Source organism: Mixophyes fleayi, chromosome 4, assembly GCF_038048845.1.
Source record: "Mixophyes fleayi isolate aMixFle1 chromosome 4, aMixFle1.hap1, whole genome shotgun sequence".
NCBI classification, from domain to species: Eukaryota; Metazoa; Chordata; class Amphibia; order Anura; family Limnodynastidae; genus Mixophyes; species Mixophyes fleayi.
Genome location: NC_134405.1, coordinates 35,937,483 through 35,998,430, shown reverse-complemented (window position 1 = coordinate 35,998,430; position 60,948 = coordinate 35,937,483). Strand labels below are relative to the sequence as shown.

Below are 60,948 nucleotides of genomic sequence, written 5' to 3'. Positions count from 1 at the left end.
GACCCCCCTCGGAAAGGCTGCATCTCCCCCATGACCATCGGCAGGCATGTTTATCTGTTTTTTGGGGCCCATTTGGACTCGTTATGTAATTGTTTTTTGTTTAATTGTTGAAATTCTCTATACGCTCACAGTGGTTCAAATTGGCATTTGTAAGCATTCGTTTGTTATCTCTGTACCCTCTGGTTCGACAATGTTACATAGTTAATCCATATGTTTATATGTTTACATGATGTGGCCCCACCTTACTGATACAGCCCTCTCTGTCATCCCCTCCTCCCCCACACCCACACACATGGGCCCACTGGGTAGCAGATACCCACCTCCCGCCCCCCCCACCCCTGTCAGCCATCTACCTTTCGCCCTCCCGATTGGTAAGCCCTAGCCACCTCCCCCATAGAGCTTGGCTGCTCTCAGCTGGTCCCCGGGTACCTAGAGTACCGTTCCTTCTGCCCCACCAGCATCCTGGACGGGTTCCCTGCACCACTCCCGTCCTCCTTTCCCCACTCTCCCACCACACCTACAATGTCTCCCCAACCATGGTCGTCTCTGGCATCTATCCCTTCAGCAAGTCAAAACTACAATTCACTACATATATTTTCACCTCCTGACTCTCCCACTTTGACTTTCTCATGACACTCCGTCTGATTTCTTTCAATGTTAACTCTCCCCAAAAAAGAGGCAAACTCTACGCTTCTTTACAGGCCCTTAAGGGCGACCTAGTATTCCTACAGGAGACCCATTTTATCAAACACTTGCACCCGGAACTTAAATCCAAGAGATTCCCCCTTTCTTATCATGCTTGTGACTCTGCCAAGAAGAGATGCGGGGTGGCAATCCTCTTCTCACGTAATCTTGTCTTTGATCTCGCAGACTCACACAGAGATAAAGAAGGTAGATACATTATCCTAGTAGGTAAATTGAACAACCTCCCGTGCACACTAGTGAATATCTATGCCCCAAACCAAGACCAGCACAAATTCTTTAGGCGCCTGGGAGCTACACTCTCTCAGGTTCGCAAGGGAGAATTGATAGTGGGAGGAGACTTTAACGCGGTCCTCACCCCCCATTTGGATAGGTCTGCCCCTTCAACTGCTCCTTCCGACGGGAGGGACAGGAGGAACTCTAGGGCCTTGCAAGATTTCATGAAACTGCACAATCTGTACGATACTTGGAGAATCTCTGACCCCTTGGCCCGGGATTATTCTTTCTACTCCTCAGTACATAACACCTATTCCCGAATCGATATGATCCTGCTCAGCCACGACCTGACCCTCAAACTCACTAATTCCACTATCCATTCAATTACATGGTCTGACCATGCCCCAATTTCGGCGGACCTCTCCTCCCTAGTATCTCGCTCCTCCACTTTCCCCTGGAGACTCAACGAGTCCCTTCTCCACGACAAAAATACAGTAGCTCATATTAAATCCCTAATATCCGAATATTTTGAAACAAATGAATCTCCTGATATCTCCCCCTCTACTCTCTGGAATGCTCATAAGGCGGTCATTAGAGGCCATCTAATGGCTTTGGCAGCAAATGCTAAGAGGGCTAGGGTGGCCGAGACCATGCGTCTCTCCACGACCCTCCACCAGTTGGAGGAACAACATAAATCTAACCCTGACTCTGCTTTATTTGAACAAATGGCCTCTGTGAGGGGTGAACTTAACCTACTTCTCTCCCACCGAGTGGCCAACAAGCTGAAATGGCTGAACCAGCGCTTTTACGAAAAAGGTGATAAGGCGGACAAGCTCTTGGCCACTCGGCTGCGGACCAAAGTCTCGGCCCGTAATCTAATGGCTATTAGGGATCCCTCCGGAACTCTGGTCTATGACCCAAAATTAATCCGCTCAGAATTCCAGAATTACTATTTAAAATTGTACAACCTCCCTCAACCCCCCAACACTTCGGCCCACCGGGAACAGTCAGAGCGTATAGATAAGTTCCTGGAGGACGCTCGCCTTCCGAAGCTTACTCCCCAGGCTGCAGACCGCCTTAGTGAACCCATCTCCTTGGAGGAGGTAGTGCAGGTTATTAAGGCTCAGAAAACAGGAAAGGCACCTGGTCCTGATGGGTTTTCAGCAGCCTACTATAAGAAATTCGCTGCTCTTCTGGCCCCTCAACTCTCCACTCTTTTTAACTCTATCCTAAAGGGCAAACCCTGGCCTAAAGAATCTCTGGAGGCTCGGATAACCCTGATCCACAAGGAAGGCAAAGAAGTCCATAATTGTGCTAGTTATCGCCCAATATCCCTCCTTAATAATGACTTGAAACTTTACGCTAAGATCCTGGCCAATCGCCTAAACACTGTACTCCCCGGGCTAGTTCACTATGATCAGGTGGGGTTTGTCCCTGGTAGGCAGGCCAGGGATAACACAAGGAGAACTATCGACCTCATTCATATAATTAACACTAGGAAAACTCCCTCCATCATTTTATCCTTGGATGCCGAAAAGGCCTTCGACAGGATCTCCTGGCAGTTCATGACTCATAACCTCAAGCATTTCGGTCTGTCTGGGGATTTCTTGTCAGGGGTCCAGGCCTTGTATTCTCACCCCTCTGCTAAGGTTATGGTCAATGGTTCTCCTTCTGATCCTGTCCCAATAAGTAATGGCACCCGCCAAGGATGCCCACTCTCCCCTTTAATTTTTGCCCTGGTCATTGAGCCTCTGGCAGCCACTATCCGAGCCTCCCCAGATATCAGAGGAGTGGAGACAGGGTCCCTGGAGAGTAAGCTCTCACTATTTGCTGACGATATACTCCTCACGCTCCAGCAACCAAGAATATCTCTGCCCAACCTGCTCTGCCTCCTCTCGAGATATGGCGACCTGTCCGGGTATAAAATCAACATAACAAAATCCGAAGCCCTATTTCTTAATGTGCCCTCACAGGACTGCTAGGATCTCACCTCCCATTTTCACTTTAGATGGCAGAAGAAAAAATTAAAATACCTGGGAGTATATATAACCACCTCATATGAATTCCTGTATCAGGAGAACTATCCAGCCCTCTTCCACAAACTCAAATCAGACATTTTCTCCTGGCGAACCCTAATCATCTCGTGGCTGGGCAGTATCATTGCGGTTAAAATGACTGTTCTCCCTCAACTTCTTTACCTTTTCCAGACACTGCCTGTGAGAATACCCTTAACTGAAATTTACTCTATGCAACAACACCTTTCTAAATTTGTTTGGCGAGGCAGGTCTCCCAGGCTCCGATTGGCACTACTTAAAAAACCTAAGGGCTGTGGAGGCAGGGGCTTCCCCGACCTCAAGGCCTACTACTGGGCAGCTCAGCTTAGTTCAATAGCTTCCTCATTTGCTCCACCGGCATCTCATGCATGGGCAGACCTGGAGGCTGCCTACCTTTCCATACCCGACTTGTCAGGCCTTTGGGGAGTCCCTTCTGATATTCGGAAGGTCCTAACCAAACGTTTTCCAACTCTGGAATTTGCAGCTCGGATCTGGGAGACCTGCAAGGGTCATCTCGCTATCTTTCCTAACCCTCTGCACATTATACCCCTGTGGCATAACCCCACCTTCCCTCCGGGAAAGTCCCGATCTTTCTCTCGGCTATGGACTAGGGCAGGTTTCCGTTTTGCCGGGAGCCTTCTTGAGCGAGGAAGGCCCATATCCTATGACGCCCTCTGCTCCAGAGTCCCTAACTTTCACCCGCCGTTCTACCAATACCTGCAGGTTCGGCACTTCCTCCTGTCACTCCTGTCGGACAATTCACCTCACTCCCCCTCCCAATTTGAATCTCTCTGCCTCTCTTCCCCTCTGTGAAGGGGTATGATCTCGTCCTTGTATAGTCTACTACTAGGAAAACTGATTCCCTCCGGGAACGCACATGAGAGGGAGTGGGAGAGGGATCTGGACTGCTGGGAGACCATCAGGCTGAATGTGGCTTCTAGTTCCATCTCCACATTAATTAAGGAAAATGCGTACAAAGTCTACTACATTTGGTATCTCACACCTGACAGGCTCGCAAAAATGTACCAGTCAGCCTCTCCCGATTGCTGGAGAAATTGTGGCCATCGAGGCACCTTCGTGCATATTTGGTGGTCATGCCCGGTTATCTCCTCCTTCTGGGACAGGGTATCGAGACTTCTTTCCTCCCTCCTCCAATGCCCTATCAGAAAGGATCCATGGTCCTTCCTCCTCTGTTATCCTATACAAGACCTAGACACCCACTCCGCAAAACTTGCCTCGCATGTTCTGGCAGCCGCCAGATGTCTGATTGCTAAGTTCTGGAAGCAGGCGAACCCCCCCCCGCATCTCTTCTCTTAAATCTTATATATGGTTTATTGCCAACATGGAAAAAATCACGTCGCTGCTGTGAGACAAAGAAGACAAATTTCATCAAATCTGGGCCCCCTGGCTTTATGCCTAAGATCCCCGTAGCTTTCTCTTCCTCCAAATAGTTTCTCCCTTCACAACTCCAGATAACATTGACCCCTTTACTCCTTTAAAACACTCCCATGCAGATATGACAGCACCCCCTTCTGAAGGTGAACATGCTCTTCTCAAGTATATCCTATGATTCGACCATCCCCCCCCCCTTACCTACCCTACACCTCCTCCTCCTCCTCCAATGCCCATTCCCTCTCCCTCCCGCCCCTCACCCATTACCATTCTGTTATATTGCAATATACTTTACTGTTTTATGAGTGACATTGCTGGATATCTACTATGCTTTATGATTATTCCAATCAATATGCTTGTTGTCTAAAGTCTATGTCATTCATACTTTATTATACAATAAAAATTTTGAGTTAAAAAAAATAGGTTATAACAATTTGAATGATTTAGAAACATGTGAATATTGAAGAAGAGGTTCAGGAATTGATTATATGATATAGGGAAATAGTCCTAATTATTATATCTTCAATAGACACAAAAATATTAAATCAGATCAAATCAATTCTTCCTTTTGCCATTTTTATATATGGCACAATTCTTCTTTATAATATACCTTCTTGACTATCAATTGTAAAATATGTTGCAGTTTTTAGACTAATTAATGTTCAGTGCGGGGATTGAACATCTTAACACTACCAATAAACTTATATACATTTTATATTTTTATATTTCCCAGTATATGAGTGGACCTCTACATATAATAAACACCACTTTCCACTGCTTTGTATACATTAGTATGAAGATAAAAAAAAGTAGCAGGGTAAGATCGTACTGGAGGATACACTGAGGTTGGTTGGGTCCTGGACTTATAAGGAAGTTGTAACAATCCTGACCAGGTTTTGTTACTTTCCCTGTCTGCTCTGTTTTTCTGTGCATTACATGACACACCCTCAGGGCGTGGTCACTTTACCTGCTCTATTTAAACTCAGCACTGACATCTGCTCACTGTCAGTGCAACTTGTTGCTAGCCTGATTCGTTGGACTCCTGTGTATCCTGTGCCTTCCTGTGTATGAGTTTCAGTTCTCTACCTAGTGCTGGAGCACTTCTACTGGGATTTCCCTGCTGCAAGTATCATCTTGTGCATATTACCAAGACTTTGTTTTCTCTCTATTGTGCCTCTACTGATTCACAGCCTGCTGCAAGTCTGTTCATGTGCATATAACAAGACTGTTATTGTGTTTATCCTCAGTCTAATGGCCTGACCGAACGGACTAACCAAGAGCTCGAAAAATTCCTACGAATGTATGTGTCTGCTCACCAAGCGGATTGGCTGGAACTCCTCCCATGGGCTGAATTACAATCATTTCCATGAAGCTGTTGGTAATTCAGCCTTTTTTGTCATGTATGGATGTCATCCCAGACCACCTACCTTTTCTCAAACTCCTATCTCCTTAGTTCCTGCAGTAAATTCCCTGCTACGCAAGTTTTCTCTCATTTGGACTCAAACCAAAAGTAATCTGGAGAATTCTGCTGCACGGGCCAAAAAAATTTTCAATAGAAAAAGGTGTCCTGCACCTCCACTTCTACCAGGGGATAAAGTCTGGTTATCCACAAAAAATATCTGTTTAAAAGTTCCTAGTATGAAACTAGCACCCAAGTTTATCGGTCCCTACCGAATCTCTGAGATAATTAATCCAGCAGCTTTCAGATTGGAACTTCCATCCTCACTACGGATTCCCAATGTGTTTCATGTCTCTCTGTTAAAACCTGTGGTACAAAATCAATTTTCAAGAGTCACAGCTTCTCCGCCTCCGGCTACTTCTCAAGATCAAACTGAATATGATATTAAACAACTATTGGACTCTCGTAGATCCAGAGGATCACTGCAATTCCTGGTCGATTGGAAAGGCTATGGACCTGAGGAACGTTCTTGGGTTAAAGCTTCAGACATTCATGCTCCTCGTTTACTCAAACAGTTTCGGAAAAGATTCCCTAAAAAATATCGTAGGTGTCCGGAGTCCACCCCTAGGGAGGGGGGTACTGTAACAATCCTGACCAAGTTTTGTTACTTTCCCTGTCTGCTCTGTTTTTCTGTGCATCACATGACTCACCCTCAGGGCGTGGTCACTTTACCTGCTCTATTTAAACTCAGCACTGACATCTGCTCACTGTCAGTGCAACTTGTTGCTAGCCTGATTCCTTGGACTCCTGTGTATCCTGTGCCTTCCTGTGTATGAGTTTCAGTTATCTACCTAGTGCTGGAGCACTTCTACTGGGATTTCCCTGCTGCAAGTATCATCTTGTGCTTATTACCAAGACTTTGTTTTCTCTCTATTGTGCCTCTATTGATTCACAGCCTGCTGCAAGTCTGTTCATGTGCATATAACAAGACTGTTATTGTGTTTATCCTTGTCACGCTCCGCCGTGGCTATTGGACATCTGCATATTATCATCTGTGCTGTGAATAGACTGCTATTGTGTTTACCACCTTGTCACGCTCCGCCGTGGCTAATTGACATCTGCATATCATCATCTGCATATTTATATATTTATATATGTTTTTCATTGAAGTTTTGAAGAACTACATCGTGTCTTGCCTCCTTATTCTGAACCTAGTAGACTCAGCATCTGGTCGTGTACAGGCCTGCTCTGACTTTCAGACCTTGTAACTACCAGCACCGTAACAGTTTGCACTGACCCAAAAAAGGAAATGAACACCATGGACGATCCCACTACCAAGGACCTATTTCAACACCTAATAGGGAGAGTAGAAAAACAAGAGACCAATCAAGATCGTCTCATGCAGTTCTTACAGGATGTATCCTCTCGTCTTGATTCTTTTCAGGACACTCTGGCATCCTCCCATAAATCTAAGACATCTGCTGAGTCTTCTGCTAACACAACCACCATGTACCCACAAATTCCTAATCCTCCTATGTACGATGGGAACCCCAAGTCATGTAGAGGATTCCTGAATCAGTGCGCAATTCACTTCGATTTATTGCCCAGAAACTTTCCTACGGATAGGGCAAAAATTGTCTACATTTTGTCCCTTCTTTCTGGTCAAGCCCTGGCCTGGGAGAAGAATGACCCCTTGCTGCAAAATTATACAGAATTTCGGACAACCTTCAAAAACATTTTTGATGAACCTGGTCGGCTTTCCAGTGCAGCTACAGGAATTCTTTGTTTACGACAAGGCTCTCATTCTGTGGGACAATATGCTATCTTATTTAGGACAATGGCCTCCGAGCTGCGCTGTAATGACGAAGCGCTGGTGACCACGTTCTGGCAAGGCCTATCTGATCAAATAAAAGACGTGTTGGCTTCCCAAGACCTCCCATCTTCCTTGGATGATCTGATCTCATTGTGTGTCAAAATAGATCTTCGATTCAAGGAGAGGGTTCAAGAAAAGGAACAGATTCGGTGTCCTAATCATCGCCCTGTTTCCCATAACTTAGGGACCGCTAAGCCCCCAAAAGAACCCATGCAAGTGGGTAGGTCCCGCCTCTCTCCAAGTGAGAGAGAGAGAAGATTTAAAAATAATCTGTGCCTCTATTGTGGAGGGAAGTCCCATCACATCAGTAGTTGTCCTACGCATCCAGGAAAACGCTCAGACCAAACAGAACAAGTGGGAACCTCGTTAGGTCTGTTTGATTTTTCCCTCAACAGTTCTCATCACAAAGAGAACCTCTTGTTGTCTGTTATTCTGTTTTTTGGGGATCTCTCTATTCCGCTGGATGCTTTTCTGGATTCTGGTGCAGCCGGTAATTTTATTGCCGCCACTGTGGTTGAAAAATATCATATTCTTACTACACCACTAGAACGTCCTGTACGCCTCATAGCCATCAATGGCAGTAATATTCCAGGAGGCTTCATTCAGTTCCGGACGGTTCCCCTCACCCTTCAAATTTGAATCCTGCACCAGGAAAAAATATCCTTCCTAGTTCTTCCAAAGACCATCAATTCCCTTGTGTTAGGTCTGCCATGGTTACGTCTCCACTCCCCAACCCTGGACTGGCATACTGCTCAAATTTTGTCCTGGTGATCATGGTGTCAGTCTCACTGTCTGAAGAAAGTAGTACCTCTTCATCTAACCAATGCATTGTCGTTACCATCTTTACCTCATCAATACCAACAGTATGCAGACGTTTTCTGTGAAAAGGATGCAACCAAGCTTCCCCCTCATCGCATTTGGGATTGTGGAATCGAGCTTCTTCCTGACAAACCTATTCCTCGTGATCGTGTATATCCCCTTTCTCTTCCTGAGACCCAGGCAATGACACATATATTCAAGAAAACCTGCAAAAAGGTTTTATCCGGAAGTCCAGCTGGCGCTGGATTCTTTTTCGTTAAAAAGAAGGATGGCGGCCTCCGGCCATGCATTGATTTTCGAGGACTTAATGCTATTACCGTTAAGAATAGGTATCCGTTACCCCTCATCTCCGAGCTGTTCAACCGCATTAAAGGCGCTACTGTGTTCACCAAATTAGATTTACGAGGGGCCTACAATCTCGTTCGTATTAAAGCAGGTGACGAATGGAAAACAGCATTTAACACACATGATGGGCACTTTGAATATCTTGTAATGCCCTTTGGGCTTTGTAATGCTCCAGCTGTATTCCAAACCCTCATGAATGATATTTTCCAAGACCTTCTCTATCAATTCGTCATCATCTACCTGGACGATATTCTCATATTTTCTCGAGACCTCCCTTCACATAGGGAGCATGTAGGTCAAGTTCTGACTCGTCTGAGAGAACACAACCTCTTCTGTAAACTTGAAAAGTGCCTTTTCGAGCAACCTCAGATTCCTTTCTTAGGCTACATCCTCTCGGGCACAGCCCTTCAAATGGACCCCGCTAAACTAAGAGCAATTGTGGATTGGCCCTTGCCCACCGGGTTGAAAGCTATCCAATGCTTCCTTGGTTTCGCCAATTATTACAGACAATTCATCAAGGGGTATTCTACCATCATTGCCCCCATTACTGCTCTTACCAAGAAATCAGCCAATCCCAAGCTTTGGTCCCTTGAGGCCATCTCTGCCTTTGAGCATCTAAAGTCAGCCTTCTCTTCTGCTCCTATTCTTCAGCAACCTGATTGCCAACGTTCCTCCTTCTTGGAGTAAGATGCATCTTCTGTGGGGACTGGTGCAGTTTTGTCTCAACGTGACGCTTCTAGGAAACTACATCCATGTGGGTTTTTCTCTTGCAAATTCCTCCCAGCAGAAAAGAAATATGGTATAGGAGATCAAGAATTATTGGTTATTAAATTAGCCCTGTCTGAATGGCGACATCTGTTGGAAGGGACCTTGTTTCCTATTACAATATATACAGACCATAAGAACCTAATTTATCTCCGTTCGGCTCGATGTCTGAATCCGCGTCAAGCCAGATGGTCCTTGTTCTTTTCAAGATTTGATATTAGACTTACCTTCCGTCCGGGATCAAAAAATAAAAAAGCAGACGCACTTTCTAGGTCCTTTCATTCCGAAGACCAGGATTCTCCTGAGGACATTCATCCCATCTTTGACCCTAGTTGTGTTGTGCTCTTACTCCTGTGAATAAATCTACTTGCCCTTCAGGCCGGACCTTCATATTACCACATCTACATCTCAAGTTGTTACGCTGGGCCCATTTATCTCGCTTCTCGGGTCATGCTGGAGCCAAAAAGACTGGAGAACTCCTGACCCGGTACTATTGGTGGCTATCCCTTCTGAAAGATGTAAAATCATTTGTTTCTGCCTGCTCTAAATGTGCACAACATAAGATTCCTCGGCATAGACCCTTCGGTCCTCTTATTCCTCTACCTGTTCCTGAAGTACCCTGGTCTCAAGTATCTATGGACTTTATTACTGATCTGCCTCCTTCCAAAGCTCATACAGTTATCTGGGTGGTGGCAGACCGTTTTTCGAGAGCAGCTCATTTCATTCCTTTCAAAGGACTCCCTTCTTCCGCATTGTTGGCAGAACTTTTTATCAAAGAAATATTTCGCCTCCACGGCTGTCCACTCCATATCGTATCAGACCGTGGTTCACAGTTTGTTTCAAGGTTCTGGAGATCCTTTTTTTCACAGTTAGGCATTAAATTGGACTTTTCATTGGCATACCATCCTCAGTCTAATGGCCTGACCGAACAGACTAACCAAGAGCTCGAAAAATTCCTACGAATGTATGTGTCTGCTCACCAAGCGGATTGGCTGGAACTCCTCCCATGGGCTGAATTACAATCATTTCCATGAAGCTGTTGGTAATTCACCCTTTTTTGTCATGTATGGATGTCATCCCAGACCACCTACCTTTTCTCAAACTCCTATCTCCTCAGTTCCTGCAGTAAATTCCCTGCTACGCAAGTTTTCTCTCATTTGGACTCAAACCAAAAGTAATCTGGAGAATTCTGCTGCACGGGCCAAAAAATTTTTCAATAGAAAAAGGTGTCCTGCACCTCCACTTCTACCAGGGGATAAAGTCTGGTTATCCACAAAAAATATCTGTTTAAAAGTTCTTAGTATGAAACTAGCACCCAAGTTTATCGGTCCCTACCGAATCTCCGAGATAATTAATCCAGCAGCTTTCAGATTGGAACTTCCATCCTCACTACGGATTTCCAATGTGTTTCATGTCTCTCTGTTAAAACCTGTGGTACAAAATCAATTTTCAAGAGTCACAGCTTCTCCGCCTCCGGCTACTTCTCAAGATCAAACTGAATATGATATTAAACAACTATTGGACTCTCGTAGATCCAGAGGATCACTGCAATTCCTGGTCGATTGGAAAGGCTATGGACCTGAGGAACGTTCTTGGGTTAAAGCTTCAGACATTCATGCTCCTCGTTTACTCAAACAGTTTCGGAAAAGATTCCCTAAAAAAATATCGTAGGTGTCCGGAGTCCACCCCTAGGGAGGGGGGTACTGTAACAATCCTGACCAAGTTTTGTTACTTTCCCTGTCTGCTCTGTTTTTCTGTGCATCACATGACTCACCCTCAGGGCGTGGTCACTTTACCTGCTCTATTTAAACTCAGCACTGACATCTGCTCACTGTCAGTGCAACTTGTTGCTAGCCTGATTCCTTGGACTCCTGTGTATCCTGTGCCTTCCTGTGTATGAGTTTCAGTTATCTACCTAGTGCTGGAGCACTTCTACTGGGATTTCCCTGCTGCAAGTATCATCTTGTGCTTATTACCAAGACTTTGTTTTCTCTCTATTGTGCCTCTACTGATTCACAGCCTGCTGCAAGTCTGTTCATGTGCATATAACAAGACTGTTATTGTGTTTATCCTTGTCACGCTCCGCCGTAGCTATTGGACAGCTGCATATTATCATCTGTGCTGTGAATAGACTGCTATTGTGTTTACCACCTTGTTACGCTCCGCCGTGGCTATTGGACACCTGCATATTATCATCTGTGCTGTGAATAGACTGCTATTGTGTTTACCACCTTGTCACGCTCCGCCGTGGCTAATTGACATCTGCATATCATCATCTGCTGTTGAAGAACTACTTCGTGTCTTGCCTCCTTATTCTGAACCTAGTAGACTCAGCATCTGGTCGTGTACAGGCCTGCTCTGACTATCAGACCTTGTAACTACCAGCACCGTAACAGAAGTGGAGGGTTTTAGAGATTCAAAGTAAGTTTTTTTAAGGTGAATGAGAAAGGGGGTAAGTAATTAAATTAGAGGTTCCCAAGGAGAAGGAACTGAGCACAAGTGGGCAAAATAGTTGATGCTGGGAGGAAGAGAGACAGATGAACTAATTACCAGAGAAGCTGAATGCTTGCAGATCCACGGCCAAGGGGTAAATGTATCAATCTGTGCATTCTGCAAATCAGCGATATCCAGCAACTTTTCAGTGGAATGTAAAATGACAATGTCTTTAAAGGCAAGTTTTGCCTGTAATGACATTGCCATTTTAATTCAGCCCTGCAAAATCGCCAAATATTGGTGATTTACAGAATGCGCATAATATTGATACATTTACCCCCAGGATAGTTACAGCTTTGCTCAGCGAATTTTGACGGAACCTGTGCAAGTGTTCGATCTGCTCAGTAATATCACCTCACTGCTTACAGAGAACTATAAATACAGCTGCATTAGTGTGAGAAGCAGCGGTACGTTTTATGTGCTTCCGAAAGTACATAAAAATGAGAGAAGACCACCCGGCAGACCAATAGTTTCAGGTCTAGACAACCTAACGAAGAAAGCTGGTATATATGTTGACACTTATTTGAGAGAATTTATATTCTACTTGCCTTCATATGTATGAGACACCTTAGATATCCTTGGTAAAATACAACATATCACGGTAAATGAGAACACTTGGTTATGTACATGTGATGTGGAGGCTCTATACACTAGTATTGACCATCAAAAAGATTTAGAATCTGCCAGACAATTTTTGGAGACCAAAGTGAGAAATGAACATAATAGCTTTGTTCTAAAACTATTAGAATTTGTGCGGACAAAGAACTTTTTTACATTTGATGACAAGTTCTTCTTACAGGTGAGGGGCACGGCGATGGGTACAACTTGTGCCCCAAGCGATGCCAATCTCTTCATTGTGTGGTGGGAAAAAGAGATATTGTTCACCACCAAAAATGAGATGTACACACGGCATGTTGTTTTATTTTTAAGATTCATAAAAAGGAGATGAGGAGATTCTCATAAAATTTATTAACCATCTGAATGTCAATCAAATTAATCTTAAACTCACTTTTGATATCAATTCTGACAAGATAACCTTTTTAGACCTTACAATTTTTGTTACAGGTCAGAAAGAACTTTCTAGTGACATTTTTAGTAAGAAAAGAGCAACAGTATTCTCCACGCATCTAGCTCTGATCTCCCTTCTACAATTCGTAGTATCCCTAAAGGAGAATCTCTCTGTATGAGAAGAAACTGTGGTGATTTAGCTACTATTGATAAAAGAGCTAAGGAGTTACGTGAAAGACTCCTGAAAAGAGGGTATAGCTATAATTCAATCAAAAAAGCATATAGAGAAACTAGAACTATTAAAAGAGATTCTTTAATCTTTCCACAAAAACAACATAAATCAGAAAATACAATCATTAGATTTGTTAGTACCTTCAACAATCAGTGGCAGCAAATTCAATCTATCCTACAAAAACATAGTCACATCTTGAAATTAGATCCAGATCTGCAAGAGATAATGGGAAACAGAATACTTACCAGCTGGAGGAGATCGAAGAATCTACTTGACTTATTTGTACATAGTTATTTTCATCACAATTCAAAACAGATGACAATTAGAAAAACAATAACTGGATTTTACCCTTGTGGGAAATGTAAAGCCTGCAAGTATACGAAGAAGACCCACCAATTTGTGGACAAATTTACTAATCGCCACACCATTAAAAGCTTTATTAATTGTGACACAAAAGGTGTCATATAATGTTTTACCTGTCCTTGTGAGTTAAGCTATATCGGGATGACTAGCAGACCATTTAAACATCGACTGCTAGAACATGAAGGCAACATTTGTAATGACGAACAAGATGCCAAGAGAATGAAAACTTGAACTTCTGTAGCCAGACATTTTTTAAAGGCACATAACAACAACCCAAAATACTTAGTAGCTTATGGAATGGAAAAATTAAATCTTGGAACTAGAGGTGGCGATATTAAACAGACGTTGTTGAAGCATGAAGCGAAAATGATCTTCTTAATGGGGACAATTTATCCTAAGGGATTAAATGACAACAATAATTTTACAGCTTTACTCTGATTGATGGAGTGATATAATAAGATCTAATGGGATTATCATACTGACCCTCATTGTATTTCATTTGTTAATACTGATACATTTGGGTGGAACCACAGCCATAATAAATTATGCAAGGGATTATTATACAGGATTTTTATTTGACTTTAACTGCCAATATTAATATATTGGGGTGGAACTATAGTTACATAATGAGTTATATATATTAAGATACAATAAACTCTTACTGATTTAGTTACAATTATATATAATCTACACTTTTTAGTGTCTTATAGGGAGACATATATAAGAGTATACTTAATTTAGATTAATGTAATTGTTAAAATAAGAAAAATGTCATTATTATTATTATAATATAGTTTTTGTCACTTAATATCACAAAAAACTAATATAAAGAACAAAAAAATGAAAAGTAATAAATTAAATAATATAAATAAAAACTAAAAATGTAAAAAATGTAAAAAAAATAAAATAATAACATATATAATAAAAAATTTAATTAATAATAAATAAAAATGAATAATTAAAAATTTAAAAAAATTAAATATAAAAAATATTCAAAAATATTAACAATTATTGCACAAATTAATGAATATGTTATAACAAAATAACACACTATTAATATTAGTCACATCATCACTTACCTCACTTTGGATATAACAATCCCTTATTATAGTTTAATTTAGATACTTTAATCCCTAATCTTGAACACGTTTTGGCATCATAGCACTTTATTTTCTTTTTTATTTTAATTTGATTCATAAATTCATTATGGTACATATCTGAATTCTATATCACCAAAAACAATATATAGATCTAACTCACCGATCTTTAGTGATCGTGATTAATTATGGCTTACTTGATTATGTATGATTAAGATCTGCTAGACCTGGTAGCAACTATAGTAAATCCCGTATTATTAAGCCATATTATTAAGTTTATTTATTATTCCCTTCCTTATTATCGGCAATGTAATGCATTTGGACCAATAGAAATCCGAATGGGAGGAGTTCGGATTATAACCATCAGAGATTGGCTGTATATTATGCCAATCACTTTGATAACACTCTTTCTGATAGGTGGAGACACCCTCACGTCATGAGGTTAGCTCCACACTGACAGTATTTATTAACTGTCAGAACAGTCTCTCGGCTTGCCTTGAATAAGCACACAGCGAAACGCGCGTCGTTGTATCGCTGGGTGCACTAGATTATACTTGACCTTAGGGGAAAGAAGAAACGAGGAATTGCTCCAGCAAAACCAGAGATATTCTGGAGCTTTTTGTAGGCAGATAGTTAGCCGCCGCTGTATAATTGAAAGCTGTTTGAGAGTATAATTTATAATACTGGTGTCACTACCACTACATAACTGGAAGCTGATTGAGAGTATAACAAACAATACTGGCACTACCACTACATATCTAACAAATGAGACTATCTTTTACCTGATGTGGTATATGGATCTAAGGTGAATGGGAGCTAATTGAGAGACTAGCGAGTAATATTAATGTTACTGCTATATATAATCACGAGACCATCCACATCAGATGTGTAATATAGAAACTATGACTCGCTCCAACAAATCCTAGTTCGTGTAGAGCCTCTCTAGGTAGATAGCAAATCATCTCCGTGTATTACTAGAGCTGTTCAAGAGAATAGTGAGTACAACTGGTGTCATTATCATATATGCATTCAATGAGATTATTCACAGCCAATGTATTTGGAGATATGAAATGTGGGTATTACTCTAACTCTATTATATATTATACTCCCCATTAAATTAAGGCAAGATACCTGGTGCACCCAGTCACTTTTAATTACACACAGTGATTTTATTGAAGATATACTTTTATATATCGCTGATTTAATCTAAACAATAAAAGTTACGTTTTAAAAGTTAATATCCTTTAATATTGAGACCCAATGTGCACCTATTTATTTCCTTTCAACTTTGTTGAAGATTGTACATGGCAAGGAGAGGACCTGGGAGGAGTGAGGGTGTTCCGCACACAGTACAGAGTAAGCATACAGTGCACATTGTTTTGCAGAGACGATATTTCATTTTGCGGTTCAAGATGGCTATCGGCACACCCTCGCTGTTGTTTGCTGTGTGGAAGGTGCACGATCATTTCCAGTCTCCATAAGGACCTGAGTTTTGCACCAGCTCAGAGCTGGAAGAGATTACGTCTCATCCTATACATTAAATTGGATACATTTAAAACCTCCATATTGAACTCCAAACAATGTAATAAAAAGGTTGACAGACAAATAATCGTCACATGGAATTTTCAAAAAATCCTTTATTTCTAAGGCACCAGAACAAGTTTGACAACCAGCAAAATAAAATAATATGTATGTGAGCAATTAAATTGTATACGTACAGGCAGCAAACTTACACAATTATACCCTGTAAAATAACATAAAGAAAACACTTGAAAAGAGAGCCTTTTGTGGGTGTCAGCAGCATAGAGATGGTAATGGAGGCCAAAGGTGCTGATACCATCACAGAGGGAAATAGTATAGAGGGAGAAGAGCAGGGGGGCAAGAACAGATCCATGGGGGATTCTGATAGGTAGTGGATGAGGTGGGAAAATAGAGACAGAAATAGAGACCCAAAATTATTGGTTGGTGAAATAGAAGTTGAACCATATAAGGGCAGTTTCACGGAAGCTGATGAAGAGAAGAGTTTGCTGGAGGAGAGGGTGGTCAATGGTGTCTAGTTGTGCAGAGGTCTAGAAAGATAAGCAGGATGAAAAAACACTTAGATGTGACATTAGTGAAGGTGGCTTCATTGGAGTGGAGGGGATAAAAACCATATTGAAGAGGATCAAAAAAGGGATTGGGAGCAAATGAAGATAGAGATATGGTTGTAGCCCCTATTACCAGTCCCTCTCATGATTATTTAATCGGTTTGCAGAGTGAATCGAATGCACTTTGTAAATTACCTCCACTGTATGTAAGTGACATGGACACTTTAAATGTGCTAATGTTTAAAATAAGAACATAATAAAAAACATTCAACTTCATTAGTATCTTAATAAACCACATGACACCTTGGGACTTCTTTGTCATTGTTGGTTGGTATACAGTTGCTCTCAATTACAGGGAGACCATCCCAGGGAAAAAATTCCTCTCTCATTGTTAGACGTTCCAGTCCAAAAAATATTTAATTTTACATACAACATTTGCCACATCCAGTAAATGAAAATTGATTCTCTCCTTTGTGAATATTATAATGATTAAACAAGTTAACTTGTCTATGAAATACATGCTCTATTCGGAAACAAGTAACTTCCTTGTGTGACTTCTCTGGTGCGTAAGAAGTGTTATCTTTTGTTTAAAACATTTGTTACATTCAGAGCACATAAATGGTTTCTCTCCTGTGTGGCTTCTCTGATGACTAACAAGGTGTGAATCAGTGTTAAAACACTTGCTACATTTAGAACATGAATAGGGCTTCTCTCCGGTGTGAATCATGTGGTGTCTAACAAGGTTTGATTTCTGGTTAAAACATTTGTTACATTCAGAGCATGAAAATGGTTTTTCTCCTGTGTGAATCCTCTGGTGCATGATTAAATGTGAATTAGTACGAAAATGTTTGTTACATTCAGAGCATAAATATGGTTTTTCTCCTGTGTGAAACCTCTGATGTAGGATTAAGTTTGAATTGGACCCAAAACATTTACTACATTCGGAGCATGAAAATGACTTCTCTCCAGTGTGAAGCCTCTGGTGACTAATAAGTTGTGATTTCTCTTTAAAACATTTGTTACACTCAGAGCATGAATATGGTTTTTCTCCAGTGTGAGTCCTCTGGTGTCTAATAAGGTGTGACTTCCGTTTAAAACATTTACTACATTCAGAACATGAAAATGGGGTTTCTCCTGTGTGGATCCTCTGATGTTCAACAAGAAGTGACTTGGAAGTAAAACACTTGTTACATTCAGAACAACTAAACATTTTTTCTCCTGTGTGATTTCTCTGGTGTATGATTAATTTTAAATTGGTACTAAAACATTTACTACATTCAGAACATGAAAATGGCATCTCGCCTGTGTGACTTCTTTGGTGTATGATTAATTTTAAATTGGTACTAAAACATTTACTACATTCAGAACATGAAAATGGCATCTCGCCTGTGTGACTTCTTTGGTGTATGATTAATTTTAAATTGGTACTAAAACATTTACTACATTCAGAACATGAAAATGGCATCTCGCCTGTGTGAATCCGCAGGTGTATAATCAGCTGTGACTTCCATCTAAACATTTTATCACACTCAGAGCATTGATATGGTCTCTCTCCTGTGAGACTCATTGTGTGTTTAATGAGTAACAAGCTATAGAAGGCTGATTCTATTCAGAAAATTAAAATAGCTTGTGTGAATCCTCAAGTTTTATAAGAGTTGACTCCTGTAGTCGATCTGACTTGTGGGTGACTCAGATATTCAGTATAGAATGTTGATCTATGGGTGTCCTGTTCTGTTGCTAGAGGGAATCCTGCTCATCAATCCACCTGTTAAAAAAAATATATATATTTTATACCAAAATCATACGAATGTAATATTTTCCCCTTGTTTGTAAGCTGTTGAGAATGGATTGTACATAATTAAGAAATTTTGATTTTTTTTATCTTGGAGTACATTCTGATTTAAGACATATATATAGTAAAAAGGAAAGATCAAAACAAAAAGGCACCTAGTAGTGCAGTAATTTCCAAATCAAAACTGACAACATCCCAAAGTATGCTAAAAACACAATGTGAATCAGCCTCACACCAATGTGCACAACATGAATCAGGTTTATCTGATTATCTCTGGAGAGATTCTAAAGCTCCTTCCTGGTATGGACTCCAGATCAAATATTATACATTCAAATAGAAAAGGAATACAAATAGTGTAATATGTTCTGGATAACTGTAATCATGAGATAGAAGTGATACACACACAATGGAAAAAACAAATCCTGTGTATCAGATTTATAAAAGATTAAATGGGGAATCACTCAATGAATCATTGTTTCCCTCTTTGATATTTAAATGAACATGAAAGTTTTAGTGCTGAATTAGTTTACCAAAGTGCTCGTGAAAATATCCTCTATAATCCCATAGTACTAATAGTGAATATATCAATATATATTATACATTTGATACCACAGCACTAATAGCGATATCTTGTGTATGGATCAGTACATTCTAATGCATAATATAGTTACCTTATTCTATAGATTTCTCCTTCAGTCTCTTTTCCTCATGCTCATTCTTACTGTTCCATCCTTCCAGCTCTCCAGTCACCAACTAACTAACACCAGCCTGATACAGCCTATTTATAGTCATTCCTCCCCATCTCTCTTCAATAGTTCCCGGGATGACCAAAGCTTATTCTCACACTAATTGTCTTCAGTTGACATTTAAATTAGTCTCTCATAAATTAAATTATTTCACCAGAGCAGCTTCAGTTTCTCATGTAAACCTCCTTGACATGTAAATGAGGTATAAACATTCTTAAGGTCACTTACAACAAAAGAGAATTGTAATTAGATCTTGGCTGGTGGTAACATCTTCCTTTCTAATTAGATCACAGCAGTCTCTGACATCCTGTTATGTCAACAAATGAACCTTTTATTTAAGATTCTCCTATTTTCTAGGCAGAGAGAGCCATAATCTTCTCTTTTGTTCAGATATAGCTATTTTGAGGTGATTACTGACTCCACACAAAATGAGAAACACATCTCGTGGAGTCAATAATGTTTTAGAAACATAAGAAGTAATATTATTGCAAAGTATATTAATATATAAGAATACTGGGGAATAAGGATATAGGACAGAAATTTACTAAAAAGTCACTCAGGTGTTTACCTCCCTGAAATACTTGTGACAGCAGCCAATTTATTGGTTAGAGGGAGACCAGTGTCAGTATCTAATCTCTGAACATTTGCAACGAGTGCTGCCAAGATTGGAAGAAGTATCAATCATGTTCTATATATTTTATACATTAATCCTGTACTGGCTGAACTGAATAAACAAAGAATCATACATGCATTTATGTATTTGACAATGACGGAATACGTTAAAATATATATGGCCATATTTTGGTTGAACGAATAACCTATAACAATAGGTTATAATAGGTTATAATCTGAATGATTTAGAAACATGTGAATATTGTAGAAGAGTTTCAGGAATTGATTATATGATATAGGGAAATAGTCCTAATTATTATATCTTCAATAGACACAAAAAATAATAAATCATATCAAATCAATTCTTCCCTTCGGCATTTTTATATGATTCACTATTCTTCTTTATGATACACCTTCTTGACTATCAATTGTAAAATATTTTGCAGTTTTAATTAATATTCAGTTGGGGGATTGAACATTTTAACATTACCAAAAAAGTTATATAAGTTTATATTTTTATATTTGCCTGTATAAGAGTGGGCCCCTACATATAATAAACAGCACTTTCCTCTGCTTTGTATACATTAGTATGAAGATCAAGAAAGTAGCAGGGTGAGATCGTACTGGAGGATACACTGAGGTTGGTTGGGTCCTGGACCTATAAGGAAGTGGAGGGTTTTAGAGATTCAAAGTAAGTTTTTTAAGGTGGATGACAAAGGGGGTAAGTAATAAAATTAGAGGTTCCCAAAGAGAAGGAGCTGAGCACAAGAGGGCAAAATAGTTGATGCTGGGGGGGTGGCAGACAGATGAACTAATCACCAGAGAAGTTGAATGCTTGCAGATCCACGACAAGGAGTAAATGTATCAATCTGCGGATTATTTAGGTCGACGATATTCGGCGACATGCGGCAGGATTTAAAATGGCAATGTCTTCATAGGCAACTTTTGCAGCTTTACTCCGAGACTTTTAAAGGAACCTGTGCAGGTGTTCGATCGGCTCAGTAATATCACCGCACTGCTTCCAGTGCGATGACATCTTTGTAACATTACTGTATGTTATTTACACACATCTATACATGAACAATACAAAAACATTTTACATGAACAATTCTTTCAGTAAAATCAAAGCCTTTTTAAATAATTCTAATCCCAATATATACATATATATATATATATAACTAGGATCCTGCTTTCTTTATAAAGCAGTTAGGTATCACATGAAAAGGAAAAAAACTGCACATGTATAGAATGTATCCATGTGTATTAGCACCATCATTAAATGAACAAGGAGGGGTGTCAGTAACTAGTAGCAAAACCTCAACTGTGCAGCACAAAAGCAGCTTTAAGTTCAGCGACTGCCTTAATTTGCACAAGTGCACCTAGTTTCCACCAAGTGGCATGGGTCTACGCAGTAATAAGGAGCGTCTGCAGAAGACTGTACATGGCAAGGAGAGCACCTGGGAGGAGTGAGGGTGTTCTGTACACAGTACAGTGTAAGCAGTAAGCATACCGTGCACATTGTTTTGCAGACGAAATTTCATTTTGCGGTTCAAGATTGACATGCGACACACTCTCGCTGTTGTTTCCTGTGTGGAAGGTGCACAACCATTTCCAGTCTGCATATGGACTTGAGTTTTGCACCAGTTCAGAGCTGGAAGAGATTACGTCTCATCCTATACTTTAAATTGGATATATTTTAAACCTCCATATTACATAGTAACATAGTTGATGAGGTTGAAAAAAGACACCAGTCCATCAAGTTCAAGCTATTTTGGATCTCCTGCGATCCCTCACTTATATTTGAAATTGATCCAGAGTAAGCAACCGCCAATCTGTTTCAATTGTGAAAATCCCCCCAGACTCAATATTGCAGTCCTATTTTTACCCTATATCCATTACTATCCTTTATTTTTATTAACGGTTGTATCCCTGGATACACATTTCCGCTAAATATTTGTCTAAACTTTTCTTAAACATATCTATTGAATCTGCCAAACCTTCCCTGGCAATGAATTCCATATCTTGACTGCTCTTACTGTAAGGAACCCCTTCCTTTGCTGGTTGTGAAATTTCCTCTCCTCTAACCTTAGGGGGTGACCGCGTGTCCTGTGTATAGTCCTTGGGGTAAAAAGTTCCCATGAAAGTTCTCTGTATTGACCCTTAATGTATTTGTACATAGTAATCATATCTCCCCTTAGACGCCTCTTTTCTAAAGTAAACATTCTAAACTGGCTAACCTTTCCTCATAACTTAATGACACCATACCCTTTATCAATTTTGTCACCCTTCTTTGAACCCTTTCTAGTTCCAAATTATCTTTTTAATATAGTGGTGCCTAGAACTGTACTGCAAATTCAAGATGAGGTCTTACCAACGATTTATACAGTGGCAAAATTACACTGTCTTCCCTTGCATCTATGCCCCTTTTTATGCATGTCAATACTTTGTTTGCCCTTGCAGCTGCTGCTTGACATTGAGCAGTATTGCTAAGTCTACTGTCTACGAGCACTCCCAAATCCTTTTCCATTATAGATTCTCCCAAATTAATTCCATTTAATTTATAGATTGCGTTCTTGTTTTTGATCCCTAAATGCATAAACTTACATTTATCTAAGTTAAACCTCATGTTCCATTTGGCCGCCTAATCCTCCAGTTTATTTAAGTCCCTCTGTAGAGCTACATCTTACTCTGATTTTATTACCTTACAGAATTTAGTGTCATCTGCAAAAATAGAAACTTTACTCTCCTAACCATCACCAAGGTCATTAATAAATATATTAAAAAGGAGTGGCCCCAGCACAGAACCTGGAGGTACTCCACTTAAGACATTTGACCAATTAGAAAATGTTCAATTTATCACAACTCTCTGTTCCCTATTCTCTAACCAGTTTTCGATCCAAGTACAAATGTTGATTTTTAGACCCAGTTCCCTTATTTTGTAAACCAACCTCTTGTGTGGCACTGTATCAAAGGCCTTTGCAAAATCTAAGTAGACCACATCTACTGTGCTGCCCTGGTCTAAGTTCCCAACAATCTGTCCACCTGATCCACAATATGCCGAGCCCGAGCACCCGGGAGATAACACACTGTTTGGCATGCACGGTCCTGGTAACAGATTACCCTATCTACCCTCCTAATAATTGAATCCCCTACCACCACAATCTGCCTGGTCCCCTCTATGCTGGAGAGACCATTCCCCTGGTTGCTAGAGGAAGTCTCATCCAAATCTACCAATTCTGAACTGCCTTCCACAGCATCTTCATCCAATCTGGCAAATATGCTGGGATTGGTTAGCTCAGAACTGGCCTGGCTCTTCCTCCCTCTGCTACTCCTAGTAACTGTTACCCAGCTGTCTACCTGTGCATCCTCCTCTGTCTCTGCTCCACCCTGCTCAGCTAAAGCATCAACGGTGAGCTGTAAACTCTGCTCCAGGTTGGCAATCTCTCTCAATGTTGCAATGGTCTGCTTTAGATCAGTTACCTGGGCTTCCAAAGAGACCAATTGCTCACATTTCTCACAGAGGTATAAACCTTGAAACACTTGCTCGAAGTCTGCATACATATGAAAAGATATGCATTGAGTGAGATGAACTCCAAGCAATAAAATAAAAAGTTTGACAGACAAAAAATCACCACATGAAATATTCACAAAATCCTTTATTTCTAAGGCACCAGAACGAGTTTGACAACCAGCAAAATAAAATAATATCTACATGAGCAATAAAATTGTATACATACAGGCAGCAAGCTTACACAATTATACCCTGTAAAATAACATAAAGAATACACTTGGAAAGAGGGCCTTGTGTCAGTGTCAGCAGCATAGAGATGGTAATGGAGGCCAAAGGAGCTGATACCATCACAGAGGGAAGAAGTGTAGAGGGAGAGGAGCAGGGGGACGAGAACAGATCCTTGGGAGATGCTGACAGGTAGTGGCAGAGGAGGGAAAATAGAGAAAGAAATAGAGACCCATAAGGATTGGATGGTGAAGTAGCAGTTGAAATATATAAGGGCAGTTTCACAGAAGCTGATGAAGAGGAGAGTTTGCTGGAGGAGAGGGTGGTCAATGGTGTCTAGTTGTGCAGAGGTCTAGAAAGCAGGATGAAAAACACTTAGATGTAACCTTAGTGAGAGCGGTTTCATTGCAGTGGAGGGGATAAAAACCAGATTAAAGAGGATCAAGAAAGGGAGTGGGAGGAAAGGAAGATAGTGATATGGTTGTAGCCCCTATTACCAGTCCCTCTCATGATTATTTAATACGTTTGCAGAGCGAAACGAATGTACTTTGTAAATTAACCTGCCACATCCAGTAAATGAAAATTGATTCTCCCCTGTGTGAATATTATAATCATTAAACAAGTTAACTTGTCTATGCTCTATTCAGTGCCAAGTGACTTCCTTGTGTGACTTCTCTGGTGAGTAAGAAGTGTTATCTCTTGTTTAAAACATTTGTTACATTCAGAGCACATAAATGGTTTCTCTCCTGTGTGGCTTCTCTGATGCCTAACAAGGTGTGAATCAGTGTTAAAACACTTGCTCCATTTAGAACATGAAAAGGGCTTCTCTCCAGTGTGAATCATGTGGTGTCTAACAAGGTGTGACTTCTGTTTAAAACATTTGTTACATTCAGAGCATGAATATGGTTTTTCTCCTGTGTGAAATCTCTGGTGTAGAATTAAGTGTGAATTGGACACAAAACATTTACTACATTCGGAGCATGAAAATAACTTCTATGCAGTGTAAATCCTCTGGTGACTAACAAGTAATGACTTCTCTTTAAAACATTTGTTAGACTCAGAGCATGAATATGGTGTTTCTCCTGTGTGAATTCTCTGGTGTCTAATAAGGTGTGACTTCCGTTTAAAACATTTACTACATTCAGAAAATGGAAATGGGTTTTCTCCTGTGTGGATCCTCTGATGTGCAACAAGAAGTGACTTATGAGTTAAACACTTGTTACATTCAGAGCAATTAAACATTTTTTCTCCTGTGTGACTCCTCTGGTGTAGGATTAATTTTGAATTGGTACTAAAACATTTACTACATTCAGAACATGAAAATGGCTTCTCGCCTGTGTGAATCCTCTGATATCTGATCAGCTTTGACTTCCATGTAAACATTTTATCACACTCAGAGCACTGATATGCCCTCTCTCCAGTGAGACTCATTGTGTGTTTAATTAGTAACAAGCTATAGAATTCTGCTCCTTTTCAGATAATTAAAGAAGCTTGTGTGAATCCTCAAGTTTAATAAGAGCTGACTTCTGTAGTCGATATGACTACAGATATACTGAGATATTCAGTATAGAATGTTGTTCTATGGGTGTCCTCTTCTGTTGCTAGAGGGAATCCTGCTCATTAATCCACCTGTTAAAAAAAATGTATATATTTGATACCAAAGTTATATGAATGTAAATTGTACACCTACTTTGGAAGCTGATGGGAATCGATTGTACATAACTAAGAAATTTTGATTATCTCATCTTGGAATACATTCTGATTTCAGACATATATATAGTAAAAAGGAAAGATCAGAACATAAAGGCGCCTAGTAGTGCAGTAATTTCCAAATCAAAACTGACAACATCCCAAAATATGCTCATAAACACAATGTGAATCGGCCTCATACCAACGTGCACAACATGAATCAGGTTTATCTGATTACCTCTAGAGATATTCCAAAGCTCCTTCCTGGTGTGGTCTCCAGATACAAAGACATATATTCCAATAGAAAAGGAATACAAATAGTGTAATATGTTCTGGATGAATGTAATCATAAGTTGCAATACATATATAATGGATAAAACAAATCCTGTATATCTGATTTTCAAAAGATTAAATGGGGAATCAAACAGTGATAATGAGATCATATTTGTACAAATAACTGAACAGTCACTCAATGAATCATTGTTTCCCTCTTTGATATTTAAATGAATATGAAAGTTTTAGTGCTGAATTAGTTTACCAAAATGCTCTTGAAAATATCCTCTATAATCCCGTAGGTTTAATGGTCAATATACCAATATATATTATACATTTGATACCACAGCACTGCTAGAGATAAATTGCACACATGACACCACAGTACTGATAGAAAAATAATTCACAGTAGTGTACTTCTATAATTATATGATTGTTAGATTGCAATACTAGCTATATAAATATTGCTAAGACAAGAATACAAACAGTAATAAATCACAAAATCAGCAATCACTTGTGTATGGATCAATACATTCTAATGCATAATATAGTTACCTTACTCTATAGATTTCTCCTTCAGTCTCTTTTCCTCATGCTCATTGTTACTGTTCCATTCTTCCAGATCTCCAGCCACCAACTAACTAACACCAGCTTGATACAGCCTATTTATAGTCATTCCTCCCCATCTCTCTTCAATAGTTCCCAATATGACCAATAATTATTCTCACACTATTTGTCTTCAGGTGAAATTTAAATTAGTCTCTCAAAAAAATAAATTATTTCATCAGAGCAGCTTCAGTTTCTGGTGTAAACCTCCTTGACATGTAAATGAGGTATAAACATTCCTAAGGTCACTTACAACAAAGGAGAATTGTAATTAGATCTTGGCAGGTGGTAACATTTTCCTTTCTAATTAGATCACAGCAGTCTCTGACATCCTGTTATGTCAACAAATGGACCTTTTGTTTAAGATTCTCCTATTGTCTAGGCAGAGAGAGCCACAATCTTTCTTCTTGTTCAGATTTCGCTATTTTGAGGTGATTACTGACTCCACACAAATGAGAAACACATCTCATGGAAACAATAATGTTTTAGAAACATAAGAAGTAATATTATTGTGAAGTATAATAATATATAAGAATACTGGAGAATTAGGATATAGGACATAAATTTACTAAAAAGTCACTCAGGTGTTTACCTCCCCGAAATACTTGTGACAGCAGCCAATTTATTGGTTAGAGGAGACCAGTGTCAGTATTTAATCTCTGAACATTCGCAACGAGTGCGGCCAAGATTTGAAGAAGTATCAATCATGTTCTATATATTTCATACATTAATCCTGTACTGGCTGAACTGAATAAACAAAGAATCATACTTGCATTTATGTATTTGACAATGGCGGAATACGTTAAAATAAATATGACCATATTTTGGTTGAACGAATAACCTATAACAATAGGTTATAATAAGTTATAATCTGAATGATTTAGAAACATGTGAATATTGTAGAAGAGTTTCAGGAATTGATTATATGATATATAGGGAAATAGTCCTAATTATTATATCTTCAATAGACACAAAAAATAATAAATCATATCAAATCAATTCTTCCCTTTGGCATTTTTATATGATTCACTATTCTTCTTTATGATACACCTTCTTGAATATCAATTGTAAAATATTTTGCAGTTTTTAGACTAATTAATATTCAGTTGGGGGATTGAACATTTTAACATTACCAAAAAAGTTATATAAGTTTATATTTTTATATTTGCCTGTATAAGAGTGGGCCCCTACATATAATAAACATAACTTTCCCCTGCTTTGTATACATTAGTATGAAGATCAAGAAAGTAGCAGGGTGAGATCCTACTGGTGGATACACCAAGGTTGATGCAAATGGGTTATAAAATTGCCTAAGCACTCCACTAAGATGTGCAACTAAGTATGTAACAATGAACCCCACTGGTATTCACATAAAACAATATGTATAAAAACAGAGGTTACATACATTTGCGCTCTCTTTTCCTTCTCATAGGGTATTAATCTGAAAGGTTTCAGGTGGAAAAGAAACCTTCTTGCTTTGTACATTGAATCTCCAATGTTACTTGTGTACCATGAAACAAAATAATAAATGCAACATAGTATAATTTGTTTAAATAACAACAGGGATATTCCACCACCACTGATACATATATGTATTACAGAATAGTGTCACAAATATCCTAATGGGAATCCACAACCGTGATATTTCTTCAAGGAAAAAAAAACCCTTAGCGTATGTGCTTACGAGAACATAGTATATCATGCGCCTTATAATAATTCTTGTGTCAGGGGTCTTCTGCCACGGATATCAGACAAACTGAATGTTCCTCTCAGCACATATATGAAAAAGTAAAACCAAGGAGAAAACCTCGTGTGATACCATTTAAAAATTTATTGCAACAACAATAATAAAAAAGTACTAATCCCCTTGAGAGGAGTTGTACTTAAAGATAAAACTCGTACCGGAAAAACATCCTTGATAATCACATAGCAAGTTCTTTATACAGGATACATGTAGCAAAACCACACCATGGGGTAAATGTATCAAGGTGAGATTTTTCCGGCGGGTTTGAAAAGTGGAGATGTTGCCTATAGCTACCAATCAGATTCTAGCTGTCATTTTGTAGAATGTACTAAATAAATGATAGCTAGAATCTGATTGGTTTTTCAAACCCGCCGTAAAACTCTCAGCTTGATATATTTACCCCCATATGTCACCTTGGATGATCCTCTGGATACCGTCACTGAACCAACGCGTTTCAACCCTTAAAACGAGGGTGTTTATCAAGGATATACTGAGGTTGGTTGGGTCCTGGACCTATAGTGAAGTGGAGGATTTTAGAAATTCAAAGCACGTTTTGAAGGTGGATGACAAAGGGGGTAAGTAATAAAATTAGAGGTTCCCAAGGAGAAGTAACTGAGCACAGGAGGGCAAAATAGTCGATGTTGGGTGGAAGAGAGACAGATGAACTAATTACCAGAGAATCTGAATGCTTGCAGATCCACTCCAAGGGGTAAATGTTTCAATCTGTGCATTCTGCAAATCAGCAAAATTCTGCGACATTGCGGGGGGGATTTAAAATGGCAATGTCTTTAAAGGCAAGTTTTTCCTGTACTGATATTGCCATTTTAAATCTGCCCTGCAAAGTTGCCAAATATCGTCGATTTACAGAATGCGCAGATTGATACATTTACCCCCAGGACAGTTACAGCTTTGCTCAGCGAATTTTAAAGGAACCTGTGAAAGTGTCCGATAGGCTCAGGAATATCACCGCACTGCATCCAGAGAACTATAAATACAGCTGCATTAGTGTGAGAAGCAGTGGTACATTTTATGTACTTCCAAAAGTAGCTATAAATGAGAGAAGACCACCCGGCAGAACAATAGTTTCAGGTCTAGACAACCTAACGGAAAAAGCTAGTATATATGTTGACACCTATTTGAGAGAATTTATATTCTACTTGCCTCCACATGTACAAGACACCTTTTATGTCCTTAGTAAAATACAACATATCACGGTACATGAGAATACTTGGTTATGTACATGTGATGTGGAGGCTCTATACACTAGTATTGAGCATCAAAAAGGTTTAGAAGCTGCCAGACAATTTTTAGAGACCAAAGTGAGAAATAAACATAATAGTTTTGTTCTAAAACTATTAGAATTTGTCCTGACAAAAAACTTTTTTACATTTGATGACAAGTTCTTCTTACAGGTGAGGGGCACGGCGATGGGGACGACTTGTGCCCCAACCTATGCAAATCTCTACATGGGGTGGTGGGAAAGAGAGATAGTGTTCATCACTGAAAATGAGATCTACACCTTGCATGTTTTTTTTATGGCTAAGATTCATAGATGACATATTCCTCATTTGGGAAGGAGATAAGGAGATTCTCATAAAATTATTAACCATCTGAATGTCAATCAAATGAATCTTAAACTCACTTTTGATATAAATTCTGAGAAGATAACCTTTCTAGACCTTACGATTACTGTTACAGATCAGAAAGAACTTTCTAGTGACATTTTTATTAAGAAAAGAGCAACAAACAGTATTCTCCACGCATCTAGCTCTGATCTCCCTTCTATAATTCGTTGTATCCCTAAAGGAGAATCTCTCTGTATGAGAAGAAACTGTGGTGATTTAGCTACTATTGACAAAAGAGCTAAGGAGTTACGTGAAAGACTCCTGAAAAGAGGGTATAGCCGTAATTTGATCAAAAAAGCATATAGAGAAACTAGAACTATTAAAAGAGATTCTTTAATCTTTCCACAAAGACAACATAAATCAGAAAATACAATCATTAGATTTGTTAGTACCTTCAACAATCAGTGTCAGGAAATTCAATCTATCCTACAAAAACATAATCACACCTTGAAATTAGATCCAGATCTTCAAGAGATAATGGGAAACAGAATACTTACCAGCTGGAGGAGATCGAAGAATCGACATGACTTATTTGTACATAGTCATTTTAAGGACAATTCAAAACAGATGACAATTTGAAAAAAAAAATTACTGGATTTTACCCTTGTGGGAAATGTAAAGTCTGCAAGTATACAAAGAAGACCCACCAATTTGTGGACAAATTTGCTAATCGCCACACCATTAAAAGCTTTATTAATTGTGACACACAAGGTGTCATATATTGTCTCACCTGTCCTTGTGAGTTAAGCTATATCGGGATGACTAGCAGACCTTTTAAACATCGACTGCTAGAACATGTAGGCAACATTTGTAATGACGAACAAGATGCCAAGAGAATGAAAACTTGAACTTCTGTAGACAGACATTTTTTAAAGGCACATAACAACAACCCAAAATACTTAATAGCTTATGGAATGGAAAAATTAAATCTTGGAACTAGAGGTGGCGATATTAAACAGATGTTGTTGAAGCATGAAGCGACAATGATCTTCTTAATGGGGACAATTTATCCTAAGGGATTAAATGACAACAATAATTATACAGCTTTTCTCTGATTGATGGAGTGATATAATTAGATCTAATGGGATTATCATATGGACCCTCACTGTATTTCCTTTGCTAATACTGATACATTTGGGTGGAACCACAGCCACAATAAATTATGCAAGGGATTATTATACAGGATTTTTATTTGATTTTAACTGCCAATATTAATATATCTAGGTGGAACTATAGTTACATAATGGGTTATATATATTAAGATTCAATAAAATCTTAATGATTTAGTTATAATTATATATAATCTACAATTGTTAGTGTCTTATAGGGAGATATATATAAGAGTATACTTAATTTGAACTTATGCAGTTGTTTAAAAAAAGAAAAATGTCATTATTATTATAATATACTTTTTGTCACTTAACATGACATAAAACTAACATAAAGAACACAAAAATGAAAAGTAATACATTAAATAATATAAATTAAAACTAAAAATGTAAAAAATAAAAAATGAAATACAAATATAAAACATAAAATAAATATTAATTAATATTAAAAAATAAAAATAAAAGAATAATTAACAATTTTAAAAAATTTAAAATAAAAAATATTCAAAAATTTTAACAATTATTGCAAAAATTAATGAATATGTTATAACAAAATAACACACTATTAATATTAGTCACATCATCACTTACCTCACTTTGGATATAACAATCTCTTATTATAGTTTAATTTGGATACTTTAATCCCTTATCTTCAACACTTTTTAGCATCAAGCACTTTATACATTATTATCACTTTATTTTCTTTTTTGTTTTAATTTGATACAGAATTTCATTATGGTACATATCTGAATTCTATATCACCATAAACAACATATAGATCTTTAGTGATCTTGATTAATTATGGTTTACTTGATCACATTTGATTAAAATCTGCTAGACCTAGTAGCAACTATAGTAAATCCCATTTTATTAAGCCGTATTATTAAGTATATTTATAGTTCCCTTCCTTATAATCAGCAATGCAATGCATTTGGACCAATAGAAATCCGAATGGGAGGAGTTCGGATTATAACCATCAGAGATTGGCTGTATATTATGCCTATCACTTTGATAAACACTCTTTCTTATAGGTGGAGACACCCTCACGTCATGAGGTTAAGCCTCACACTGACAGTATTTAATAACCGTCAGAACAGTCTCTCGGCTTGCCTTGAATAAGCACACAGCGAAACGCGCGTCAGCGTATCACTGGGTGCACTAGATTATACTTGACCTTAGGGGAAAGAAGAAACGAGGAATTGCTCCAGCAAAACCAGAGATATTCTGGAGCTTTTTGTAGGCAGATAGTTAGCCGCCGCTGTATAATTGAAAGCTGTTTGAGAGTATAATTAATAATACTGGCTCCACTACCACTACATAACTGGAAGCTGATTGAGAGTATAACAAACAATACTGGCACTACCACTACATATCTAACAAATGAGACTATCTTTTACCTGATGAGGTATATGGATCTAAGATGAATGGGAGCTAATTGAGAGTCTAGCGAGTAATATTGATGTTACTGCTATATATAATCAGGAGACCATCCACATCAGATGTGTAATATAGAAACTATGACTCGCTCCAACAAATCCTAGTTAGTGTGGAGCGTCTCTAGGTAGATAGCAAATCATCTCCGTGTATTACTAAAGCTGATCAAGAGAATAGTGAGTAACACTGGTGTCTTTATCATATATGCATTTAATGAGAATATTCACAGCCAATGTATTTGGAGATATGATATGTGGGTATTACTCTAACTCTATTATATATTATACTCCCCATTAAATTAAGACAAGTTACCTAGTGCACCCAGTCACTTTTAATTACACACATTGATTTTATTGAATATATACTTTTATATATCGCTGATTTAATCTAAACAATAAAAGTTAAGTTTTAAAAGTTAATATCCTTTAATATTGAGAACCAATGTGCACCTATTTATTTCCTTTCAACTTTGTTGAAGATTGTACATGGCAAGGAGAGGACCTGGGAGGAGTGAGGGTGTTCCGCACACAGTACAGAGTAAGCATACAGTGCACATTGTTTTGCAGAGACGAAATTTCATTTTGTGGTTCAAGATGGCCATCGGCACACTCTCGCTGTTGTTTGCTGTGTGGAAGGTGCACAATTATTTCCAGTCTGCATAAGGACATGAGTTTTGCACCAGCTCAGAGCTGGAAGAGATTACGTCTCATCCTATACATTAAATTAGATACATTTAAAACCTCCATATTGAACTCCAAGCATTGAAATAAAAAGGTTGACAGACAAATAATCGTCACATGGAATATTCAAAAAATCCTTTATTTCTAAGGAAACAGAACGAGTTTGACAACCAGCAAAATAAAATAATATGTGCGTGAGCAATACAATTGTATACTTACAGGCAGCAAGCTTACACAATTATACCCTGTAAAATAACATAAAGAAAACACTTGGAAAGAGGGCCTTGCGTGGGTGTCAGCAGCATAGAGATGGTAATGGAGGCCAAAGGAGCTGATACCATCACAGAGGGAAGAAGTGTAGAGGGAGAGGAGAAGGGGGGAGGGCGAAAATAGATCCATGGGGGATTCTGATAGGTAGTGGGAGAGGTGGGAAAATAGAGACAGAAATAGAGACCCAAAATTAGTGGTTGGTGAAGGAGAAGTTGTACCAGATAAGCGCTGTTTCACGGAAGCTGATGAAGAGGAGAGTTTTCTGGAGGAGAGGGTGGTCAATGGTGTCTAGTTGTGCAGAGGTCTCGAAAGATAAGCAGGATGAAAAAACACTTAGATGTGACCTTAGTGAGGGTGGCTTCATTGGAGTGGAGGGAATAAAAAACAGATTGAAGCAGATCAAGAAAGGGAGTGGGAGAAAAGGAAGATAGTGATATGGTTGTAGCCCCTATTACCAGTCCCTCTTATGATTATTTAATCGGTTTGCAGAGTGAATCGAATGTACTTTGTAAATGACCTCCACTGTGTGTAAGTGACATGGACACTTTAAATGTGCCACTGGTTTAAAATAAGAACATAATAATAAACATTCAACTTCATAAGTATCTTAATAAACCACAAGACACCTTGGGAATTCTTTGTTGGTTGATATACAGTTGCTCTCGATTACAGGGAGACCATCCCAAGGGAAAATTTCCTAAGTCTCAATGTTAGTCGTTCAAGTCTAAAAAAGATTTGATTTTACAACATTTGCCACATCCAGTTAATTAAAATTGATTCTCTCCTTTGTGAATATTATAATGATTAAACAAGTTAACTTGTCTATGAAATACATGCTCTATTCGGAAACAAATTACTTCCTTGTGTGACTTCTCTGGTGCGTAAGAAGTGTTATCTCTTGTTTAAAACATTTGTTACATTCAGAGCACATAAATGGTTTTTCTCCTGTGTGGCTTCTCTGATGCCTAACAAGGTGTGAATTAGTGTTAAAACACTTGCTACATTTAGAACATGAATAGGGCTTCTCCCCGGTGTGAATCATGTGGTGTCTAACAAGGTTTGACTTCTGTTTAAAACATTTGTTACATTCAGAGCATGAAAATGGTTTTTCTCCTGTGTGAATCCTCTGGTGCATGATTAATTTTGAATTGGTACGAAAATGTTTGTTACATTCAGAGCACATAAATGGTTTTTCTCCTGTGTGGCTACTCTGATGCCTAACAAGGTGTGAATCAGTGTTAAAACACTTGCTACATTTAGAACATGAAAAGGGCTTCTCTCCGGTGTGAATCCTCTGATGTGTAACAAGGTGTGACTTCTGTTTAAAACATTTGTTACATTCAGATCATGAAAATGGTTTTTCTCCTGTGTGAAACCTCTGGTGCAGGATTAACTGTGAATTGGACCCAAAACATTTACTACATTCGGAGCATGAAAATGATTTCTCTCTAGTGTGAGTCCTCTGGTGACTAATAAGGTGTGATTTCTGTTTAAAACATTTGTTACATTCAGAACATGAATATGGTTTTTCTCCAGTGTGAATCCTCTGGTGACAAATAAGTTGTGATTTCTGTGTAAAACATTTACTACATTCAGAACATGAAAATGGGGTTTCTCCTGTGTGGATCCTCTGATGTCTAACAAGATCTGACTTATGAGTAAAACACGTGTTACATTCAGAGCAACTAAACATTTTTTCTCCTGTGTGACTCCTCTGGTGTAGGATTAAGTTTGAATTGGTACTAAAACATTTACTACATTCAGAACATGAGAATGGCTTCTCGCCGGTGTGAACCCTCAGGTGTATGATCAGCTTTGACTTACATGTAAACATTTTATCACACTCAGAGCATTGATATAGCCTCTGTCCTGTGAGACTCATTGTGTGTTTAATGAGTAACAAGCTATAGAAGGCTGCTTCTATTCAGAAAATTAAAATAGCTTTTGTGAATCCTCAAGTTTTATAAGAGCTGACTTCTGTAGTTGATATGACTTGTGGGTGACTCAGATATTCAGTATAGAATGTCATTCTATGGGTGTCCTCTTCTGCTGCTAGAGGGAATCCTGCTCAATAATCCACCTGTTAAAAAATATATATATATATTTGATACCAAAGTTATATGAATGTAAATTGTACACCTACTTTGCAAGCTGTTGGGAATGGATTGTACATAATTAAGATATTTTGATTAAATCATCTTGGAATACATTCTGATTTCAGACTTATATATAGTAAAAAGGAAAGATCAGAACATAAAAGCGCTTAGTAGTGCAGTAATTTTCAAATCAAAACTGACAACGTCCCAAAATATGCTCATGAACACAATGTGAATCGGCCTCATACCAATGTGCACAACATGAATCAGGTTTATCTGATTACCTCTAGAGATATTCCAAAGCGCCTTCCTGTTGTGGTCTCCAGATACAAAGACATATATTCCAAAAGGAAAGGAATACAAATAGTGTAATATGTTCTGGATAAATGTAATCATAAGTTGTAATACATATATAATGGATAAAACAAATCCTGTGTATCTGATTTACAAAAGATTAAATGGGGAATCAAACAGTGACAATGAGATCATATTTGTACAAATAACTGAACATTCACTCAATGAATCATTGTTCCCCTCTTTGATATTTAAATGAACATGAAAGTTTTAGTGCTGAATTAGTTTACCAAAGTGCTCATGAAAATATCCTAAATAATCCCATAGTACTATTAGTCAATATACCAATATATATTTTTCATTTGATACCACAGTACTGATAGAGATAAATTGCACACATGACGCCACAGTACTGATAGAAAAATAATTCACAGTAGTGTACTCCTATAATTATATGTATGATTGTTAGATTACAATACTAGCTATATAAATATTACTAAGACAAGAATACAAACAGTAATAAATCACAAAATCTGCAATCACTTGTGTATGGATCAATACATTCTAATGCATAATATAGTTACCTTACTCTGTAGGTTTCTCCTTCAGTCTGTTTTCCTCATGCTCATTCTTACTGTTCCATCCTTCCAGCTCTCCAGCCACCAACTGACTAACACCAGCCTGATACAGCCTATTTATAGTCATTCCTCCCCATCTCTCTTCAATAGTTCCCGGGATGACCAAAACTTATTCTCAAACTATTTGTCATCAGGTGAAATTTAAGTTAGTCTCTCATAAAATCAAATTATTTCATCAGAGCAGCTTCAGTTTCTGGTGTAAACCTCCTTGACATGTAAATGAGGTATAAACATTCCTAAGGTCACTTACAACAAAAGAGAATTGTAATTAGATCTCGGCTGTTGATAACATCTTCCTTTCTAATTAGATCACAGCAGTCTCTGACATCCTGTTATGTCAACAAATGGACCTTTTGTTTAAGATTCTCCTATTGTCGAGGCAGAGAGAGCCACAATCTTCTCTTTTGTTCAGATTTAGCTAGTTTAAGGTGATTACAGACTCTGCACAAATGAGAAACACATCTCATGGAGTCATTAATGTTTTAGAAACATAGGAAGTAATATTATTGTGAAGTATATTAATATATAGGGTTACTGGGGAATTAGCATATAGGATATAAATTTACTATTAAGTCACTCAGGTGTTTACACCCCGGAAATACTTGGGACAGCAGCCAATTTATTGATTAGAGGGAGACCAATGTCAGTATCTAATCTATGAACATTCGCAACGAGTGCTGCCAAGATTTGAAGAAGTATCAATCATGTTCTATATATTTCATACATTTACCTTGTGCTAGTTAAACTGAATAAACAAAGAATCATACATGCATTTATGTTTAAGACAATGGCGGAATACGTTAAAATAAATATGGATATATATTGTTTGAATGAATAACCTATAAAAATAGGTTATAACAATTTGAATGATTTAGAAACATGTGAATATTGAAGAAGAGGTTCAGGAATTGATTATATGATATAGGGAAATAGTCCTAATTCTTAAATCTTCAATAGACACAAAAATATTAAATCATATCAAATCAATTCTTCCTTTTGCCATATTTATATATGGCACTATTCTTCTTTCTAATACACCTTCTTGACTATCAATTGTAAAATATGTTGCAGTTTTTAGACTAATTAATGTTCAGTGGGGGGATTGAACATCTTAACACTACCAATAAACTTATATACGTATTATATATTTATATTTCCCAGTATCTGAGTGGACCTCTACATATAATAAACACCACTTTCCTCTGCTTTGTATACATTAGTATGAAGATCAAGAAAGTAGCAGGGTAAGATCGTACTGGAGGATACACTGAGGTTGGTTGGGTCCTGGACTTATAAGGAAGTGGAGGGTTTTAGAGATTCAAAGTTAGTTTTTTAAGGTGGATGTGAAAGGGGGTAAGTAATTAAATTGGAGGTTCCCAAACAGAAGGAACTGAGCACAAGTGGGCAAAAGAGTTGATGGTGGGAGGAAGAGAGACAGATGAACTAATTACCAGAGAAGCTGAATGCTTGCAGATCCACGGCCAAGGGGTAAATGTATCAATCTGTGCATTCTGCAAATCAGCGATATTCGGCAACTTTCCAGTGGAATGTAAAATGACAATGTCTTTAAAGGCAAGTTTTGCCTGTAATGACATTGCCATTTTAATTCAGCCCTGCCAAATCTCCAAATATTGGCGATTTACAGAATGCGCAGATTGATACATTTACCCCCAGGATAGTTACCGCTTTGCTCAGTGAATGTTGACAGAACCTGTGCAAGTGTCCAATCTGCTCAGTAATATCACCTCACTGCTTACAGAGAACTTTAAATACAGCTGCATTAGTGTGAGAAGCAGCGGTACATTTTTTTTGCTTCCGAAAGTACATAAAAATGAGAGAAGACTACCCGGCAGACTAATAGTTTCAGGTCTAGACAACCTAACGGAGAAAGCTAGTATATATGTTTACACCTATTTGAGAGAATTTGAATTCTCCTTGCCTTCATATGTACGAAACACCTTAGATGTCCTTAGTAAAATACAACATATCACGGTACATGAGAACACTTGGTTATGTACATGTGATGTGGAGGCTCTATACACTAGTATTGACCATCAAAAAGATATAGAAGCTGCCAGACAATTGTTTAAGTCCAAAGTGAGAAATGAACATAATAGCTTTGTTCTAAACCTATTAGAATTTGTCCTGACAAAGAACTTTTTTTACATTTGATGACAAATTCTTCTTACAGGTGAGGGGCACGGCAATAGGGACGACTTGTGCCCCAAGCTATGCCAATTTCTACATTGTGGGGTGGGAAAGAGAGATAGTGTTCACCACCGAAAATGAGATCTATACACAGCATGTTGTTTTATGGTTAAGATTCATAGATGACATATTCCTCATTTGGGAAGAAGATAAGGAGATTCTCATAAAATTATTCACCATCTGAATGTCAATCAAATTAATCTTAAACTCACTTTTGATCTAAATTCTGAGAAGATAATCTTTCTAGACCTTACGATTTTTGTTACAGATCAGAGAGAACTTTCTTGTGACATTTTTAGGATGAAAAGAGCAACAAACGGTATTCTCAAAGCATCTAGCTCTGATCTCCCTTCTACAATTTGTAGTATCCCTAAAGGAGAATCTCTCCGTATGAGAAGAAACTGTGGTGATTTAGCTACTATTGACAAAAGCGCAATGGAGTTACGTGAAAGACTCCTGAAAATAGGGTACAGCCATAATTCGATCAAAAAAGCATATAGAGAAACTAGAACTATTAAAAGAGATTCTTTAATCTTTCCACAAAAACAACATAAATCAGAAAATACAATCATTAGATTTGTTAGTACCTTCAACAATCAGTGGCAGCAAATTCAATCTATCCTACAAAAACATAGTCACATCTTGAAATTAGATCCAGATCTGCAAGAGATAATGGGAAACAGAATACTTACCAGCTGGAGGAGATCGAAGAATCTACTTGACTTATTTGTACATAGTCATTTTCATCACAATTCAAAACAGATGACAATTAGAAAAACAATAACTGGATTTTACCCTTGTGAGAAATGTAAAGCCTGCAAGTATACGAAGAAGACCCACCAATTTGTGGACAAATTTACTAATCGCCACACCATTAAAAGCTTTATTAATTGTGACACAAAAGGTGTCATATAATGTTTCACCTGTCCTTGTGAGTTAAGCTATATCGGAATGACTAGCAGACCATTTAAACATCGACTGCTAGAACATGAAGGCAACATTTGTAATGACGAACAAGATGCCAAGAGAATGAAAACTTGAACTTCTGTAGCCAGACATTTTTTAAAGGCACATAACAACAACCCAAAATACTTAGTAGCTTATGGAATGGAAAAATTAAATCTTGTAACTAGAGGTGGCGATATTAAACAGACGTTGTTGAAGCATGAAGCGAAAATTATCTTCTTAATGGGGACAATTTATCCTAAGGGATTAAATGACAACAATAATTATACAGCTTTACTCTGATTGATGGAGTGATATAATAAGATCTAATGGGATTATCATACTGACCCTCATTGTATTTCATTTGCTAATACTGATACATTTGGGTGGAACCACAGCCATAATAAATTATGCAAGGGATTATTATACAGGATTTTTATTTGACTTTAACTGCCAATATTAATATATTGGGGTGGAACTATAGTTACATAATGAGTTATATATATTAAGATACAATAAACTCTTACTGATTTAGTTACAATTATATATAATCTACACTTTTTAGTGTCTTATAGGGAGACATATATAAGAGTATACTTAATTTAGATTTATGTAATTGTTAAAATAAGAAAAATGTCATTATTATTATTATAATATAGCTTTTGTCACTTAATATCACAAAAAACTAATATAAAGAACAAAAAAATGAAAAGTAATAAATTAAATAATATAAATAAAAACTAAAAATGTAAAGAATGTAAAAAAAATAAAATAATAATATATAAAATAAATATTAATTAATAATAAAAAAAATGAATAATTAAAAATTAAATATAAAAAATAGTCAAAAATATTAACAATTATTGCACAAATTAATGAATATGTTATAACAAAATAACACACTATTAATATTAGTCACATCATCACTTACCTCACTTTGGATATAACAATCCCTTATAGTTTAATTTAGATACTTTAATCCCTAATCTTCAACACGTTTTGGCATCATAGCACTTTATTTTCTTTTTTATTTTAATTTGATTCATAAATTCATTATGGTACATATCTGAATTCTATATCACCAAAAACAATAAATAGATCTAACTCACCGATCTTTAGTGATCGTGATTAATTATGGCTTACTTGATTATGTATGATTAAGATCTGCTAGACCTGGTAGCAACTATACTAAATCCCGTATTATTAAGCCATATTATTACGTTTATTTATTATTCCCTTCCTTATTATCGGCAATGCAATGCATTTCGACCAATAGAAATCCGAATGGGAGGAGTTTGGAATGTAACCATCAGAGATTGGCTATCACTTTGGCAATCACTTTGATAAACACTCTTTCTGATAGGTGGAGACACCCTCACGTCATGAGGTTAGCCCCACACTGACAGTATTTATTAACTGTCAGAACAGTCTCTCGGCTTGCCTTGAATAAGCACACAGCGAAACGCGCGTCGTTGTATCGCTGGGTGCACTAGATTATACTTGACCTTAGGGGAAAGAAGAAACGAGGAATTGCTCCAGCAAAACCAGAGATATTCTGGAGCTTTTTGTAGGCAGATAGTTAGCCGCCGCTGTATAATTGAAAGCTGTTTGAGAGTATAATTTATAATACTGGTGTCACTACCACTACATAACTGGAAGCTGATTGAGAGTATAACAAACAATACTGGCACTACCACTACATATCTAACAAATGAGACTATCTTTTACCTGATGTGGTATATGGATCTAAGGTGAATGGGTGCTAATTGAGAGACTAGCGAGTAATATTAATGTTACTGCTATATATAATCACGAGACCATCCACATCAGATGTGTAATATAAAAACTATGACTCGCTCCAACAAATCCTAGTTAGTGTAGAGCCTCTCTAGGTAGATAGCAAATCATCTCCGTGTATTACTAGAGCTATTCAAGAGAATAGTGAGTAACACTGGTGTCATTATCATATATGCATTTAATGAGATTATTCACAGCCAATGTATTTGGAGATATGAAATGTGGGTATTACTCTAACTCTATTATATATTATACTCCCCATTATATTAAGGCAAGTTACCTGCTGCACCCAGTCACTTTTAATTACACACAGTGATTTTATTGAAGATATACTTTTATATATCGCTGATTTAATCTAAACAATAAAAGTTACGTTTTAAAAGTTAATATCCTTTAATATTGAGACCCAATGTGCACCTATTTATTTCCTTTCAACTTTGTTGAAGATTGTACATGGCAAGGAGAGGACCTGGGAGGAGTGAGGGTGTTCCGCACACAGTACAGAGTAAGCATACAGTGCACATTGTTTTGCAGAGAAGATATTTCATTTTGCGGTTCAAGATGGCTATCGGCACACCCTCGCTGTTGTTTGCTGTGTGGAAGGTGCACGATCATTTCCAGTCTCCATAAGGACCTGAGTTTTGCACCAGCTCAGAGCTGGAAGAGATTACGTCTCATCCTATACATTAAATTGGATACATTTAAAACCTCCATATTGAACTCCAAACAATGTAATAAAAAGGTTGACAGACAAATAATCGTCACATGGAATTTTCAAAAAATCCTTTATTTCTAAGGCACCAGAACAAGTTTGACAACCAGCAAAATAAAATAATATGTGTGTGAGCAATTAAATTGTATACGTACAGGCAGCAAACTTACACAATTATACCCTGTAAAATAACATAAAGAAAACACTTGAAAAGAGGGCCTTTTGTGGGTGTCAGCAGCATAGAGATGGTAATGGAGGCCAAAGGTGCTGATACCATCACAGAGGGAAGAAGTGTAGAGGGAGAAGAGCAGGGGGGCAAGAACAGATCCATGGGGGATTCTGATAGCTAGTGGGAGAGGTGGGAAAATAGAGACAGAAATAGAGACCCAAAATTATTGGTTGGTGAAATAGAAGTTGAACCATATAAGGGCAGTTTCACGGAAGCTGATGAAGAGAAGAGTTTGCTGGAGGAGAGGGTGGTCAATGGTGTCTAGTTGTGCAGAGGTCTAGAAAGATAAGCAGGATGAAAAAACACTTAGATGTGACCTTAGTGAGGGTGGCTTCATTGGAGTGGAGGGGATAAAAACCATATTGAAGAGGATCAAAAAAGGGATTGGGAGCAAATGAAGATAGAGATATGGTTGTAGCCCCTATTACCAGTCCCTCTCATGATTATTTAATCGGTTTGCAGAGTGAATCGAATGCACTTTGTAAATTACCTCCACTGTATGTAAGTGACATGGACACTTTAAATGTGCTAATGTTTAAAATAAGAACATAATAAAAAACATTCAACTTCATTAGTATCTTAATAAACCACATGACACCTTGGGACTTCTTTGTCATTGTTGGTTGGTATACAGTTGCTCTCAATTACAGGGAGACCATCCCAGGGAAAAAATTCCTCTCTCATTGTTAGACGTTCCAGTCCAAAAAATATTTAATTTTACATACAACATTTGCCACATCCAGTAAATGAAAATTGATTCTCTCCTTTGTGAATATTATAATGATTAAACAAGTTAACTTGTCTATGAAATACATGCTCTATTCGGAAACAAGTAACTTCCTTGTGTGACTTCTCTGGTGCGTAAGAAGTGTTATCTTTTGTTTAAAACATTTGTTACATTCAGAGCACATAAATGGTTTCTCTCCTGTGTGGCTTCTCTGATGACTAACAAGGTGTGAATCAGTGTTAAAACACTTGCTACATTTAGAACATGAAAAGGGCTTCTCTTCGGTGTGAATCATGTGGTGTCTAACAAGGTTTGACTTCTGGTTAAAACATTTGTTACATTCAGAGCATGAAAATGTTTTTTCTCCTGTGTGAATCCTCTGGTGCATGATTAAATGTGAATTAGTACGAAAATGTTTGTTACATTCAGAGCATAAATATGGTTTTTCTCCTGTGTGAAACCTCTGATGTAGGATTAAGTTTGAATTGGACCCAAAACATTTACTACATTCGGAGCATGAAAATGACTTCTCTCCAGTGTGAAGCCTCTGGTGACTAATAAGTTGTGATTTCTCTTTAAAACATTTGTTACACTCAGAGCATGAATATGGTTTTTCTCCAGTGTGAGTCCTCTGGTGTCTAATAAGGTGTGACTTCCGTTTAAAACATTTACTACATTCAGAACATGAAAATGGGGTTTCTCCTGTGTGGATCCTCTGATGTTCAACAAGAAGTGACTTGGAAGTAAAACACTTGTTACATTCAGAACAACTAAACATTTTTTCTCCTGTGTGACTTCTCTGGTGTATGATTAATTTTAAATTGGTACTAAAACATTTACTACATTCAGAACATGAAAATGGCTTCTCGCCTGTGTGAATCCGCAGGTGTATAATCATCTGTGACTTCCATCTAAACATTTTATCACACTCAGAGCATTGATATGGTCTCTCTCCTGTGAGACTCATTGTGTGTTTAATGAGTAACAAGCTATAGAAGGCTGATTCTATTCAGAAAATTAAAATAGCTTGTGTGAATCCTCAAGTTTTATAAGAGTTGACTCCTGTAGTCGATCTGACTTGTGGGTGACTCAGATATTCAGTATAGAATGTTGATCTATGGGTGTCCTGTTCTGTTGCTAGAGGGAATCCTGCTCATCAATCCACCTGTTAAAAAAAAATATATATTTTATACCAAAATCATACGAATGTAATATTTTCCCCTTGTTTGTAAGCTGTTGAGAATGGATTGTACATAATTAAGAAATTTTGATTTTTTTTATCTTGGAGTACATTCTGATTTAAGACATATATATAGTAAAAAGGAAAGATCAAAACAAAAAGGCGCCTAGTAGTGCAGTAATTTCCAAATCAAAACTGACAACATCCCAAAGTATGCTAAAAACACAATGTGAATCAGCCTCACACCAATGTGCACAACATGAATCAGGTTTATCTGATTATCTCTGGAGAGATTCTAAAGCTCCTTCCTGGTATGGACTCCAGATCAAATATTATACATTCAAATAGAAAAGGAATACAAATAGTGTAATATGTTCTGGATAACTGTAATCATGAGATAGAAGTGATAGACACACAATGGAAAAAACAAATCCTGTGTATCAGATTTATAAAAGATTAAATGGGGAATCACTCAATGAATCATTGTTTCCCTCTTTGATATTTAAATGAACATGAAAGTTTTAGTGCTGAATTAGTTTACCAAAGTGCTCGTGAAAATATCCTCTATAATCCCATAGTACTAATAGTGAATATATCAATATATATTATACATTTGATACCACAGCACTAATAGCGATATCTTGTGTATGGATCAGTACATTCTAATGCATAATATAGTTACCTTATTCTATAGATTTCTCCTTCAGTCTCTTTTCCTCATGCTCATTCTTACTGTTCCATCCTTCCAGCTCTCCAGTCACCAACTAACTAACACCAGCCTGATACAGCCTATTTATAGTCATTCCTCCCCATCTCTCTTCAATAGTTCCCGGGATGACCAAAGCTTATTCTCACACTAATTGTCTTCAGTTGACATTTAAATTAGTCTCTCATAAATTAAATTATTTCACCAGAGCAGCTTCAGTTTCTCATGTAAACCTCCTTGACATGTAAATGAGGTATAAACATTCTTAAGGTCACTTACAACAAAAGAGAATTGTAATTAGATCTTGGCTGGTGGTAACATCTTCCTTTCTAATTAGATCACAGCAGTCTCTGACATCCTGTTATGTCAACAAATGAACCTTTTATTTAAGATTCTCCTATTTTCTAGGCAGAGAGAGCCATAATCTTCTCTTTTGTTCAGATATAGCTATTTTGAGGTGATTACTGACTCCACACAAAATGAGAAACACATCTCGTGGAGTCAATAATGTTTTAGAAACATAAGAAGTAATATTATTGCAAAGTATATTAATATATAAGAATACTGGGGAATAAGGATATAGGACAGAAATTTACTAAAAAGTCACTCAGGTGTTTACCTCCCTGAAATACTTGTGACAGCAGCCAATTTATTGGTTAGAGGGAGACCAGTGTCAGTATCTAATCTCTGAACATTTGCAACGAGTGCTGCCAAGATTGGAAGAAGTATCAATCATGTTCTATATATTTTATACATTAATCCTGTACTGGCTGAACTGAATAAACAAAGAATCATACATGCATTTATGTATTTGACAATGACGGAATACGTTAAAATATATATGGCCATATTTTGGTTGAACGAATAACCTATAACAATAGGTTATAATAGGTTATAATCTGAATGATTTAGAAACATGTGAATATTGTATAAGAGTTTCAGGAATTGATTATATGATATAGGGAAATAGTCCTAATTATTATATCTTCAATAGACACAAAAAATAATAAATCATATCAAATCAATTCTTCCCTTCGGCATTTTTATATGATTCACTATTCTTCTTTATGATACACCTTCTTGACTATCAATTGTAAAATATTTTGCAGTTTTAATTAATATTCAGTTGGGGGATTGAACATTTTAACATTACCAAAAAAGTTATATAAGTTTATATTTTTATATTTGCCTGTATAAGAGTGGGCCCCTACATATAATAAACATAACTTTCCCCTGCTTTGTATACATTAGTATGAAGATCAAGAAAGTAGCAGGGTGAGATCATACTGGTGGATACACTGAGGTTGGTTGGGTCCTGGACCTATAAGGAAGTGGAGGGTTTTAGAGATTCAAAGTAAGTTTTTTAAGGTGGATGACAAAGGGGGTAAGTAATAAAATTAGAGGTTCCCAAAGAGAAGGAGCTGAGCACAAGAGGGCAAAATAGTTGATGCTGGGGGGGTGGCAGACAGATGAACTAATCACCAGAGAAGTTGAATGCTTGCAGATCCACGACAAGGAGTAAATGTATCAATCTGCGGATTATTTAGGTCGACGATATTCGGCGACATGCGGCAGGATTTAAAATGGCAATGTCTTCATAGGCAACTTTTGCAGCTTTACTCCGAGACTTTTAAAGGAACCTGTGCAGGTGTTCGATCGGCTCAGTAATATCACCGCACTGCTTCCATTGCGATGACATCTTTGTAACATTACTGTATGTTATTTACACACATCTATACATGAACAATACAAAAACATTTTACATGAACAATTCTTTCAGTAAAATCAAAGCCTTTTTAAATAATTCTAATCCCAATATATATATATATATATATATATATATATATATATATGTGTATGTATAACTAGGATCCTGCTTTCTTTATAAAGCAGTTAGGTATCACATGAAAAGGAAAAAAACTGCACATGTATAGAATGTATCCATGTGTATTAGCACCATCATTAAATGAACAAGGAGGGGTGTCAGTAACTAGTAGCAAAACCTCAACTGTGCAGCACAAAAGCAGCTTTAAGTTCAGCGACTGCCTTAATTTGCACAAGTGCACCTAGTTTCCACCAAGTGGCATGGGTCTACGCAGTAATAAGGAGCGTCTGCAGAAGCCTGTACATGGCAAGGAGAGCACCTGGGAGGAGTGAGGGTGTTCTGTACACAGTACAGTGTAAGCAGTAAGCATACCGTGCACATTGTTTTGCAGACGAAATTTCATTTTGCGGTTCAAGATTGACATGCGACACACTCTCGCTGTTGTTTCCTGTGTGGAAGGTGCACAACCATTTCCAGTCTGCATATGGACTTGAGTTTTGCACCAGTTCAGAGCTGGAAGAGATTACGTCTCATCCTATACTTTAAATTGGATATATTTTAAACCTCCATATTACATAGTAACATAGTTGATGAGGTTGAAAAAAGACACCAGTCCATCAAGTTCAAGCTATTTTGGATCTCCTGCGATCCTGCACTTATATTTGAAATTGATCCAGAGTAAGCAACCGCCAATCTGTTTCAATTGTGAAAATCCCCCCAGACTCAATATTGCAGTCCTATTTTTACCCTATATCCATTACTATCCTTTATTTTTATTAACGGTTGTATCCCTGGATACACTTTTCCGCTAAATATTTGTCTAAACTTTTCTTAAACATATCTATTGAATCTGCCAAACCTTCCCTGGCAATGAATTCCATATCTTGACTGCTCTTACTGTAAGGAACCCCTTCCTTTGCTGGTTGTGAAATTTCCTCTCCTCTAACCTTAGGGGGTGACCGCGTGTCCTGTGTATAGTCCTTGGGGTAAAAAGTTCCCATGAAAGTTCTCTGTATTGACCCTTAATGTATTTGTACATAGTAAACATATCTCCCCTTAGACGCCTCTTTTCTAAAGTAAACATTCTAAACTGGCTAACCTTTCCTCATAACTTAATGACTCCATACCCTTTATCAATTTTGTCACCCTTCTTTGAACCCTTTCTAGTTCCAAATTATCTTTTTAATATAGTGGTGCCTAGAACTGTACTGCAAATTCAAGATGAGGTCTTAACAACGATTTATACAGTGGCAAAATTACACTGTCTTCCCTTGCATCTATGCCCCTTTTTATGCATGTCAATACTTTGTTTGCCCTTGCAGCTGCTGCTTGACATTGAGCAGTATTGCTAAGTCTACTGTCTACGAGCACTCCCAAATCCTTTTCCATTATAGATTCTCCCAAATTAATTCCATTTAATTTATAGATTGCGTTCTTGTTTTTGATCCCTAAATGCATAAACTTACATTTATCTATGTTAAACCTCATGTTCCATTTGGCCGCCTAATCCTCCAGTTTATTTAAGTCCCTCTGTAGAGCTACATCTTACTCTGATTTTATTACCTTACAGAATTTAGTGTCATCTGCAAAAATAGAAACTTTACTCTCCTAACCATCACCAAGGTCATTAATAAATATATTAAAAAGGAGTGGCCCCAGCACAGAACCTTGAGGTACTCCACTTAAGACATTTGACCAATTAGAAAATGTTCCATTTATCACAACTCTCTGTTCCCTATTCTCTAACCAGTTTTCGATCCAAGTACAAATGTTGATTTCTAGACCGAGTTCCCTTATTTTGTAAACCAACCTCTTGTGTGGCACTGTATCAAAGGCCTTTGCAAAATCTAAGTAGACCACATCTACTGTGCTGCCCTGGTCTAAGTTCCCAACAATCTGTCCACCTGATCCACAATATGCCGAGCCCGAGCACCCGGGAGATAACACACTGTTTGGCATGCACGGTCCTGGTAACAGATTACCCTATCTACCCTCCTAATAATTGAATCCCCTACCACCACAATCTGCCTGGTCCCCTCTATGCTGGAGAGACCATTCCCCTGGTTGCTAGAGGAAGTCTCATCCAAATCTACCAATTCTGAACTGCCTTCCACAGCATCTTCATCCAATCTGGCAAATATGCTGGGATTGGTTAGCTCAGAACTGGCCTGGCTCTTCCTCCCTCTGCTACTCCTAGTAACTGTTACCCAGCTGTCTACCTGTGCATCCTCCTCTGTCTCTGCTCCATCCTGCTCAGATAACGCATCAACGGTGAGCTGTAAACTCTGCTCCAGGTTGGCAATCTCTCTCAATGTTGCAATGGTCTGCTTTAGATCAGTTACCTGGGCTTCCAAAGAGACCAATTGCTCACATTCCTCACAGAGGTATAAACCTTGAAACACTTGCTCGAAGTCTGCATACATATGAAAAGATATGCATTGAGTGAGATGAACTCCAAGCAATAAAATAAAAAGTTTGACAGACAAAAAATCACCACATGAAATATTCACAAAATCCTTTATTTCTAAGGCACCAGAACAAGTTTGACAACCAGCAAAATAAAATAATATCTACATGAGCAATAAAATTGTATACATACAGGCAGCAAGCTTACACAATTATACCCTGTAAAATAACATAAAGAATACACTTGGAAAGAGGGCCTTGTGTCAGTGTCAGCAGCATAGAGATGGTAATGGAGGCCAAAGGAGCTGATACCCTCACAGAGGGAAGAAGTGTAGAGGGAGAGGAGCAGGGGGACGAGAACAGATCCTTGGGAGATGCTGACAGGTAGTGGCAGAGGAGGGAAAATAGAGAAAGAAATAGAGACCCATAAGGATTGGATGGTGAAGTAGCAGTTGAAATATATAAGGGCAGTTTCACAGAAGCTGATGAAGAGGAGAGTTTGCTGGAGGAGAGGGTGGTCAATGGTGTCTAGTTGTGCAGAGGTCTAGAAAGCAGGATGAAAAACACTTAGATGTGACCTTAGTGAGAGCGGTTTCATTGCAGTGGAGGGGATAAAAACCAGATTAAAGAGGATCAAGAAAGGGAGTGGGAGGAAAGGAAGATAGTGATATGGTTGTAGCCCCTATTACCAGTCCCTCTCATGATTATTTAATACGTTTGCAGAGCGAATCGAATGTACTTTGTAAATTAACCTGCCACATCCAGTAAATGAAAATTGATTCTACCCTGTGTGAATATTATAATCATTAACAAGTTAACTTGTCTATGCTCTATTCAGTGCCAAGTGACTTCCTTGTGTGACTTCTCTGGTGAGTAAGAAGTGTTATCTCTTGTTTAAAACATTTGTTACATTCAGAGCACATAAATGGTTTCTCTCCTGTGTGGCTTCTCTGATGACTAACAAGGTGTGAATCAGTGTTAAAACACTTGCTCCATTTAGAACATGAAAAGGGCTTCTCTCCAGTGTGAATCATGTGGTGTCTAACAAGGTGTGACTTCTGTTTAAAACATTTGTTACATTCAGAGCATGAATATGGTTTTTCTCCTGTGTGAAATCTCTGGTGTAGAATTAAGTGTGAGATGGACCCAAAACATTTACTACATTCGGAGCATGAAAATAACTTCTCTGCAGTGTAAATCCTCTGGTGACTAACAAGTAATGACTTCTCTTTAAAACATTTGTTAGACTCAGAGCATGAATATGGTGTTTCTCCTGTGTGAATTCTCTGGTGTCTAATAAGGTGTGACTTCCGTTTAAAACATTTACTACATTCAGAAAATGGAAATGGGTTTTCTCCTGTGTGGATCCTCTGATGTGCAACAAGAAGTGACTTATGAGTAAAACACTTGTTACATTCAGAGCAATTAAACATTTTTTCTCCTGTGTGACTCCTCTGGTGTAGGATTAATTTTGAATTGGTACTAAAACATTTACTACATTCAGAACATGAAAATGACTTCTCGCCTGTGTGAATCCTCTGATATCTGATCAGCTTTGACTTCCATGTAAACATTTTATCACACTCAGAGCACTGATATGCCCTCTCTCCAGTGAGACTCATTGTGTGTTTAATTAGTAACAAGCTATAGAATTCTGCTCCTTTTCAGATAATTAAAGAAGCTTGTGTGAATCCTCAAGTTTAATAAGAGCTGACTTCTGTAGTCGATATGACTACAGATATACTGAGATATTCAGTATAGAATGTTGTTCTATGGGTGTCCTCTTCTGTTGCTAGAGGGAATCCTGCTCATTAATCCACCTGTTAAAAAAAAAAAATATATTTGATACCAAAGTTATATGAATGTAAATTGTACACCTACTTTGGAAGCTGATGGGAATCGATTGTACATAACTAAGAAATTTTGATTATCTCATCTTGGAATACATTCTGATTTCAGACATATATATAGTAAAAAGGAAAGATCAGAACATAAAGGCGCCTAGTAGTGCAGTAATTTCCAAATCAAAACTGACAACATCCCAAAATATGCTCATAAACACAATGTGAATCGGCCTCATACCAACGTGCACAACATGAATCAAGTTTATCTGATTACCTTTAGAGAGATTCCAAAGCTCCTTCCTGGTGTGGTCTCCATATACAAAGACATATATTCCAATAGAAAAGGAATACAAATAGTGTAATATGTTCTGGATAAATGTAATCATAAGTTGCAATACATATATAATGGATAAAACAAATCCTGTATATCTGATTTACAAAAGATTAAATGGGGAATCAAACAGTGATAATGAGATCATATTTGTACAAATAACTGAACAGTCACTCAATGAATCATTGTTTCCCTCTTTGATATTTAAATGAATATGAAAGTTTTAGTGCTGAATTAGTTTACCAAAATGCTCTTGAAAATATCCTCTATAATCCCGTAGGTTTAATGGTCAATATACCAATATATATTATACATTTGATACCACAGCACTGCTAGAGATAAATTGCACACATGACACCACAGTACTGATAGAAAAATAATTCACAGTAGTGTACTTCTATAATTATATGATTGTTAGATTGCAATACTAGCTATATAAATATTGCTAAGACAAGAATACAAACAGTAATAAATCACAAAATCAGCAATCACTTGTGTATGGATCAATACATTCTAATGCATAATATAGTTACCTTACTCTATAGATTTCTCCTTCAGTCTCTTTTCCTCATGCTCATTGTTACTGTTCCATTCTTCCAGATCTCCAGCCACCAACTAACTAACACCAGCTTGATACAGCCTATTTATAGTCATTCCTCCCCATCTCTCTTCAATAGTTCCCAATATGACCAATAATTATTCTCACACTATTTGTCTTCAGGTGAAATTTAAATTAGTCTCTCAAAAAAATAAATTATTTCATCAGAGCAGCTTCAGCTTCTGGTGTAAACCTCCTTGACATGTAAATGAGGTATAAACATTCCTAAGGTCACTTACAACAAAGGAGAATTGTAATTAGATCTTGGCAGGTGGTAACATTTTCCTTTCTAATTAGATCACAGCAGTCTCTGACATCCTGTTATGTCAACAAATGGACCTTTTATTTAAAATTCTCCTATTGTCTAGGCAGAGAGAGCCACAATCTTCCTTCTTGTTCAGATTTCGCTATTTTGAGGTGATTACTGACTCCACACAAATGAGAAACACATCTCATGGAAACAATAATGTTTTAGAAACATAAGAAGTAATATTATTGTGAAGTATAATAATATATAAGAATACTGGAGAATTAGGATATAGGACATAAATTTACTAAAAAGTCACTCAGGTGTTTACCTCCCCGAAATACTTGTGACAGCAGCCAATTTATGGGTTAGAGGAGACCAGTGTCAGTATCTAATCTCTAAACATTCGCAACGAGTGCGGCCAAGATTTGAAGAAGTATCAATCATGTTCTATATATTTCATACATTAATCCTGTACTGGCTGAACAGAATAAACAAAGAATCATACATGCATTTATGTATTTGACAATGGCGGAATACGTTAAAATAAATATGACCATATTTTGGTTGAACGAATAACCTATAACAATAGGTTATAATAGGTTATAATCTGAATGATTTAGAAACATGTGAATATTGTAGAAGAGTTTCAGGAATTGATTATATGATATATAGGGAAATAGTCCTAATTATTATATCTTCAATAGACATAAAAAATAATAAATCATATCAAATCAATTCTTCCCTTTGGCATTTTTATATGATTCACTATTCTTCTTTATTTTACAATTGATATTCAAGAAGGTGTATCATATTTTGCAGTTTTTAGACTAATTAATATTCAGTTGGGGGATTGAACATTTTAACATTACCAAAAAAGTTATATAATTTTATATTTTTATATTTGCCTGTATAAGAGTGGGCCCCTACATATAATAAACATAACTTTCCCCTGCTTTGTATACATTAGTATGAAGATCAAGAAAGTAGCAGGGTGAGATCCTACTGGTGGATACACCAAGGTTGATGCAAATGGGTTATAAAATTGCCTAGGCACTCCACTAAGATGTGCAGCTAAGTATGTAACAATGAACCCCACTGGTATTCACATAAAACAATATGTATAAAAACAGAGGTTACAAACATTTGCGCTCTGTTTTCCTACTCATAGGGTATTCATCTGAAAGGTTTCAGGTGGAAAAGAAACCTTCTTGCTTTGTACATTCAATCTCCAATGTTACTTGTGTACCATGAAACAAAATAATAAATGCAACATAGTGTAATTTGTTTAAATAACAACAGGGATATTCCACCACCACTGATACATATATGTATTACAGAATAGTGTCACAAATGTCCTAATGGGAATCCACAACCGTAATATTTCTTCAAGGAAAAAAATCCCCTTAGGGTATGTGCTTACGAGAACATAATATATCATGCGCCTTATAATAATTCTTGTGTCAGGGGTCTTCTGCCACGGATATCAGACAAACTGAATGTTCCTCTCAGCACATATATGAAAAAGTAAAACCAAGGAGAAAACCTCGTATGATACCATTTAAAAATTTATTGCAACAACAATAATAAAAAAGTACTAATCCCCTTGAGAGGAGTTGTACTTAAAGATAAAACTCGTACCGGAAAAACATCCTTGATAATCACATAGCAAGTTCTTTATACAGGATATATGTAGCAAAACCACACCATGGGGTAAATGTATCAAGGTGAGATTTTTCCGGCGGGTTTGAAAAGTGGAGATGTTGCCTATAGCTACCAATCAGATTCTAGCTGTCATTTTGTAGAATGTACTAAATAAATGATAGCTAGAATCTGATTGGTTTTTCAAACCCGCCGTAAAACTCTCAGCTTGATATATTTACCCCCATATGTCACCTTGGATGATCCTCTGGATACCGTCACTGAACCAACGCGTTTTAACCCTTAAAACGAGGGTGTTTATCAAGGATATACTGAGGTTGGTTGGGTCCTGGACCTATAGTGAAGTGGAGGATTTTAGAAATTCAAAGCACGTTTTGAAGGTGGATGACAAAGGGGGTAAGTAATAAAATTAGAGGTTCCCAAGGAGAAGTAACTGAGCACAGGAGGGCAAAATAGTCGATGTTGGGTGGAAGAGAGACAGATGAACTAATTACCAGAGAATCTGAATGCTTGCAGATCCACTCCAAGGGGTAAATGTTTCAATCTGTGCATTCTGCAAATCAGCAAAATTCTGCGACATTGCGGGGGGATTTAAAATGGCAATGTCTTTAAAGGCAAGTTTTTCCTGTACTGATATTGCCATTTTAAATCTGCCCTGCAAAGTTGCCAAATATCGTCGATTTACAGAATGCGCAGATTGATACATTTACCCCCAGGACAGTTACAGCTTTGCTCAGCGAATTTTAAAGGAACCTGTGAAAGTGTCCGATAGGCTCAGGAATATCACCGCACTGCATCCAGAGAACTATAAATACAGCTTCATTAGTGTGAGAAGCAGTGGTACATTTTATGTACTTCCAAAAGTAGCTATAAATGAGAGAAGACCACCCGGCAGAACAATAGTTTCAGGTCTAGACAACCTAATGGAGAAAGCTAGTATATATGTTGACACCTATTTGAGAGAATTTATATTCTACTTGCCTCCACATGTACAAGACACCTTATATGTCCTTAGTAAAATACAACATATCACGGTACATGAGAATACTTGGTTATGTACATGTGATGTGGAGGCTCTATACACTAGTATTGAGCATCAAAAAGGTTTAGAAGCTGCCAGACAATTTTTAGAGACCAAAGTGAGAAATAAACATAATAGTTTTGTTCTAAAACTATTAGAATTTGTCCTGACAAAAAACTTTTTTACATTTGATGACAAGTTCTTCTTACAGGTGAGGGGCACGGCGATGGGGACGACTTGTGCCCCAACCTATGCAAATCTCTACATGGGGTGGTGGGAAAGAGAGATAGTGTTCATCACTGAAAATGAGATCTACACCTTGCATGTTTTTTTTATGGCTAAGATTCATAGATGACATATTCCTCATTTGGGAAGGAGATAAGGAGATTCTCATAAAATTATTAACCATCTGAATGTCAATCAAATGAATCTTAAACTCACTTTTGATATAAATTCTGAGAAGATAACCTTTCTAGACCTTACGATTTCTGTTACAGATCAGAAAGAACTTTCTAGTGACATTTTTATTAAGAAAAGAGCAACAAACAGTATTCTCCACGCATCTAGCTCTGATCTCCCTTCTATAATTCGTTGTATCCCTAAATGAGAATCTCTCTGTATGAGAAGAAACTGTGGTGATTTAGCTACTATTGACAAAAGAGCTAAGGAGTTACGTGAAAGACTCCTGAAAAGAGGGTATAGCCATAATTTGATCAAAAAAGCATATAGAGAAACTAGAACTATTAAAAGAGATTCTTTAATCTTTCCACAAAGACAACATAAATCAGAAAATACAATCATTAGATTTGTTAGTACCTTCAACAATCAGTGTCAGGAAATTCAATCTATCCTACAAAAACCTAATCACACCTTGAAATTAGATCCAGATCTTCAAGAGATAATGGGAAACAGAATACTTACCAGCTGGAGGAGATCGAAGAATCAACATGACTTATTTGTACATAGTCATTTTAAGGACAATTCAAAACAGATGACAATTTGAAAAAAAAAATTACTGGATTTTACCCTTGTGGGAAATGTAAAGTCTGCAAGTATACAAAGAAGACCCACCAATTTGTGGACAAATTTGCTAATCGCCACACCATTAAAAGCTTTATTAATTGTGACACACAAGGTGTCATATATTGTCTCACCTGTCCTTGTGAGTTAAGCTATATCGGGATGACTAGCAGACCTTTTAAACATCGACTGCTAGAACATGTAGGCAACATTTGTAATGACGAACAAGATGCCAAGAGAATGAAAACTTCTGTAGCCAGACATTTTTTAAAGGCACATAACAACAACCCAAAATACTTAATAGCTTATGGAATGGAAAAATTAAATCTTGGAACTAGAGGTGGCGATATTAAACAGATGTTGTTGAAGCATGAAGCGAAAATGATCTTCTTAATGGGGACAATTTATCCTAAGGGATTAAATGACAACAATAATTATACAGCTTTTCTCTGATTGATGGAGTGATATAATTAGATCTAATGGGATTATCATATGGACCCTCACTGTATTTCCTTTGCTAATATTGATACATTTCGGTGGAACCACAGCCACAATAAATTATGCAAGGGATTATTATACAGGATTTTTATTTGATTTTAACTGCCAATATTAATATATCTAGGTGGAACTATAGTTACATAATGGGTTATATATATTAAGATTCAATAAAATCTTAATGATTTAGTTACAATTATATATAATCTACAATTGTTAGTGTCTTATAGGGAGATATATATAAGAGTATACTTAATTTGAATTTAAGCAGTTGTTTAAAAATAGAAAAATGTCATTATTATTATAATATAGTTTTTGTCACTTAATATCACATAAAACTAACATAAAGAACACAAAAATGAAAAGTAATATATTAAATAATATAAATTAAAACTAAAAATGTAAAAAAAAAAAATGAAATACAATATAAAACATAAAATAAATATTAATTAATATTAAAAAATAAAAATAAAAGAATAATTAACAATTTTAAAAAATGTAAAATAAAAAATAGTCCAAAATTTTAACAATTATTGCAAAAATTAATGAATATGTTATAACAAAATAACACACTATTAATATTAGTCACATCATAACTTACCTCACTTTGGATATAACAATCCCTTATTATAGTTTAATTTGGATACTTTAATCCCTTATCTTCAACACTTTTTAGCATCAAGCACTTTATTTATACATTATTATCACTTTATTTTCTTTTTTGTTTTAATTTGATACAGAATTTCATTATGGTACATATCTGAATTCCATATCACCATAAACAACATATGGATCTTTAGTGATCTTGATTAATTATGGTTTACTTGATCACATATGATTAAAATCTGCTAGACCTAGCAGCAACTATAGTAAATCCCATTTTATTAAGCCGTATTATTAAGTATATTTATAGTTCCCTTCCTTATAATCGGCAATGCAATGCATTTGGACCAATAGAAATCCGAATGGGAGGAGTTCGGATTATAACCATCAGAGATTGGCTGTATATTATGCCAATCACTTTGATTAACACTCTTTCTTATAGGTGGAGACACCCTCACGTCATGAGGTTAAGCCCCACACTGACAGTATTTAATAACCGTCAGAACAGTCTCTCGGCTTGCCTTAAATAAGCACACAGCGAAACGCGCGTCAGCGAATCGCTGGGTGCACTAGATTATACTTGACTAAAGGGGAAATAAGAAATAAGAAATTGCTCCAACAAAACCAGAGATATTCTGGAGCTTTTTGTAGGCAGATAGTTAGCCGCCGCTGTATACTTGAAAGCTGTTTGAGAGTATAATTAATAATACTGGTGTCACTACCACTACATAACTGGAAGCTGATTGAGAGTATAACAAACAATACTGGCACTACCACTACATATCTAACAAATGATACTATCTTTTACCTGATGAGGTATATGGATCTAAGATGAATGGGAGCTAATTGAGAGACTAGCGAGTAATAATAATGTTACTGCTATATATAATCACGAGACCATCCACATCAGATGTGTAATATAAAAAACTGTGACTCGTTCCAACAAATCCTAGTTAGTGTGGAGCCTTTCTAGGTAGATAGCAAATCATCTCCGTGTATTACTAAAGCTGATCAAGAGAATAGTGAGTAACACTGGTGTCATTATCATATATGCGTTTAATGAGATTATTAACAGCCAATGTATTTGGAGATATGAAATGTGGATATTACTCTAAATCTATTATATATTATACTCCCCATTATATTAAGGCAAGTTACCTGGTGCACCCAGTCACTTTTGATTACACACAGTGATTTTATTGAAGATATACTTTTATATATCGCTGATTTAATCTAAACAAAAAAAGTTAAATTTTAAAAGTTAATATCCTTTAATATTGAGAACCAATGTGCACCTATTTATTTCCTTTCAACTTTGTTGAAGATTGTACATGGCAAGGAGAGGACCTGGGAGGAGTGAGGGTGTTCCGCACACAGTACAGATTAAGCATACAGTGCACATTGTTTTGCAGAGACGATATTTCATTTTGTGGTTCAAGATGGCCATCGGCACACTCTCGCTGTTGTTTGCTGTGTGGAAGGTGCACAATCATTTCCAGTCTGCATAAGGACCTGAGTTTTGCACCAGCTCAGAGCTGGAAGAGATTACGTCTCATCCTATACATTAAATTGGATTCATTTAAAACCTCCATATTGAAGCCAAACAATGTAATAAAAAGGTTGACAGACAAATAATCGGTACATGGAATATTCAAAAAATCCTTTATTTCTAAGGCACCAGAACAAGTTTGACAACCAACAAAATAAAATTATATGTACGTGAGCAATAAAATTGTATACGTACAGGCAGCAAGCTTACACAATTATACCCTGTAATATAACATAAAGAAAATACTTGGAAGGAGGGCCTTACGTGGGTGTCAGCAGCATAGAGATGGTAATGGAGGCCAAAGGAGCTGATACCATCACAGAGGGAAGAAGTGTAGAGGGTAGAAGAGCAGGGGACGAGAACAGATCCATGGGGGATGGTGACAGGTAGTGGCAGAGGAGGGAAAATAGAGACAGAAATAGAGACCCAAAATTAGTGGTTGGTGAAGTAGAAGTTGAACCATATAAGGGCAGTTTTCACGGAAGCTGATGAAGAGGAGAGTTTCCTGGAGGAGAGGGTGGTCAATGGTGTCTAGTTGTGCAGAGGTCTAGAAAGATAAGCAGGATGAAAAAACACTTAGATGTGACCTTAGTAAGGGTGGCTTTATTGGAGTGGAGGGGATAAAAACCAGATTGAAGAGGACCAAGAAAGGGAGTGGGAGGAAAGGAAGATAGAGATATGGTTGTAGCCCCTATTATCAGTCCCTCTCATGATTATTTAATCGGTTTGAAGAGTGAATTGAATGCACTTTGTAAATGACCTCCACTGTGTGTAAGTGACAGGGACATTTTTAATGTGCTACTGGTTTAAAATAAGAACATAACAAAAAACATTCAACTTCATTAGTATCTTAATAAACCACATGACACCTTGGGACTTCTTTGTCATTGATGGTTTGTATACAGTTGCTCTCGATTACAGGGAGACCATCCCAGGGGAAAAATTCCTAAGTCTCAATGTTAGTCGTTCCAGTATAAAAAATATTTGATTTTACATACATTTTCCACATCCAGTTAATGAAAATTGATTCTCTCCTTTGTGAATATTATAATGATTAAACAAGTTAACTTGTCTATGAAATACATGCTCTATTCGGAAACAAGTGACTTCCTTGTGTGACTTCTCTGGTGAGTAAGAAGTGTTATCTCTTGTTTAAAACATTTGTTACATTCAGAGCACATAAATGGGTTCTTACCTGTGTGGCTTCTCTGATGCCTAACAAGGTGTGAATCAGTCTTAAAACACTTGCTACATTTAGAACATGAAAAGGGCTTCTCTTTGGTGTGAATCATGTGGTGTCTAACAAGGTGTGACTTCTGGTTAAAACATTTGTTACATTCAGAGCATGAAAATGGTTTTTCTCCTGTGTGAATCCTCTGGTGCATGATTAAATGTGAATTGGTACGAAAACGTTTGTTACATTCAGAGCATGAATATGGTTTTTCTCCTGTATGAAACATCTGATGTAGGATTAAGTTTGAATTGGACCCAAAACATTTACTACATTCGGAGCATGAAAATGACTTCTCTCCAGTGTGAATCCTCTGGTGACTAACAAGTAATGACTTCTCTTTAAAACATTTGTTACACTCAGAGCATGAATATGGTTTTTCTCCAGTGTGAATCCTCTGGTGACTAATAAGGTATGATTTCTCTTTAAAACATTTCTTACACTCAGTGCATGAATATGGTTTTTCTCCAGTGTGAATCCTCTGGTGTCTAATAAGGTGTGACTTCCGTTTAAAACATTTACTACATTCAGAACATGAAAATGGGTTTTCTCCTGTGTGGATCCTCTGATGTTCAACAAGAAGTGACTTGGAAGTAAAACACTTGTTACATTCAGAACAACTAAACATTTTTTCTCCTGTGTGACTTCTCTGGTGTAGGATTAATGTTGAATTGGTATTAAAACATTTACTGCATTCAGAACATGAAAATGGCTTCTCGCCTGTGTGAATCCGCAGGTGTATGATCAGCTGTGACTTCCATCTAAACATTTTATCACACTCAGAGCATTGATATGTTCTCTCCCCTGTGAGACTCATTGTGTGTTTAATGAGTAACAAGCTATAGAAGGCTGCTTCTATTCAGAAAATGAAAATAGCTTGTGTGAATCCTCAAGTTTTATAAGAGTTGACTCCTGTAGTCAATATGACTTCTGGGTGACCCAGATATTCAGTATAGAATGTTGATCTATGGGTGTCCTCTTCTGCTGCTAGAGGGAATCCTGCTCATTAATCCACCTGTTAAAAAAAAAATATATATTTTATACCAAAATTATATGAATGTAACATTTTCCCCTTGTTTATAAGCTGTTAACAATGGATTGTACATAATTAAGAAATTGTGATTATTTTAGCTTGGAGTACATTCTGATTTCAGACATATATATAGTAAAAAGGAAAGATCAAAACAAAAAGGCGCCCATTAGTGTAGTAATTTCCAAATCAAAACTGACAACATCCCAAAATATTTTCAACAACACAATGTGAATCAGCCTCACACCAATGTGCATAACATGAATCAGGATTATCTGATTATCTTCCTAACATGGACTCCAGACCAAAAGTTATACATTCAAATAGAAAAGGAATACAAATAGTGTAATATGTTCTGGATAACTGTAATCATAAGATAGAAGTGATACACAA

General features: G+C 37.3%; 2 protein-coding genes and 1 pseudogene across 2 annotated transcripts; all 3 read right to left on the bottom strand.

The window, feature by feature from the left end:
• Positions 1-17,368: 17,368 nt before the first annotated feature.
• Positions 17,369-28,802, bottom strand: LOC142150606 (uncharacterized). Its single transcript, XM_075205806.1, has 3 exons — positions 28,717-28,802; positions 24,555-24,698; positions 17,369-18,392 (listed from the first exon to the last, which is right to left on the bottom strand). Exons 1-3 carry the CDS (start codon positions 28,800-28,802, stop codon positions 17,369-17,371), a joined length of 1,254 nt encoding a protein of 417 aa, XP_075061907.1.
• Positions 28,803-34,014: 5,212 nt separating this feature from the next.
• LOC142150605 (uncharacterized) lies at positions 34,015-43,774 on the bottom strand (annotated as a pseudogene).
• A 5,980-nt stretch (positions 43,775-49,754) lies between these two features.
• Positions 49,755-60,342, bottom strand: LOC142150604 (uncharacterized). The gene is made up of 2 exons (XM_075205805.1): positions 59,490-60,342; positions 49,755-50,584 (listed from the first exon to the last, which is right to left on the bottom strand). Exons 1-2 carry the CDS (start codon positions 60,340-60,342, stop codon positions 49,755-49,757), a joined length of 1,683 nt encoding a protein of 560 aa, XP_075061906.1.
• Between the last annotated feature and the right edge of the window lie 606 nt (positions 60,343-60,948).

Coding starts and splice junctions, on each gene's coding strand:
- LOC142150606 (XM_075205806.1), bottom strand. CDS start 28,802: ATGTCGCAGAATTTTGCTGATTTGCAGAATGCACAGATTGAAACATTT. Junction 24,699..28,716: donor GCAAGCATTCAGATTCTCTG/GTAATTAGTTCA, acceptor CTCCGAATGTAG/TAAATGTTTTGTGTCCAATT. Junction 18,393..24,554: donor ATGATTCACACTGGAGAGAA/GCCCTTTTCATG, acceptor CACAGGAGAGAG/ACCATATCAATGCTCTGAGT.
- LOC142150604 (XM_075205805.1), bottom strand. CDS start 60,342: ATGAGTCTCACAGGGGAGAGAACATATCAATGCTCTGAGTGTGATAAA. Junction 50,585..59,489: donor GCATCAGAGAAGCCACACAG/GTAAGAACCCAT, acceptor TTATCTGAAAAG/GAGCAGAATTCTATAGCTTG.